The sequence below is a fragment of the Centroberyx affinis genome, unplaced genomic scaffold (assembly GCF_046629955.1).
Source record: "Centroberyx affinis isolate AG114_WGS23_722 - 3 ecotype Tasmania unplaced genomic scaffold, CSIRO-AGI_Caff_v1 ptg002136l_1, whole genome shotgun sequence".
Taxonomy (NCBI): domain Eukaryota; kingdom Metazoa; phylum Chordata; class Actinopteri; order Beryciformes; family Berycidae; genus Centroberyx; species Centroberyx affinis.
In genome coordinates, this window is record NW_027280457.1 from 25,942 (window position 1) to 87,670 (window position 61,729).

General features: G+C 42.3%; 4 protein-coding genes across 6 annotated transcripts; 3 read left to right on the plus strand and 1 right to left on the minus strand.

Moving 5' to 3' along the window:
- Positions 1-10,716: 10,716 nt before the first annotated feature.
- On the plus strand, positions 10,717-11,986 carry LOC139654689 (putative nuclease HARBI1). The gene is made up of 4 exons (XM_071531828.1): positions 10,717-11,155; positions 11,227-11,339; positions 11,420-11,531; positions 11,610-11,986. Exons 1-4 carry the CDS (start codon positions 10,717-10,719, stop codon positions 11,984-11,986), a joined length of 1,041 nt encoding a protein of 346 aa, XP_071387929.1.
- A 15,266-nt stretch (positions 11,987-27,252) lies between these two features.
- Positions 27,253-35,543, plus strand: LOC139654692 (keratin, type I cytoskeletal 13-like). Of its 2 annotated transcripts, none has more exons than XM_071531834.1 (8): positions 27,253-27,790; positions 28,339-28,421; positions 31,347-31,503; positions 32,284-32,445; positions 32,742-32,867; positions 33,020-33,094; positions 34,914-35,061; positions 35,328-35,543. In XM_071531834.1, the coding sequence occupies exons 1-8, from the start codon at positions 27,323-27,325 to the stop codon at positions 35,423-35,425; spliced, it is 1,317 nt and encodes a 438-aa protein (XP_071387935.1). In that variant the 5' UTR covers positions 27,253-27,322; the 3' UTR covers positions 35,426-35,543. The 2 variants fall into 2 exon arrangements, with proteins under 2 accessions (XP_071387935.1, XP_071387934.1); XM_071531833.1 differs by having other exon boundaries at positions 27,254-27,790; positions 34,914-35,062; positions 35,302-35,543.
- A 5,184-nt stretch (positions 35,544-40,727) lies between these two features.
- LOC139654691 (keratin, type I cytoskeletal 13-like) lies at positions 40,728-49,897 on the plus strand. Of its 2 annotated transcripts, XM_071531832.1 has the most exons (9): positions 40,728-41,017; positions 41,120-41,328; positions 42,987-43,069; positions 44,684-44,840; positions 45,338-45,499; positions 46,170-46,295; positions 47,224-47,298; positions 47,802-47,949; positions 49,359-49,897. In XM_071531832.1, exons 1-9 carry the CDS (start codon positions 40,828-40,830, stop codon positions 49,427-49,429), a joined length of 1,221 nt encoding a protein of 406 aa, XP_071387933.1. In that variant the 5' UTR covers positions 40,728-40,827; the 3' UTR covers positions 49,430-49,897. The 2 variants fall into 2 exon arrangements, with proteins under 2 accessions (XP_071387933.1, XP_071387932.1); XM_071531831.1 differs by having other exon boundaries at positions 40,729-41,328; positions 47,802-47,950; positions 49,336-49,897.
- Positions 49,898-50,433: 536 nt separating this feature from the next.
- LOC139654690 (zinc finger and SCAN domain-containing protein 2) lies at positions 50,434-60,732 on the minus strand. The gene is made up of 3 exons (XM_071531829.1): positions 60,538-60,732; positions 58,135-59,079; positions 50,434-52,751 (listed from the first exon to the last, which is right to left on the minus strand). The coding sequence occupies exons 2-3, from the start codon at positions 58,621-58,623 to the stop codon at positions 51,591-51,593; spliced, it is 1,650 nt and encodes a 549-aa protein (XP_071387930.1). The 5' UTR covers positions 58,624-59,079; positions 60,538-60,732; the 3' UTR covers positions 50,434-51,590.
- Positions 60,733-61,729: the final 997 nt, after the last annotated feature.

Consider the following 61,729-nt stretch of genomic DNA (forward strand, 5'->3'; position numbering starts at 1 on the left):
CTTTTAGATGTTTTATTACAGAAAGTGTATGAAACCCATGACCAAAATAGTCATACATTCTGTCATTGTGTTACTTATGGATGGAATTATAGTGAAAATAAATGATTCCCCTTTTTGCTGGGGACCCCCTGGAACCCCCTGAAGGACCCCTGGGGGTCCCCGGACCCCACTTTGAGGACCACTGCCCTATAGGACTTGTCGAATGTTCCTTTAGAACAATACACAGATCAGCTAGGCAATTATAATTATAAACTTCAAGAAATCCTTCAACTCTCAATAAAGGATTGTGGATCCCGTCAGAGCGGAGAAACTACTCACCAGAGTTTCTCTCGACTCCTGTTGGGATCTTGTTTATGAAACCAATTGATGAATAATTTTGTAATAAAGACAAGTTTGCCGTCCGTTGATTTAGTGTTTTCTTTAATGATACATGCTGCATGGAGAGAAGTACATCATAGCAAAGGGAATGGTGCAGTTCTCTGACAAGGGTCAGACTAACCAGGCTTATATCTTCAAGGACAGCCACCTGCAAGCCTCCGCCCCTCCCAGTATCTCATGATGGTGTTTGTATGGATGTTGCGTAAGTGGGTCTCAGGAACAGTAGGACCTTGTCTATGCATGACAGTCATAAACCCTCACATGGCGAGCACATGAAAGCACGTGATGAGCTCATGACAATCAATACATTGGAATAGTACATATTTTCTCTACAATGGGTCTGATCTACCAGCAACACCGCTGTCGATCGCTATGGAGTTCACACCCACAGGCATTTTGTTCATCCCTCGATGCAGGTGAAAGGGATGACAAAGTTTCATATTTAAGAGGAGTGTTGAGAAATGTATGTATGTATGTATGTATGTATGTGTGTGTGTGTGTGTGTGTGTGTGTGTGTGTGTGTGTGTATGTAGATAGGAAAGTGAAAGTGATTTTAGGTTGTAAGCTGCACCAGAGTCTCATTATCTGGAGGTCGGGCCTTATAGGACGAGGTTCAGCCCCCAGCTGTTTTCTTTTGAATGTTGGGAAATGACCCAGAGTCCTGCAGCAAATGTATATAAGGAGCGTACTTTCAGTCTGATAGTTGAAGGTTGCAGTCATCCTCCATTCCAGGTAAGAAAAGATGCATAAGTTCAACTTCTCATCCTGAACGTCTCTTTGCAGCACAGTGTTTCTCAGGAACCTGAGCAGGCTGTGGCATCCTCACTGTCTTGTCTGCAACTATTTCACAAATGATTTTTATATTAGTCCAATTCTTCTTATTGCAGTTTCAAGCTGTTTCAGTGTGCTGGACCTTTATTCACCTCTGGCTCACTCTAATGTATCTGAGATTGTGTAAAGTAAGTTAAAAAAGCAGATAATTGTGTTTATCATTCATATGCCTGAAAATGAACTAAACCTAAAACATAAATGTACTATTTCTCTTGTAGCGTAACTGAACCAGTCCTTGTGGAAATCTGTAAACTGAGTCAATTAGATACATTTCAGTTACCGACCAAATATTTTAATTATATGAAATAATGACAATGTCAAAGTGTTGCTCCAAAAAAAAGGCGGTGAGAGGTGAAAACTAAATCTTGTAAGATGACGTTTGTAAACTGCACGTTTCAATTCATCACTACCTGTAGTAGGGAAGAGTATATACCCAACACCAGAATTTTATTTGGGTAAACAGAGCAAACCTACAAGGTCTCAGTCAGTGGGGATGGGACGCTCTGCTCTGCTGCAGACACACTGTGGTTTAGACTGATAAGACAAATCTGAATGTAACTCTTGATACATCTGCCTATCTGTGAAAAGAAGTGAAAGTTTGTATGAACTCAAATCAAGGGACTCTGTGCTCCATCTGTCAGGACAGGTCATCACGCTGCAGTCATCATGGCCTTTGTAGTGGCTGCAGGAGTAGCTGTAGCAGGAGCAGCTGCTGCAATTACTCAACTCCAAATAGATCTGCAGTGCACCATTGAAATCAACAATGGATCTTCTAGCTACACCCTTTGTAACCCCAGGTACCTGTATATCTTTTTCAAAATGTTTTCTCTCTTCCATTATTGTCCCCGAATTGTCAATTCCTTAAGATTCTCCAACTGTTTCTGTGACTAGGAGGTGCCTTAAACACGGAGGCTGCAGCTCCCCTTTGCCGCCCACTCTTGGCCCTTCCACATCTGGCAGTGCGGTGTTCACCAAGACTTCTTTATCACTGTGGGGGCCTGCTGGCGTCATCACTTATGATCTCTGCAATAATGATACAAAGCAGGTCACTAAGAAAATCGCTGTCATGTTCACCGTGCCCTTTAGCGACATCTCATCAAAAAACATGTATGCAGTGGGGATCTTTGACAAGAGCAAAGACTGCGATAAGAATCTTTATGATGAGATGTATAAAAAAACTCAGAAGAGGTTTGTCAGAGGCAAAGCAAAAGGCCCCTGTCTGACTTATAAAGGCCGGGATGTGACCTTCATGGCCACAATGTCAGATTCTGACAAAGCGGTCATCAAGGTGGAAATGAAAAACACATGAAATGAGTAACTCAAAATTTGCTGATATGTAAATCATGCTTAAGATTGTGTTTCCAACATGATTCTGCTTTTGTTTTGTTTTTTTATATATGATTTATTATTCTAATAGTCTGGGTTGATGTCAGATTCCCCCCCCCCCCCCCCCCCGCATTTATACTCATATAGAATATTAATCAAGTATTTTCACAGATTTTTCTCCCGAGCACCAAGAATCAAGAATATACCTTATAGATGTCTGTCTGCTTTACTGTATTATTCCATTGCTTCTATGTTCTGTAATGAATTCCCACTTTTTGTAAAAACTGTAGTATGAGAACACAAGAAGATCCTGCTCAGAAACTGAAAAATATGAGTTGATGTGACACATGATGATGCATCTGACTAAACCTCTTTGACGAGCCTGCTTATTCTGTGATGTTCCCTGTAATGATATCTGTGAAGCTGTGTGGCTTTATTTAGACTGAATGATGTAAAACACTGTGAGAGCGCCAAGACAGTTTTCCTATCAGTGCTGTGCTTCAAATCAGAGTAAAATCTCAAACACTCAATAAATCCCCAGAACCAGTCTGTGTGTGGGTGTGTGTGTGGGTGTGGGTGTGTGTGTGTGTGTGTGTGTGTGTGTGTGTGTGTGTGTGTGTGTGAAAGCTGGAATTTGGAGTATGATTTGAAAGACTAACCCTACATACATACTTTGACTCTTAGATAGAGAGCTTCAGTGTTTTGTTATTTTCCTCAGTTATGGGTGAGCCATGCCAGGCTGCATGTTTATTCTAAATTTAATTGGTCTCCCCCCTCACGTTTTTTCGTTTCTTTCAGTGACTTCAATCAGGAAACTGAACTCCTGGCACAATAACAAGGTTACTTTAGGCTATATATTCATTTACAGCTACAGAGCTGACAAGACAGATAAAAAACCGGACTACAGAGCAATCAAACCCAGAAGACAGAAACTAGGCCAAAATACAGCCTATCATCATCCATTCATTGGTGAAAATGAATGAATGAAACAGAAATTTTAGCGCAGTAAATAAACAGATCATGTAATATATTTGATTTGATTTTTCTTATTGTGAATATATACACATAAAAGTCAAAATAGTGTATTTCCATGCCTCACAGACACAAGCCTGTCCAGCAAAAATAGACCAGAAGCATAAAAAGAACAGACAAACATTGTGGTGCAGCAACAATTCATGCATATTGTTTTTCTTGTGCAGGAAATGTATTTTTTTCCAGAGAAATGGCTAACAACATGGACAGTTGGCTGACTTCCTTGCATCCTCACATCTGGTGGACATTGGCCTTAACTATTGGTTAATAGTTACAAGATATAACCTCAATGATCCATTTTATGAGGGCATTATGGTTCCTTAGATTAGGGGGTTTTCGGTGGTAAAATATTGCACCAATAATTCGTCTGTGCAAAGATGAGATCCAAATCCTCAGGTGAGGGCTGAGAAAATGAAGCTGCGGTTCCTTTTGCAGACATAAAAGCATATACAGTAAACTCAGCTATGTCTTCCAGGGCCCTCAAGTCGAGGGGATGGGTCTGATCTACCAGCAACACCGCTGTCCATCGCTATGGAGTTCACACCCACAGACCACCAAACCGTGACGAGGATTTTCTGCCAAAATAAAACATTCCGGTATTGGAAATATGAATAGGGCTGTAAAATTATGCCAATGCCTCTAACTACGTCTGACGCCAACACTAACTACTTTTTGTAAGATCTTTGGACCAGTTTTGAAATGAAAAATGAAAAAATGCCAAAAACATCCGCACCTAGTTTGTTATCAAAATCTTTTTTTTTTTTTTACTGTTGGGCTTTGATAGGGGCAGGTTTGGTTATTAGCAATCAATAATTAATAATCGTGGAATTATTAATATTCATAAAATTATTGACAGGAGTCAATATTAACGGGGCACCACCCTGGGATCAGGGAACAGTAACCGGACCTTTAGTCTCAAAATGGCTGTTCACCCCCAAATGACAGTGTTTAAGTACCTCTGTACATTTATGAGTGAACAGTGAAGGGTGAATTCGTACACAGGCCCTCACAACCAGCCGTTATTACAACACATATGCACAAGAAATCATAGACAACTTCTCTTTAAAAGTATAACAGAGTTTATTTAACTTCAACTTCAAAATCAATAACACTCCAGTTAATCAACAACTATTACACAACTATAACTATAGGTCTAAACTAGCAAGCATAAAGGCACAAACAGCATATGGCACGTATCGACGTGTGTGTATGTATGTGTGTGTGTGTGCGTGTGGGAGAGAGAGAGAAGAGAGAGAGAGAGAGCAAGATGGTGGACGTGACCACATGGGTGGGACGTCTCGCGAGAGTTCAAAATGGCGGCCGTGACCGTGCAGTCTGAACAAAGGGGGCTTTGGAACCAAGATGGGGTTGGTCGGCGGAACCGTTATCTCTTCCTCGCACGGAGCAGCGGTCAGCTGGCTGTCCTCGTAGGCAGCGAAGGATGTCAGCCAGGAGTCGACTTGAGTGAAGAAACGCGTTCTTATATTGTCTTCTTGGAAGGAAGGAGTGTCCTTAGCTGTATTCTCTTCCAGTCCACCGCACCGGTTACTCATACAGTGCGTGTGAGGAGTTAGAATGCCGGATACACAAACAGCTAGTCTAATCCTTCTGGATCCAACAGTGTTACAGCTAACATTAAACAGTCTGGGCTCGTCCAGCGAGTTGAAGACTGTGCCTCGGCTAAACAAAAGAACAGTTAGAACGTTTTCAAGTTCCACCTTGTTAGCAACGTAGTCGCAAGAGAAGGGGCCGTGCGGAAAGATAGCTCTGGAATTTATATTCTTACTGATGTCATGGGGACATCCCAGGGTTCGTCCGAGTCTTGTCCAATGAGAGACCGGAGGTTGGGCTCCAGCCAGTTCACACCTAGGTGTGAACTTCAGGGCCTGCTGGAATTTTGGTGCTGTTTTTCCTTTGTTTAAGGTCCCAGCCCAGCGGATGGGCTGGAGTTCAGGCCTCTGATTTTCTTGTAAGGCTGCAGATGCTGACTCTATTGTCTTAACTAGTTTTCTTTTGTTCAACCTCATGGCCTGGCCCAACATTACAAATAGATGAAGTCAATTACACATTTTGCATATTTAAAAGACAAAATGATTGGTAAGCGGAAACCACAAATCCTATTAATTTTCAATATAGGTGTAAAAGAAAAAGAACCGGACCTGATCCGGGAGCCCCGAAATGACGACACCACTTCAGTGGTCTATTCCTCAGACGCTCATCCGTCATTGGCCATACAGTCAGCAGAAGTACCAATGAACATTACATGTGACCGTTCATTGCCCATAAAGAGTGATGATGGTAACCAGTCCCTCCCTCACAAAGATATCAGGTGTACCCTGTAATACATGTGGTAGTCTTTCTTTCTAGTGGCAATAATGACATAAGAGTTAAACAGGGAGGTTTCTCGTCTAACAACATCTGTAGTATCAAAGGTTAAGCAGCATGCCATAATACAGTAAGGATATTTCTAAATCTGGCAACTGTCCAAGCCCAATATACAATAAAGTGGGTTCAAAGGTAAGTCAACTTTAAAATGATTCTTGGTTTTATTTTGTATAGAGATTACCTTTCATAAGACCAAAACAAATGACTGTAAGTACCATGCTCAGTCTTGCATTTACTGCAGAATGGACAGCACTTGGAGTCATATTAAACCAGGACAACAGGTGTGACATGTAACTGATTAATCATTTTGTTATGAAAGCTGATGTACTGGTGTCTGTCGGAGAGGTAAGATTTAAACCGGCACTGCCCTTTAAATCTTACCTCTCCAACAGAAACCAGCACATCAGCATCAACAACTGTAAATCCTCCACTGCTCCTCTCTCCCAAGGTGTTCCCCAGGGTTCAGTGCTCGGCCCCCTCCTCTTCATACTTTATATGCTCCCCCTCGGCCACATAATCCGTCCTCATGGCCTTCAGTTCCGCTGTTACGCCGACGACATCCAGCTCTACGTCTCCACCAGAGCAATCACCACTGCTCACTCAACCCTGAACCAACTGCCTCATGGGAATAAATTCTTGGCTCCAAACCAGCTTCCTCAAACTGAATTGTCACAATTCTGAAATCATCACTATTGGCCCAAAATCTCTCATTTGAACAACATGTCAATCACATAAGCAAAACAGCCAACATATTTCAATATTTGATTGGAAAAATGTATTAACTAGGCATATTCAGCCATATCACTGATGTAAGGCAAGGCAATGCAGCTTTATTTGCACAGCACATTTCATACACTGGGGCAATTCAAAGTGCTTTACAGAGTGATAAAAATACAGTAAAGGTAAAATATTTACAATTAAAAAGTGCAAAAGTACAGACAAGAGATCCACAAGATAAAAGACTTAAAAAGTAAACTAGTGCAGTTCAAATCAAGTGAAATAGAAAGATAAAAGAACACAACAAATACTCTCACTTTTAGAGGCACATTGTGAGTGAACCCATATGTTTTTCTGTAATTTTCTTTTCCCCTGTCCTTCCTGATTCTACTCTTGATCTGATATTTACATCAGACAGATTCTCCTCTTGGTCAAAAACCTCACCATCCACAGATGGATGAGGATCATCCAAATAGTGTTCACTCATGTGCAAGTAAGCATTACCCAATGACCCAAGACCAATGAAAATTCGTACTGGTCCGTGTCAGCTCTGTTGGGATCCTGAACAGAAACAGTTAAAATGAAATGAAGGCTATTTAAAAGCTAAGCTGAAAAGATACGTTTTAGCCATTACAGGGTAGAGTAGGCAGTGTAAAATAGGAAAGTTTTAACCTTTGATTAAAAAGTGGTCAGAGTCGGGACTTGTCTAATATCATCTGAGAGGTTATTCCAGGTCTGTGTTGCATGATAACAAAATGCTGCTTCACCGTGTTTTGTTCTAACTCTTGGGACAGCCAGCAGGCCCCACATGTCCTAAGGATCATCCTAGAAGGTTCATATGGCACAAGCATGTCAGAGATGTATTTGGGCCCAGAGCCAAACATGTATTTCAATTTCTGCTTGTGTATTTTGAGGCTTTGTGTTTGAGTTGATGCTGTTGAATGTGCAGCTAAACGCAAATGGAACCAGCAGGACTCACGCGTATTGCTGATGTGCCGCAGGTGTGACACTTCCGATGTAGAACAGGGGTGAGGCGGTGTGGAGGGGGGAGAGGTGGAGGTGCACCTGTGTGGCCCCGCGCGCACTGCTGGCCAGGAACCTGAAAAGCCAAGGTTAAAGGATAATGCTGGTGTTTTTTTAATGCATTTCTTACCGTCAACAAATCCTTCGAAAATAACAAAATCAGCAATGAATTTGTTTTGCCAACAACTCTCGTCCATGTAGCCGATGCCCAGTAAAGCCATGTCCCAGCAGCCATCGCATATTTCATCATCACGATGCAACAGGCCAGCCGACTTTTTCCTCAAACAACTTAGTTAGCGTTTTAACAGTTATCGATTTTTAAAATGTAACTTTGTGAGCTGTATTTCAAGGTTTTCAGCTTACAATTGGAGCCAATGACTTGACGGCTAAAAAGGGAACGTGGGAAGTCAGAAAGTAACGGGAGTAGAGCAAACGCAATGTTGATTTTGTTATTTTCAAAGGATTTGTTGACGGTAAGAAATGCATTAAAAAACAGCCCAAAGTTAGCTCGCTAACCCACTAAGTTCGCTTCGTGAGACAGGCCCCCAGTGGTTGTACCAGTTTTGGGCATTTAAACAACTGGTTTGGTTTGTTTAGCGAGCAAAAAAACCTCTGGGGGAGAAACCCCACACCCCCCGCCTTAAATGTCCGTACCACTTCTAAAATGAAATTGATGCTCTTGTCAGCAACAGTTACCATCAGGATACAAGTGTTTTAGCCATCTGTGTAATGTGTTGAGGATATTTTAGACCATGAAGGGGGTTTGTTTAACCTTAAAATCAAGTTAAAAGAAGTGAAATTTGTATGAACACAAATCAAGGGATTTCTTTGTGCTCCATCTGTCTGAACAGGTCGTCATCATGGCTCAACACGTTCCAACACATCGGCAGTGCACCATAAAGATTGAAAATGGATGTTCTAACTACATCCTTTGTAACCCCAGGTAGCTGTGTATTTTTTCAAAACGTTTTCTCTTACATAAACATTAATCCCGAAATATCCTCAATTCATTAAGATTCTCCAATTGTTTCTATGACTAGGGAGCACCGTAAAAGTGGATGCTGCGCCAAACCTTTGCCGCCTTTTGTTAGCCCTTCCACATCAGAGAGTGCACTGTTCACCAAGACTGCTTACTCACTGAGGGGAGCTGCTGGCGTCTTCACTTATGATCTCCTCAATAATCGTACCAACAAGTCCACTGACAAAATGGCTGTCATGTTCTCTGTGCCCTTTGACTTTACCCTTTACCCTTTGACATGAGCAAAGACTGTGATGAGAAACTTTTTTGTGAGATGTATTACAATGAAGAGCTAAGGTGCTTCATCAGAGGCAAAGCAGATGGCTCCGGTCTGACTTATAAAAGTCATGGTATTACCATCGAGGCCACAATGTCAGATACTTACGAACCTGTCATGAAGGTGCAAGTGAACGACAAATGAAATGAGTAAGTCAGAAATGCTGAAATGTAAAGCATCATTCAGTTTGTATTTACAACATGCTTCTGCTTTCCTTTTTTACAATTTATGATTCTGGGCTGATAGAATATGCTGTCAGAGCACCATAGTGATCTGGGAAAACCCAAATGTTGCTCTGAAACATGTTCACAAGCTGTGGGCTGTCAGATTTTTGTCAGAATCAAGAATATACCCAAGAAATGTCTGTCTGCCTTTACTGTATTATTCCTTTGCTTCTATGTTCTGTAATGAATTCCACATTTTTGTAGTAGTGTGAGAGCACAAGAGGATCCTCCTCAGAAACTGAACAATATGAGTTGATGTGGCACATGATGATGCATCTGACAAAACCTGTTTGAGTCTGATATCTGTGATGCTGTGTGGCTTTATCTAGACTGAATGATGTAAAACACTGTGAGAGCGCCAAGACAGTTTTCCTATCAATGCTGTGCTTCAAACCTTGTTTCAGAGTAAAATCTCAAACACTCAATAAATCCACAGAATCAGTGTCTTTGTATGTGCGTGTGTGCGTGTGTGTGTGTGTGTGTGTGTGTGTGTGTGTGTGTGTGTGTGTGTGTGTGTGTGTGTGTGTGTGTGTGTGTGTGTGTGTGTGAGTGTGTGTGTGTGTGTGTGTGTGTGTGTTTGGTAGTAGTACCATTTGTAGCATCCCTGAAGCAAGTAAACTGTGTTTATTATTGGACCAGTCATCACAGAACAGTCTGCCTAACCACCAGTTTGTCCTGCTGCCATTTGATTACATACAAAGAGTACAGAAAATATACTTGATTATAATTAGAAACCTCACTGCATATCCCCGGGACACAGACATTATGGTTAGCACCTTAAGGGTCAGATTGCAGCATACAGCGCAACAAAAAATGTCTTGTATACCTGAAGAGAAAATTAAAAGTTAAAGAAATAGTTCAACCAAAGATGAAAATTAGTTAGTGTCACAATCCAGCCTCCATGACACCTGCTGGTGTATTTTTGTCTGTCTATTGTTTTGCTTCCCCTTTTTTCCTTGCCTGCTCTCTCCACACCTGGTTTTCATCTGCAATCAGCACACCTGTCCCGGATCAAGAAATCGCCACTCCTCACTCCAGTATAAAGACCCTGCTGACAGAACCAGTCACTGCCGGTTTGTTGTGCTATACACGGTTTGTTGTTGTGCACACTTCCAGGGGTCCGGTTCACAAAGCAGGTTTAGTGAAAACTCTGAGTCTGTTAACCCTGAACTGAGGGAAACTCAGAGTTTTCCGTTTCACAAAGGGAGGTAACTCAAACCAGAGAAAGAGGGGTAACTCTAGCCTGTTTCACAGAGAGAGGTAACTTAAGCTCTCGGTCAGTTACCATAGTAACAGACTCTATGAACCTAACCTGGTCGGGACCAGGTTTTTCTCAATGAACCTCGAGTTTCTCTCTGTCTCCGCCCTCTGTCAGCCACACACTGTATTTGATTTCCTCATTCATTCAGTCAGCAGGCGAGTTTTGGCGTAACATAGTTCTGCCGTCTGTTATTTAAAAAAATCAGTCAGTAGGCCTGTATTAGAAGTCCACTTTTTTCACTAACATGGCATGTCCTTTTGACAACGATCCCGTGGATGAAGGTGCAGCATTACTGCGCAGGGAATTAAATATTCGTCGGGAGATGGTTATCAGACCGCGCATAGATGTTCTGGCATTTCCAGACAATTATCTTTTTGAGCGGTACCGTTTCACGTCACAGTCCATCATCTACATACACAACCTAATCCGTCCTTACATTTGCAACATTACCAGCCGTAGTCATGCTCTCACATCCCAGCAGATATTGTGTGTTGCGCTGCGTTTCTTTGCAAATGGGAGTTTTTTGTATAATGTCGGAGATGCAGAGCACTTGAGTAAGGCAACTGTATGCAGGGCGGTCAGAAAAGTGTGCCTCGCCCTGAAACGGCTATTACCCATCTTTGTGGTTTTCCCTGGACATAAACCTGTCAGAGTCATCAAGGAGGAGTTCCACAGGATTGCAGGTGAATGATGTAGAGATCCGTTAAATGAATTTTAAATTATATTCTGTTAATGTCATTTTAATTTCTTTTAGGATTTCCCAGTGTGATTGGCTGCATAGATGGCACACACATCCCCATCACGGCTCCCTCACATAATGAAGCAGATTATGTGAATAGGAAGTCCATTCACAGCATAAATGTGCAGGTACGTGTAGATTGACTACTGTTTCAAAATGTTAAAGACTGCATCATAGTTCAACATCTGTCATTCTCTGTACTGTCAAGATCATATGTGATGCTGCATACCTAATTTCCAATGTGGAGGCCAAGTGGCCTGGGTCTGTTCATGACTCAAGGATTTATCGCAAGTCTAACCTGAGCAACAGACTGCAACGTGGTAAGCAGCCTAAAGATATATATAATTCACTTGTCTCCCTCCTTTAATATACTCTGATGTGTCCACTATACATTACAGGAGAGTTTGATGGCCTTCTGCTGGGTGACAGAGGTTACCCATGCCAACCTAGGCTGCTGACCCCTTACCCTGACCCTGAACCAGGCCCCCAACAGAACTTCAACCGGGCTCACTGCAGGACGAGAGCCCGGGTGGAGATGACCATAGGCCTGCTGAAAGCCCGTTTCCAGTGCCTACGTCACCTCAGGGTGACCCCTGAGAGGGCCTGTGATATTATTGTGGCATGTGTTGTTCTTCATAATATTGCCACTATTAGAGGAGAGCAACACCCTGCCCTACAAATTGAAGACCCTGATGATGACCCCATCCACCTGCCAGCTATGCAGGACGGCAGAGCAGTCAGAGACACCATATGCCATAGTCACTTCAGAGATTGAGTCACCATCATCACCACCACAGCAGTCAAATAAAGACACAATACACACTTCATTTGGTCTTCTTTATTTCCTACAAATACAAGAGCTAGTTTAGTTAATTTTCCAATAGTTAACATAATTCACATAATTCACCTGTGACCATGCACCCACCTCTAATTTGTGCTCCAGTATTTCAATTTCTAGATCTGCCCTCCTAATCTGGCGGTCCAAGTATTGCATTTCTTTGTCGGTTTTTTGGATTTTTTTCAGCAGGTGAATTTTATAAATCTCTTTTACTGGTAACTGGGAATACATAAGGAGGACATTAAATTATACAGTTGCACATGAATTCCACAGAATGAACCTCTGGTGTTTACTGAACATCCATCTCACTGTGTCAATCTGTGCAGTGGAAGCTGAGGGACCCTCCTGCTGCTGCCCAGCCATGCCCTGTTAAAAAGGATGAGAATGTGTTAATACTTCAGTGTAGGCTAAATGTCACACTCTATATTCCACCAGAATGTTAAGAAATGTAAATGGGAAGAGAACTATCAGTAACATATCAAGATGTTACCTCTATAGGCCTTTCTGGATCCCCCTCTGTAAAGGCAGCAGACACAGTTTCCTCGTGCTCTTCATCCTAGATGAGTGATATGTTTCAGTATACTTAAAATACCATTTGGCAAAATCTTTGGAGTATTGCCTACTTACAGTTACAAGGTCTGTTGTGGCGTGAGGGGGCTCCACCAGGCAGATAGCGCCATCAGAATCTGTTGGGACAAAAGAAAAAAAAAAAAAAGACATGAAAGGGAAATAAATATTTTTATGAATAGGCTTAAAAAAGATATATAGGCCTAGGCATATTACATTTTATAAAGGCACTTGTGTCTTGGGGGGTGAGCTCTGAAGATGAGCTCCCTCCAGGGATTCCCTCAGCCACTGGCCTTCCTAAATTCTGGCTTAGGGCCAGCTCCTCTGCCTCCGTTAGAGGTGGCGGTGCTGGGCCACCACCCGTTTTACGGACATCTGCCTTCTTTCTGTTGGCTGAGTAGAAGTCTGTGTTAGTTTAAATAGGCTTAATTATTTAACAGAATATGATATAGATGAGAAGACATTTATGTGTGTGAAAACAGCATTATGTTGGGGATAAAACAACTGCACAGTCAAACAGCCACTTAATATTTACTTTACAATGTAAAACATGATCAAAATGAGGTACCCCCATTAAATTATGCCGAGGTCTTACCTGTTTGAACAATGTTTTTATATTTCATCTTAAGCTGCTGCCAAGTGCGCTTCTCCCCCGCGGGATTGCACCTAAATGAAATAAATTAATGAGCTACCATTCAAGCAGTTTTCCCCTATAATATTATTGTGATTGCAAAGGACTACATTTAAACTTACGCATTGACCCGAGCAGCAATGTTCTCCCACGCCGTCTCCCTCTCTTTTGCAGCTGCAGCGGTGTTGCACTTTTTTCTAAAAACATGTTCAAATTCGCCGTATGAGCGCATTAAGATTTCCAGTTCTAGTGGGGTAAAAAACGCAGCCCTCCTCTTCCCCGTTGCCATGGTGATTCTTTTTATAGTGGTGGTGCACGTGCTTAACTCCAGGTGAAACTAATCCGAGTTGATCAAACTAACTCAAATCAGCTGTTCTGGAACCGAAAACTCAGAGTTTCTTATCTCAGAGTAGATCAACTCAGAGTTCACGGTTAGACTCAGAGTTTGTTGAACCTGCTTTGTGAAACGGACCCCAGGTTAGGTTCATAGAGTCTGTTACTATGGTAACTGACCGAGAGCTTAAGTTACCTCTCTCTGTGAAACAGGCTAGAGTTACCCCTCTTTCTCTGGTTTGAGTGAGTTTTCACTAAACCTGCTTTGTGAAACGGACCCCGGCTCTCTAGTTGATCTGTTTGCCACCTTTTTTACTAGTCTACCTGTTTTGCCAGCTACATCATGCCTGTTGTCTATATGGTATAATTGTTTCAACTGGTAGTAGGGGATTGGAGCTCAAAGTCTGAATTGTGATTAGTTTGAACGGGTTTGGGTTTGAGCAAACAAGAAGATTCTGGCTCAGCTCATTATGTCTGCTTTGAGCTTGACCATGGACCAAGAAACTACTGATTTTCCACAGTTCTCCCCAGTAATTTGTAGTTAGTAGTTAGTGTTGGAGCAGAGTGATAATGGTAAATAAAACTCCTGTTTCGGTTAGCAAACATGGACTGATTGGAAACTTCAGCCTCAGTGTTTGTTTACCTTGTGCTTTTCCTCACTGTGAGTGAAGCCTGCCCTCTTCTGCCATAAGAGAGAACTGCAGCTCATCCCTGCATCAGTCTTTATAATCTGCACCATGTAATGTTCAGCAGCAGACCCACAGAGGAACAATCAAACCGTCTGTAAAAAAAAGCTTTCTTAAAGGATAATGCTGGTGTTTTTTAATGCATTTCTTATAGTCAACAAATCCTATGCAATAAGTAATGCATTAAAAACACCAGCTATATCCTTTAAACTCACAATACACCAAGTGTTTGGGAGATTTCCCTGTTATGAAAAGTGCTGAAACATTGTTGAAACACCATCAAGGCAAACTCAGCTTACAAAGAAACAAGTGTGCCATCTTCCTGAGAACAACACATGTAAACACACTCGTAAAAACACAGCCGTCACAGTGTGAATCTGTCTGACAGGTGTCCCACCTGTCCACCCTATTTGTGACACCTGTGAAAGGGAAAGGGAAGGACATACAGCAAACATCAGACTGCACATATCACCCTGAACCGGCACTGCCCTCTCCTGGTGTAAATCTTACCTCTCCGACAGAAACCAGCACATCAGCATCAACAACTGTAAATCCTCCACTGCTTCTCTCTCCCAAGGTGTTCCCCAGGGTTCAGTGCTCGGCCCCCTCCTCTTCTCCCCCCCCTCTGCCACATAATCCGTCCTCATGGCCTTCAGTTCCGCTGTTACGCCGATGACATCCAGCTCTACGTCTCCACCAGAGCAATCACCACTAACCCTGACCAACTGGGAATAAAGTCTTGGCTCCAAACCAGCTTCCTCAAACTGAATTGTCACAAATCTGAAATCATCACCATTGGCCCAAAATCTCTCATTAGAACAACATGTCAATCACATAAGCAAAACAGCTTACACCTTCTCATTCAAACACCTTCTCAGCTGCAGAAACACCAACCCATGCATTCATCACCTCCAGACTGGATTACTGCAACAGCATCCCTTATGGTACATCCTCCAAAATCCTCTGAAAACTTCAACACATCCAGAATTCACTCACTCCTGTCCTGCAAAACCTCCACTGGCTCCCTGTCACACAACATATTTATTTCAAACTCCTCCTCATCACTTTTAAAGCTCTCCACAACCTGGCTCCCCTCTATCTCACTGAGCTCCTTCACCGGCCCTTCATCAACCTCCTGTTATTCTTGTGTCTCTTCTACCAGATGTGGATCGACTGATTGGAAACTTGAAACTTGACATTCAACAGGTGGTGAAGCAGCTGTTATACAGGTTGAGGTGCAGCAGAGCCTTAGTGTTTGTTTACCTTGTGCTTTTCCTCACTGTGAGTGAAGACTGCCCTCTTCTGCCATAAGAGAGAACTGCAGCTCATCCCTGCATCAGTCTTTATAATCTGCACCATGTAATGTTCAGCAGCAGAGGATGCAGAAGACCCACAGAGGAACAATCACAAACCGTCTGTGAAAAAGCTTTCATTAAACTCATAAACCAGCTAGTCATGGTTTCTGACCACCTGAATCCAAATAATAAATGTACACTGGATAGATAGAAGACAATAGATAAGTGACCATTTAGATCACAGGTTTCACTCTCCACCTTGTTATCTGTCCAGCTAAAATATAAAGAGTTCTGCAATTCTTGTCTGAGTCATATCTATGAAGGATTTATTGGAGCAAAACACCTAGGATCTTGCATGATTTACACTCAGAATCACAGAGTTATATTTGTACTTGAAAAAAATAAATAATAATAAGAATAATAAGAATAATAAGAATAATAAATATATTTTTAAAAAATGTGAAAACATATTACAGCATTTGCAGCTTCAGCTCCAGTCAGTCAGATGTTCACTTGCACATTTTTAAATCCTTTCTGTGAATTCAACTTCAGGCCACAGGTGAGTGAAAATATTCTGTAAGTGAATGAAATTCCAACATACAAGTTATCAGTTTTGCTACAATAAAACCTTCATACATATCTGACAACAAAAAACTCAGGCAGGTGTATATGGGGAAAAAATCTTACCAAATGGCCTGATGCATATAGTTTCTGCAGGAATCCTGATGAAAAAAGTTGAAGGAATAAAGAGGAAACACTGACTGACACTTAAACCTGTCTCCTTTTAATGTAAGCAGTGGTAAAGGAATACCTAATAATTTAGGGAGATTGCTCAACTTCCCTGTTAGGTGATGTGTTCTGTTGCTCCATGCAACACTTTAGCATACATTATATTGAGTGATAGTATTGAAGTATTATCCAAAGTAAGAAGATGGGCCTTTTAGTAATAAAAAGTTGTTAGTGGTTTTTATTATATGGCCTGTGAATTTCTAATTTTCAAAAATGAGATATCATTGACTCAGTATAGCTGATGTACAAGCCAGGTTTATTTTTTGAACTATTTCAGGTGAGCAACTTCTGTCACGTTTGTGGAGAAACTCGGGGGCTGGACCCAAACGCAGACCGGCACACAGAGAACTGGGGTGACGTAAAAGGATTTAATGGGGAACTGACGCAAAGTACAAAATAAAGCAGGTAATGCAAAAAGGCAAGAACTCAAAGAGGCCGACAGGCAAAAGGCAAAAATAAACAAACAAGGAGTCCAAGGCTGGCAGGTAGTTAGGAAAAGACTTACTAAAGAAACACAGGGAATCAGGACAGGTAACCAGGCGAGGAACACAACACATAACAAAATGACAAACTGGCAACACACACTGAAAAACACAACCTATATATACAGACAGGGACTAATGACACACGAGGAACAGCTGGCAGGAGGGGAGAGAGTCCGGGAGCCAATTGGCTGGAAACAGGCAGGTAACGGGGGAACAAAGAAACAGGGCTGATGGCTGATGGCTGACAGGTGTGTGTGTGCTGAAGGAAGGAAAGTCCGAGGACATCTGGTGGCTGGCAGGAGGATGGCAGGACTGGGGAGTGAAAGGAGAGGTTAACCAGGACACAGGGACAGACAGGGACAGATCATGACAACTTCGTATCCTCTGCTAGTTCAAAACAGTAGGTTATTTTGTGTAAATTTTACCAATCTCATACACAAAACTGCCAGACTTGGCAGTGTAACATTTAAGATTTCCTACCGTTTAACTAGAGCTGCTGTTAATTTTCTCACTTCAGATAATGCTAGCAGCCTATTAAAACCCCACATAGTGTATGCTAGCACTGAGACTATCACTCAATATATTTTATGCTAAAGTGTTAGCTTGGAGCCTACTATCACTCAACATAGTTTATGCTAAAGTGTTAGCATGGAGCATGGTATCTATGAATGCGTGGCTCTGCAGTGCTTGCTCCTAAACTGAGATAAATGTAGTGACATGATCTGTGAAAATGTCCATCTCTGCTCTGACTATCTGAGGCTGCACCTCCTCCTCTGTAAACAGCATAATACTGTATGATAATAGAATGGTAACTGAGAGGGTGAATGACAGGACAAACACATGTACGGGCTTGTTTATTAATCCAGCCGTGTAAAGGAACTAATCCAGCATTCATACCTGTCTTTAGACATCAAATGCTGGCATCAAGACTGAAGCCAAGTTTGAGTTGCCTCCCTAAATACAAAGCAAGTCGACTATTTTGCTTTCTTTCCACTGTTGTGTCTCGTTGTTCTCCGTGCTAACGCTGCTCATCCAAGCTGCTGGGGCACCAAAATTATGACAGTTGTCTCAGGTGAACGACGTAAGATTTACTTGTTGTCATGGCAACGCTGACAAATCACGTTTTGAGCATTCAAATACAAGTCGCACTGTAGGTGTCACGCCCCTGGATCCGATTTCGTACCGCAAAAATTGGAACTGAAACAAAATGTGACTTGATGCGGCTTTTTGCTGTTCACACTGATGAGAAAACATCAGATCTGTGTCACATGTGAGGGGAAAAAATATCTGAATTAAGACACTTCAGCTGCAGTGTGAACGTGGCCATAATAAACTCTGCCATCAATCAAATGCTGGTAGATGTCGGCTGTGGCTGTAAGGTTTATCTACTCTACTGGCGATGATTTGGAAGTGCTATTCTGTTCTAAATATTTCTTTGCTTGGTAAAACGGTGAAAGTTGGTGGTGCATTTGGAGATTTTTTGCAGCTGGCAGACACAACTAGTTTCCTGCTCTGTCACTGAGCATGAGCTGTTCTCTCTGACAGCAAATATCAGCCTAACTAACTTAATTACAGAATAACAATATATCTGTAATGTGTGTGCGTGGAGAACCTGCTGATGCTTCACTTTCACACCGGCGGACTCAGTCCTTTCTCCGATGCTCCTTTCTCTTCATTATACCTAAATAATACCAGAGAGGATTACGTGATTATGGGTGTGACAGGGATTGAACAGTATGAGGCGAAGTCAAGTACTGTTGGCAGCAATAAAGTGGCTGTAATCCAACATGATGCGTCATGCTTTATTCGTAAGGCAAAGGTATCATTTGGCAAATGTAGGACAAGGAAAGCCAAAAGACTAGGAAGCGCCCTTCAAGTGCACTGCATACCTAAAAGATTTGTACAGCCATTTTAGTCATTTTATTTTAGGCACTCAGCAGACTCCTCATAGTGAAGCAACATAAATAACATAAATTATATAATAATAAGACTAGGGCTAATGTTTTCCTTCAGAACAGATTCAGTCTACTGTCTCGAAAAGTCCAATAATCCAAAATAGAGGCTTACTGTTGTTTGCATCAAATAGAAAAATTGATTTACATGACCTGCTCTAGTGCAAAAAAAAAAATGTGATAGAATAACAAAAAAAAAAGGTGCACAAACAAAAGAAAACGAAGATGGTATAAATCAAAGCCTTTTGTTTCTGCACCTTTTTTTTGTTATTCTATCAGTTTTTTTTTGCACTAGAGAACGTCATGTAAATAAATATTTTTAAGCCTCTATTTTGGATTATTCCTTATTCCTTATTCCTGATTATTCCTAGAGCCAGTGTGTGAGTTCTTCTTTTCATCATGTTTCAGTCCATATGCTCTTTGGAGCTCAAGCACCTGAAGCATGCTTCTTTTTGGACTGTTTATAAAGAGAGCAAACTGCTCCATATAGATCACTCTGCCATGATATGTTGTCATGATTTTTCCAGACTGTTCCCGTTGCCATGCATAAACACTTTTATGACTGATTCTCCTGCGATAGGCCCTTTTCACAAACATGGCTGCCGTACTTTCGCAGGGCATAGCTACAGACGACTGATTTGATCGAGGCTCACAAAATGCTAACAGTACAGAAATTACCGTTAGCCTTAGTTAGCCAATTAGCATTTGTGCAGAAACAGAAAGATCTGTCAATTACAAACACTTGAACTGTGTTATACACTATGTTGAAACACAAAATACGTCATCTCAGACAGGATTACAGGTGACAGAAAGTTGGCTTTTTGCTGGCAATGGTGAGAACTGATCCATACCCTGGGGAAGTACGGCAGCCATGTTTGTGAAGAGGGCCTATTCAACTATTTGGCCTCTTTGGAACTGTTCCTCGCCTCATGTTGCTTTGAAAACTTGCATATAAAAGTGGTGATAACTCTCACCTGTGTAGCTGTGCCCTGTGCATGTAGCCTACTTCAGGCACATTCTGCGGGGAGAGTTTCGAGCCATTCCTTTCGAGTTTTAGGTTCACATACAGGTTGTCTCACATCCATTTACAATTTGTACGCTTCACTGCGGGCCAACTGTAAGAATGACAAGTGTTTTTTTGAGTGAAACCAGAAGCTGGAGAACACCCAAGAGCCTGAGGGTTAGAAACTACTTCATATCCAGCTTCAGGGCTAGATGCCTTCATGTCTTGATTGAAATGCCATAAATCACCAGACTGTGATTATCAAGCCAACCGGTTCAGTAAAGCGTTTGAGAAGCTCTTGTTTAAATGCTATGAACCTTAAACTCTGAGAACTCGGATAGAGAGATAGAATGTCGATCAGATGAGTCCTTTTTGTGTGTGTGTGAACAAGACTGTGACAGTGCTTTTTTTAAATTACAAGATAAGATGTAACCTTGATAACCCATTTAAAAAAGCATATGCACTGATAAGGTTCCTAGGAGTGGGAGATTTTCAGAGCTAAAAATATTGAGGCAGTAATTGGTCCGTGCAAAGATAAGATCCAAATCTTCAGGTGAGAGCTGAGAAAATGAAGCTGCAGGAGTGTTGGTGACAAATCTCTGTAGATAAGAAGCTCAATTCTTCAGAACAGAATAAAAAACATTGTGAAAGGGAGGGTGAGTCACTGTGGAGGTAAACACTTTACTGGTAACAGCAGAGGAGGCTGTTGTGTTTGTTGCTCAGCAACAGAGGAGGAGTCAGGTGATCACGCTCCGTCCTGCAGGGCCACCGGTCCAAGATTCCTGTTTAAACTCCATTTTAAAGATACATAATTTTACCAGACATTAATTTGAGATTTGAATGTTTTAGTCAGTGTTCAGTAGTGTTTGGGCAATATGACACTCAACTAGGCCACTACAACAGCTGCAGCAAATATCACAAGCAGAGCTGAACAATTAGTCAAAAAACCAAAAATCAAAATTGCAATATGAACTTCTACAATTTCCAAATTGAGGAGGCTGCAATTAATTAAAAGAGTTTTGTCCGAAATGGATTTCTGAATGAGTTTTAGAGCTGCAGGTAATGTTTGGTCCATGAATCAAAACATTTCATCAGACTCAAACTCAGTAAATCCTGCAGACACAAACTAAATCACTTTCCTTTAAACAATTTTAAAGTTCTAAAATATTTATGACTAGAACAATTCACAGTTTAAATCACAAGTGCAATATTCTGTCAAATAATTAATTTTTTTGTCAGTTTCATATCAGTGTAGATTTTCCAGTGCAATTCACAAAAAATCAAAAACTAGACACTGTCAAATAAATTTTTGAAAAATTTCCAGACTTTCCAGACCTGGGTAGGAACGTCATCAAATGCAAATGTAAATGCACATTTTTTAAGTCCCATTTTTTACTGCAAGCTTGTCGCACATTGCAACCTTGCACTTTATTAGGTACACCACCATTTTGCCTCCAGAACAGCCTAAATTCTTCAAGGCCTTTCCACCTCGTACCAAAGGTGCGATCTGGGGACTGAGCAGCAAGTAAAGTCAGGTTCATGTTGCAGGAACCTTCTTGAGACGATGCGTGCTTCATGACACGGAGCATTATCCTGTTGGAGGTATCAAACACAGTGTAAAGGTTTAGACTGCAGGCATGAAGAGATGCACCTGGTTCAGCAACAGCACTAAGGTTCACTGTGGTGTTCAAATGATGCTCCATTGGTCCCATGAGGCCTTTCACTAACAAAGACCACGCCACTATGAGACGTATTAAGATGGTTTATTGAGGGAAAGAGGGGTCGAGAATGGAGGGATGAAACAAGGGTCGAGGGTGGAGGGATGAAACAAGGGTCTGTACTTTTTGACCCAGACCGGCCCACATCCAGCCTGTGAATATTCCACCATCCCCACCCCGCATACATGAATACAGCAAGACTTAGTATCACTACTTATTAGTATATACAGTATGATGATCAATATTGTTAATTTTGTGTTAACCAAAGGTATAATATTGTATTTTAATTGAGATGAACTATTAACAATTATTGAGTTGTTAGTTAATATTTCCGATTGATAGTTAACTTTATGAGACTGATATGAGACAGATTTTTAGACATTGTAGGAATATTTATCTTGAATGTGAAGCAGTCTGAGGAAGAGCCTATAGTGCTCGAAACGTCACGCAGTAGAAAATAAAATATGAGAGCTATTTGGTGTGCGGATCTCTCTCTTTCCTACTCAGGAATATTTATTTTACGATTTGTGCCACTTTATGAAAATTGATAACTCCTCATAATGAGTGCCACTCATTGTGAAAAGACCCATATTCCTTACATCAATATTACCCACATGGGAGGACATTCCCTACAAAAAGTAACACAAGTTGTATTCTGTTCTACTCCATTTTATTCAGCATGAAGACAAGGCACACTTTGGCTAACGCTAACCCAACCCCTCTTTTTTTATGCCTCAGCTTCACGGGCCTTCATTTTTTTTATTCCTCAATTTCTCTGCCCCACCTTTTCGTTTTTCGGAAGGATTCATTTCCATTTTGTTAAGTTTTTCTCCAAAATACTAGCCTACTGTCTGATCGTGCTGATCTGACGCTCCGTTTGCGAGGGATGGGGGCATCTCTCACTCACCTCTCTCTCTCTCTGTCTCTCTCTCTCATCTCTCTCTCTCTATGTTTCTCTCTCAACCTCTCTCTCTCTCTCTCTCTCTCTGTCGTTTTGTTTATGAAAGAGGCGGCTCAAAGTGCCGTGGCCACCGGCCCATAAAGCGAGCGGCCCAGCAGGAATTGTCCCGGTACTCCCGATGGCCAGTCCGCCACTGGCTCGAGGAACCAGGGAATTGAGACTCAGGGTGGGGGCACTGTCTCGCTGATGGGGAGTCTTCTTGGCTCCATCATTTCCCCCCCGTGGTTCCTGTACTGAGAGAGAAGAGCAAGGGGTTGGGGGGAGGTGGTGGGGGGGAATGAGAGAACTGAGACATACGAGAGAGAGAAAAGGTCATGGTTAGGCGCGTTTACATAGGGTGGAGCAGGAAATTGAATGTGTGCTTGAGGCGTGGTCTTGTTCCCGAACTTTACTTATAATAATAATAACTTCATAATGTGAGCCAGGACAACATTCCCTACACCAGAACAGCACCCTCACCAGCCTGCTCTGTTGACACCAGGCAGGATGGATCCATGGATTCATGTTTTTTTTCACAAATTTTTACCCTGCCATCAGCATGTCACAAGAGAAACTCAGACCAGGAAGCGTATTTCCACTCTTCAGTCTGCTGCAGCTCTTCCACTTCAAGGTTCAATGAGTTTTATGTTCTGAGTTTCCCTTCTGCACGTCACTGTTGTGCTCGGCTGTTATTTGCGTACCTGTGGTCCGCCATCCTCCCCTGCCCTCTCTACTCATTTCCCCCCACTGGACTGCAGCTTGTTGCTCACACCGTCCTCAGTAAACTCTCGACACTTCTGGCACCAACGAACACACACTCAAAGTCACTTGGATGGCGTCTCTTGCCCCTTCCAACATTTATTCAAACAGTCACTGACCCTCTCAACCCTTTCTGCAAGCTTTATACTCATGCTGTATTTACATGTGACTCCCTGTTCCGAAGAACAAGCTGTATGCGTAAATGTGATGGTGTACCTAATAAAGTGGCCAGTCCATGTTAGCTAGATACTTTATTAAGCACTGTTCACACCAGATCCTACCTTATTGAAGCATATTATGTAAAAGGTTTAATTACATATTGGACAAGCTTAATATTCAATATGCTCCAATATTAACCTATCTGACTTGACTGGAGCTGTAAAAACACATTATTATGGTTTCTGTGGTTCTGCCATTGAAAAAAGTGACACCTACAGGCCTACTTTTACACAACGATTAATGGCACACAATTAAAGCAAATTCTGGTTTTTAAAGGATAGCATGCTAACTCTTTGACAGTATTCTACAAGTAAAGCCCATTAACTATGGGTTTCCCCTCCTCATTAGTGCTTATAGCAGTCAGTGAGGAAGTTGTTGCACATGAATCAGGCTCTTGCTCAGCATGGGGCTCATAAGGTGCGAGTATCACAAGAATATCCAACTTAATTAGGCTTTGTGAATAACTTAAATTCATATGAATCATTTGAACATTTCTAATGGATTACAATATATTGGTTTCCTTCCCAAAATTGCACAGGAAATGTTTTTTATCCATTTAACAAACATGAGAAACCAGCAAAACTTCCTTACTGACTGCAGTGAGCACTAATTAGGAGGCTGTTGAGGGAAAAGCCATAGTTAATGGGCTATACTTGTAGAATACAATAGTGCAGAATAAGGTGCTAATAAGTGGTTTGTAATGACTAATAATGACCAATATACTACTAATATGCATGTTAATAAGAAACTTATTAATAGTTAATATGTGTTCCCTAATCTTGTGTGTTACCGAAAACAAATTATGCTACATACTCTACTTCATTCATTGTTTTGTTTTTTTACAGTCTGTGTTTTTTCTGTTTTAATAAACTCTTACCATTTGCCACCTTGTCAGTGAACTTGTCACCTTCTTTCAAAACCGTGGGTGTTTCATCTCGGAATGAAACTTTTCAGGTATTCCTCCTCGCTTTCTGTCACCTGTCACCCCCGGCTGCCAGACTAAAACAAACTCTTGGCAGGCAAACTGAGGAAACTAACTCTCAGCTGCCACTTGACCCCGGCCTTGTTTTCAGAAAGACTCGCTGGGCCTGCAGAGGTGGATCATCGGTGACGGATGCCAAGCTGAGCCATGGGTTCACTTTCTCTGCAACACTGCTGTCATTGTATCACAGAGGAGGAAAAAGACATGTAGCACCTATGATCAGTGAAAAGTGAGAAGTCAGGTTAGGGCGTGGAAAGCTCCTCTGTAATTTATTTACCCTTTTACAGAGAGGCGGGCACGTTGTTAAATGTCAACTGTGGATTGTTTGCGGTGTTGTTCGGGGTGTGTGAGCTGCTGCGATGACAGACGGGACGCTTTGAATTGGGCGTGTGGTTTAACGAAGGTTGGCAGGGGAAGAGGTTGTCATTCATAGAGACTTTGACTGTCGTATGTGGCAATTAAATAGAAGTGTAGATAGATAAACAGTTTACACAGAAATCGTGAAAAGAGGAAAATAGAAGAAATACAATGGGCAAAAAGAAATGAGTGTGTTGAAGGTGGGGAGTCCAGGAATGCAAGAAATATTTGGAAATATTTCGTTTTTTTCTCTCTTACAAATACTCTTACAAAACAAAGCACAAAGCAAAGCACATTATGGATTGCTGCTAAAGTTAGAAGTCATCTTAAGATCTCTGCTTACAAAACAGCTGCTTTTAAGGATAAACCCAGCTGTGCTTTTGAAATATCGATTTTATTTACTTGCTATTGGATTTTCGGTATAGCAACATTTTGATAAAATGACTAAAGCATTTTGGAAAGGTTCCCTCCATTTGCTATGTCGCATCTTACTTGAAAGAGGCATGTGCACACTCAAAGTCCGTGCAAAAATCATTTTATTGGGAGCTTTTGGTCAGGAGTTGCCTTGAAGAATGTCTCCTGACCGGAAGCCCGCAATAAATGATTTTTGCACAGATTTTGAGTGTGCAGATGCCTCTTTCAAGTCAAGTCTACAACTCTCCAGCTGCAGCACCTCATTATACCGGGTGAGCGGTGTCTTTTCTTCAGTTTAACTGTCACATCTGAAAAAAAACAAAACGGTATTCAAGAGCTATTGTGCGAGTTGGACAAGCTACAAAAAATTGCTCTACACACAATGAGGCTCCACAAGCTTTGACTTGTTGTTGTTAAGCCTTAATCATTTCCTGTAACCAATCACTTACCTACTTAAAAATGACATTTAGACATTGCAGAAGTGCTGCCGGCCTCCTGCAGCCATCATGCATCAGTGATGCAGGTTTTCCAAAACGATTCCTCTTGCAGATTCAGCCAATCACAGTAAACGGATCTGTGTATTGTCCTATTTTGATACAATTCCATTTGTTGCAGTTTTGTTTTTAAAGTTATTTTATTGTTCAGACATCTAGCGTGTTCGATTTTATAGAAGAGTTACCATGGTAACACGTGAGATTACAGTGGCCTAGTGGTCAGAGAGACCATACCGTAACAGGAGGGTCACAGCTATGAGCAACTAGCTAGGTATGTGCGGATATGAAAAACACCAAAATTATTACGTGTGTGAGTAATATGGCAATTGAAGGGCTCTAAAAAAGATCAAAGGTTAGTATTTATTTTAACTGAGCCATTTACACTTCCATCTCAGTCTCATTCTTCTACTAAACCTTCACAGGAAAAATCCACCTTCAGTCCTCACACTGTTAGATGTCATCAGTCTGGGATGTTCAGTGCAATCCAGGAGTTATTTTGTCATGAAGTGTTGTATTTGACCTTTTTGGTGAACCCACTTTCCCTCAGCCTGCCTCGTCTACTTCTACTGCACATTTCCCAGAATGCTTTTCAACAACCCCCCGAGAAGGTGCATGGACTTGTTCCATCCAGATGTGGGTTTTACATGTAGGTGGACAGAGCGATATAGCGACAGCCCAGCAAGAGTTTTCCCAGTTGAGGAAAAAGTGAGAGTCGTCCCTTCCTCAAACCCCAACTCTCTGCTGCAGTGCATTCTGGTCTCTCTCCTGCTCCTGTGGGTGGAGAAATTGGTCTCTCTGCCTCTTCTACGATGGATTTCTCCCTGTATGATTGTTAGCTCTTTGTGTGTTAAAGTGTTTTAGGGTGGATTTTTACTTTAGTACAAGTTAACATGGTCACGTATGTTGAATGAGCTCCATGACCCTCGGGCCAATGAAACTACTAAACTGTCTAATTTCAAAATGTTTTCTTTTCTTCCTTTCTGAAAAAACATGTATTGCAGATACAAGCTATTGCAAACAACGGCAATGTACTATACTTTGTTACACACATTGCAGAGGAACTGTGATTTGAAGGTCTACCATTAATTTTAACCTATACTTGGTGCCATTTGCACTTACAGTAAATCTAATTATCTACAATTATCTAGCTCTGTTATTGCCTGTCTAAATGACCTCAGGCTTTTGACTGTCTAAGTGAACGTTGGCTATCTCTTTTCCACATGCTGTGACTGATGTCCTATTATATAACCCAACACTTGGTAATTACAATCTAAAGATCACAGAAGGCCTGAAGGCTCTGGAGCCATGAAACTCTGGCAGGCCTTGCCATCAATTGATACTTCCTCCAAATGTCATCTTTGTCACGAAAGTAGCTAGAATGAAGGTTACATTCTTCCCTGACCATACCCGCCACGCCACGCCCACGATAAACAAGATAACTCCTTTGTCTTTGCGGGCGGTTTCTCATCCAGCTCGACTACTTGGCTCCGTGCCTGATCTGCCTTTGTGGTATTTCCAAGTGATTGACAGCTCCTTGACTCCGGATGGTTTAAAAAGGAAGCGAGAGTCCTTCAGCTCCTCACTCCTCTCTCTCTTTCTCTCCGTCTCCAGCCAGAGCAGAAAGACAGCATCCATTCGTCACTGCAGCCATGACCTCCTACAGCGTGCGTTCCTCTACTAGTTCGATGAGGAGCTCCATGGGAGGAGGCTCCATGGTAGGAGGCTCCATGGGAGCAAGCAGCCGCATGTCCATGAGCGGCGGCGGAGGCATGGTGGCCATGAGGGCCGGTAGCGTGTACGGTGGAGCAGGAGGCTCAGGGACCCGCATCTCCAGCTCCTCCCGCTCCTTCTCCGCCGGCGGTGGCTTCGGCGGGGGCTTCTCCTCCTCCGGTGGCTTCAGCATGTCCGGCGGGGACAGCAGCCTCATCGGCAACGAGAAGTTCACCATGCAGAACCTGAACGACCGTCTGGCCACCTACCTGGTCAAGGTCCGCACCCTGGAGAAGGCCAACGCCGAGCTGGAGCTGAAGATCAGGCAGTTCATGGAGAGCAAGATCGGCCCGGCTACCAGGGACTACACCGCCTTCAGCGTCACCATCTCCGACATCACAGCGACGGTAATGCCCTTCTTCTTCCTCTTGTTCTTTAGTATTGAGGTGGATGACATCCAAAGGTAATGCTCATCATGTGTGACTGACTGTAAGTGTAGTGAAGTGAAGCAGGGAGTAGCTGGAAAAGAAAGCCTTCCCTTGATTTAAAAAAGGTAAAAAATATGCTCTGAAAATGGGTATGAGTAATTTAGTAGTTTGTCTCTTTATCTCTGCCAACATCCACATTTACCTTTCAAGCACTCAGCCGATGCTCTCACCCAGAGAAACTTACACTTCTCACAAATCTAAAGATAAGGAGAGAGGTAGAGAGAATGGAAAGAGGTAGGACATGTGACCATCTGTCCCAACCCTAACCCTAACCCTAAGGAGAGAGGTAGAGAGAATGGAAAGAGGTAGGACATGTGACCATCTGTCCCAACCCTAACCCTAACCCTAACCCTAAGGAGAGAGGTAGAGAGAATGGAAAGAGGTAGGACATGTGACCATCTGTCCCAACCCTAACCCTAACCCCATTAACCCATACTGGGTAGTGAACAGGCCCTTTCTGTCTCCAGATCCAGGAAGCCATCCGGCGAAACGGTTCCATCCACCTCAGCATCGACAACGCCAGACTGGCTGCAGAAGACTTCAGGATGAAGTGAGTCCAAACACTTCTCATTTCACTGAGAAACAATGAAGGATTGAATAAATAAAGGAATAATGTAGAAGTAATATTCCTCTATTATTATGATGATTATTATTGTTATTAGTGGTAGTAGTTTTATCTTGTAGTAGTACTAGCAGTACTACTAGTAGTAGTAATAGTAGGAGTAGTAATAGTGAAAGTAGTAGCAGTAGTAGTAGCAGTAATAGTACTAGCAGTAGTACTAGTAATAGTAGAAGTAGTAGTAGTAGTAGTAGTAGTAGTAGTAGTAGTAGTACTAGCAGTAGTAGTAGTAATAATAGAAGTAGTAGTAGTAGTAGTAGTAGTAGTAGTAGTATAATAGTAGTAGTAGTGGTAGTAGTAGTAGTGCTAGCAGTAGTAGTAGTAGTCGTAGTAGTAGTAGTACTAGCAGTAGTAGTAGTAATAGTAGAAGTGGTAGTTATAGTAGAAGTAGTAGTGGTAGTAGTTATAGTAGCAGTAGTAGTAGTAGTAGTAGTAGTACTAGCAGTAGAAGTAGTAATAGTAGAAGTAGTAGTAGTAGTAGTAATAGTAGAAGTAGTAGTAGTAGTAGTAATAGTAGAAGTAGTAGTAGTAGTAGTAGTAGTGGTAGTAGTAGTAGTGCTAGCAGTAGTAGTAGTAGTAGTAGTAGTAGTAGTAGTAGTAGTAGTAATAGTAGAAGTAGTTGCAGTAGTAGTAGCAGTGGTTGTGTGCTTGTCTTATTACTTTCAAAATGCTTAAATAAATAATTAAATAAACAAATAAATAAATAATCAATCTAGTCTACTTTTTCAACTTTAAAATGTGTATGACAGAAAAGCTGTGGTCCTTCCATCCTTCCACGTGTAAAGAAAAGATAAGCAGTGTTTGGGATTTCAAAACACCCCATTTTGGAAATGAATCATGACTTTCAGTGTATCTTTCAATATCTAGAAAATATAGAGGTTCCAGTCTGTAAAAGACCAGACAATAATTTAAGGTACCCACTACTCTTTCACAACAAATCCTATAATAATTTGTTCTGATTTTGTTCTACCAATCATTTTCAAAGATCAGTTCAGTTTAGTTCAGTTTTACCTGATCTTCATCATTCAGTATCTCCTGAATATAGAGGATACGTTCTGTCAAAATTTTATGATTTTGTGTCAAACCACTTTGTTTGGATCATGCATCACTCTGTAACCTGCGGTGAGTCAAGCTGATGTTGCCTTTGATGTGGAATCATCCCAACCGCATCTCTAATCTCCTGTCATAGTGGTTTTGGATGCATGAAGCAACAGGGAGTAGCAGTTAAGCCATCTGGTTGGTCAAATAGCGCGTTCTCCGCCACACGTTTTCTTTTTCTTTTCACAGTTACAAATCATTTCACATAACGGGACAGAACTGCCTACCACCTACCACATATAACACATGAATACAAATAAAACCCTTTTTTTTTTTAGTTTGGGTTTAGTTATTTACTGCGCACATATAAAGAAAATAAATAAGTGAAGGGATAAAGAAACACACTATCACTATATAATGATGGAATGATAGAAAACACACACAAAAGAAAAAATGCAATACAACATCTGTGAACATTTTAGCACAATGCAGCTCTAGCCAGGCATCAGAACTGGTTGCTAAGCTATTGAAGTGAGCCAGTTTGACATGTTCCTTGTAATAATTTCTCATGTGTGTATTACACATGCGGGCTGATTTAAGACTTTTCACTAACACTTTACAATAAGGGTTCATTAATTAAGGGTAAGTTAACTGTTAATTAAGAGCTTAGTTAATGTTAACTAACCCTTAGTGCTTATTAAGCATTAACTAACCCTTAATTAACAGTTAACTGATGTGTATGGTAATAATTTACTAATGGTGTTCATGTTAACTAAGGTATTAATTTATACATTATTTAATAGTTTATAAAGATGACTATTAAATAATGTATAAATTAATACCTTAGTTAACATGAACACCATTAGTAAATGATTACCAGACACATTAGTTAACTGTTAGTTATTAATGTACCTTATTGTAAAGTGTTACTGACTTTGTGTTGCTAACTGTTGAATCAATAATGGAGTTATGGCAGTGAAGAACGGCCCTGCAGGTATTGATCCTATAATGTTTAGAGGCTTGAGAGCCAGCTGGGCATCTGCCAGTGCAGATAACAGATAACAGATAACTGATAGATAACAGATAACAGATAACTGATAGATAACAGATAACAGATAACAGATAACTGATAGATAACAGATAACAGATAACAGATAACTGATAGATAACAGATAACAGATAACAGATAACTGATAGATAACAGATAACAGATAACAGATAACAGATAACAGATAACTGATAGATAACAGATAACAGATAACTGATAGATAACAGATAACAGATAACAGATAACAGATCTAGATAAGTAGCACCTGTATAGCAGCTATGCATCACACCTCCCTTCTACTCTTTTCTCCTCCTCTTTCTTCCCCCTTTCTTCTTCTCTCCTCCCCTTTCTCCACTTTCTCCTCTCTTCCACCCCTTTCTTTCTTCTCCTTTTTTCTTCTCCTCCTCTCTCTCCTCTCCTCTCTTCTCTCTCCTCCCTCTCCTCCTCCTTTCCTCTCCTCTCCTCTCTCCTCTTCTTCTCTCCTCCTCTCATCTCTCCTCCTCTCCTCTCCTCCTCTTCTCTCTCCTCCCCTCCTCTCCTCTCTCTCCTCCTCTCCTCTCCTCTCCTCTCTCTCCTCCCTCCTCTCCTCTCTCTCCTCCTCTCATCTCTCTCCTCCTCCTCTCTCTCCTCCTCTCCTCTCATCTCTCTCCTCCTCTCCTCCTTTCCTCTCTCTCCCTCTCCTCTGCTGTCTTTAGATTTTGTCTTTTTAAAAAAAAATATATTTCCTGCCTGTTTCAACCAAGACGAACTAAATCCAAACCTCTCTGCAGGTATGAGAACGAGCTGACCATGCGTCAGTCGGTGGAGGCCGACATCGGCGGGCTGAAGAGGGTTCTGGACGAGCTCAGCATGGCCAAGACCGACCTGACCATGCAGATCGAGGGCCTGAAGGAGGAGCTGGTCTTCCTCAAGAAGAACCACCAGGAGGTCTGTACCAAACGGCTCCTCCACACAGTACAGCTTACACACCGGAACCAGTCAGATAGCAGAAAACTAGAAAAAAAGGCTCATAAAAGAGTTTGTTTTCCTTCCTTTATTTACCAAACCACAACTTTAATTTGTCTTTTATTCGCTAATGGAGTTGTCATACTGCAACGATTGTGTGTTGCCGTGTAATTAAAGGGAAACCACACACAGATGACTTTTCAGGTTGGACTGACATCTACAGTCTGCAACTGGCCTTCTGCTGTTGGCTGATCTTTGGTGCCAGGTGATGTCACTTTCTATAGAGTACAACAGGTGGTGACATCACCTGGCACCAAACAGCCAACCAACGAGCCAACAGCAGATAGCCAGTAATTAGTCATTTTTATAAACGTATGTGTTTATCATCCATTTTGTCCCCTAAACTAATTTATTTATTTATTGAAATTTCTCTGAACCTTCTCAATTTAACTAAACTAAACTAAACTAAACTAAACTAAACTGGCTTAGCAGTTAGCAAGTTGTCAGCAAGAACAATCGACCACCAGCCTCGGCCCTTTCTGTGTGAAGTTTGCATGTTCTTCCCGTGTTCCCGTGTTCAGGTGGGTTTCCTCCCACATTTAAAAGACATGCAGATCGACCTGCAGGTGGATTGGAGACTCTAAATTGCCCAGAGGTATGAGGAGTGTGACTCCATCTGCTAATAAAGAAAGAATGACCTATGACTAAAACTCCTGTCCTGTGTGTGTGTGTGTGTGTGTGTGTGTGTGTGTGTTGCTGTAGGAGCTGCTGGCCATGCGAGCCCAGATGAGCGGCCAGGTCCACGTGGAGGTGGACGCCGCTCCTCAGGAGGACCTCACCAAGATCATGGCGGAGATCAGGGAGCACTACGAAACCGTCGCCGCCAAGAACCAGAGAGACCTGGAGGGCTGGTTCCAGGCCAAGGTGGGTGACAGGCCAGTTTTGATTGAAAATTCCTGTTCAATACTGTTTTGTTAGCCGCTCCAACAATAGTGCTACTCCAACGCGTTCCAAGTTATTGAATAGTTAGTGATTATCTTTTTAGGACATTTCTCCGTTATTTATCAGTGAACCGTAAAGAGAAGTCAGAGATGGGAGAGATGGGAAAGACAGAGGTTGTTGGAGTCAAACCTGTGTGTGTGTGTGTGTGTGTGTGTGTGTGTGTGTGTGTGTGTGTGTGTGTGTGTGTGTGTGTGTGTGTGTGTGTTTGTGGTGAGTAGACAGAGACGCTGAACAAGGAAGTGGTCACCCAGACGGTCACCCTGCAGACGTCCAGGTCAGAGGTCAACGAAGTCAAACGCACGCTGCAGTCTCTGGAGATCGAGCTGCAGTCCATGTTGGGCATGGTGAGTGTCACAGTCCGGTTCTGCTGATCTGTTGTTTTGTTGACATCGTGTTCAGAGATGAAAAAATGGCCCTCTTCCAAAAAAAAAGAGCCTCTATAAGACTTGAATGACAGTGACACGCTGACTTGCTCGGTATTGAAATGTTCCTGCAGAAAGCGTCGTTGGAGGGAACTCTGGCTGAGACACAGAGCCGCTACTCCATGCAGCTGTCCGGCTACCAGATGCAGGTAAGAGGCTCCGATACTTTAATCATCTTCATTTTAAGGATTTCATATCAGTGTTAAACCGTTTTATTTTATTGCTAGTCAGACTTTTGTCATTGATGAAGGGAAATCGGTAACACTTTACAATAAGGGTCACTAAGTTAAGGGTTAGTTAATGCTTAATAAGCATTAACTAATCCTTAATTAACAGTTAACTAATGTGTCTGGTAATCATTTACCAGTGGTGGAAAGTGACTGAGTACATTTACTCAAGTACAATTTTGAGGTACTTGTACTTTACTGAGTATTTCCATTTTATGCTACTTTGTACTTATACTCCACTACATTTCAGAGGGAAATATTGTATTTTTTACTCCATTACATTTATTTCACAGCTATAGTTACTAGTTATTTTTCAGATCAATATTTTATATTTAAAACATTTGATCATCTTTATAAAATAACTATAAAATAGCATTGTTATAGATTAGACTACCCAAAAGTATAGCAAAATTGTTCAGATTAGCTTCACGTTGACAACTTTAAAATGCTGCTTACATGTACATGTATGTCAATAAATCAGTATTAATATTCCAATAATTTATGAAAAATATAACTCTCTAAATGGGGACAGTTTGCATAATGAGTACGTTTACTTTGATACTCTAAGTACATTTTGCTGCCAATACTTATGTACTTTTACTTAAGTAAGATTTTGAATGCAGGACTTTTACTTGTAATGAAGTATCTTTACATTGTTGTATTGCTACTTTTACTGAAGTAAAAGATCTCAGTACTTCTTCCACCACTGTCATTTACTAATGGTGTTCATGTTAACTAAGGTATTAATTTATACATTATTTAATAGTCATCTTTATAAACTATTAAATAATGTATAAATTAATACCTTAGTTAACATGAACACCAATAGTAAATTGCACATTAGTTAACTGTTAATTAAGGGTTAGTTAAAGCTTATTAAGCATTAACTCACCCTTAAAGTGGATACAGACAACTTTTCAACTTTCCCCCCGTTGTCCCCCCCTAGTGTTTCCAAGTGGTTTTGTTGTTTGAGCCGCTGTCGCAAAGACAACCGGATCTCTTTCCATTAGAGCCTAGCTCTGTGCAACAGAACAAACCATCCGTCTGCTTATCAACTCCTTGATCATAACACAATATAATAACTTTCACCACTGCTCATTTTTAGAAAGGCCACTGCAAGAAAACGTGTTCTTTGTTTAGATTATCAAACGGACAATGGATCATTTGTTTGTTTCTGGCTGCTAGCGTTAGCAACATGGCTAACGTTGCTAACGCTAGCAGCCAGAAACAAACATAGTTAGATGTATGTTTCTTTTGTTCCAGAAACAAACATAGACGTTTGTTTCTGGCTGGTCCTGGCTTCCTTGTAGCTCCTGGTTCATTTTCTGGCTGCTAGCGTTAGCAACATGGCTAACGCTACCGATAGCTACCGGGGAAAACCTATCCCAATTCCTCTTTTGGTTGCGCGATGGATGACGCACTTCCTTTGTGCCGTAAGTCGAGCCTTCCTTCTCCCAGGAGATCGTACCCGGTGGCAGACAGAATTGCATAGTGAAAGCGAGGCTTATAGGGAACCAATCTAAACGCAGATGGTGTCATTATTCTATAGCATTACACTGTGCAATCAACATTTACTTCATAATGATAAGTTAAAGCAAAAAAGTTGTCTATAGGGTCTTTAACTTAGTGACCCTTATTGTAAAGTGTTACCCGTAAATCTTGTTCTTGTCCTCGTATACTTCCTCACCATTTTCTTCTTCTTCTTCTGCTTCTTCTTCTTCTTCTTCTTCTCCTCCTCCAGGTGAGCAGCATGGAGGAGCAGCTGGTGCAGCTCAGGGCCGACCTGGAGCGCCAGGGACAGGAGTACCAGATGCTGCTGGACATCAAGACCCGGCTGGAGCTGGAGATCGCCGAGTACAGGAGGCTGCTGGACGGAGAGGCGAGCAGCAGGTGAGACTTAACGGGTCCACGGCCTCCGGAACGCCATTAAAACGGATTGAAAACTAAACTAAAAGGTCTAAAATACATAAGCTAGATTGCTCTGATTTTAGGGAAATTCATGTTTGTGTTCTTCGTTATTCAAGATCCTGCCAGTCAAATTCAATCGAGATTCATTTCAAGCTTTGATCGATGTGGAGACTATAGCTAACGGTCTGACGGGTGTGTTTTTTTTTCTGATTGGCCGACAGCGTCTCCATGTCCTCCTCCTCCTCGTCCTCGACGACCCGGAGGGTGGTGGTGGTGGAAGAGGTGGTTGATGGGAAGGTGATCTCCTCTTCCTCGTCTTCATCCTCGTCCTACCTCAACCGCTGAGCCGCCCCGGGACGGAGGAGCGAGACGACAGGAAACAAGAGATTATGATCCGGATTCAGCCGGTTCACTGTCGAGTCTGACCTGCCAATCAAAGCAATAAAAGCAGTCTGAAACACCCGCTGTGTTGTGTGTCTGCTCAGTTTAACATTAAGGGATTCACTATCACACCACTGTTCATTTAGCTGGCAACCACCTGCTGAATCACTGGACCATAATTGAATAACAAAATTGTCACATATACTATATTTATATTAAATTTCATGAGCATAGAATCAAGTGTTTTTCTCCAGGTTGTGAATACATTTTAAATCAAATTCAGCTGGACCTCAACCAACATTTTTTTTATTTATTTTTTTATTTTTTTATGTATTTAGTTCAGTTTTAGCTTATTTGCAGAGTGATAAACACAGAAGTGAAGCAATAAAAACATGACAAAAGAAATGAGGAAAAAAAAACAGCTGAGAAAAAAATGACTTGTGCAGATTTGTGCAGGTGGGATTATAAATACATTTTACCTTCAAACAAAAAAAAAACAAAACATCAAGATGACGACCAAGTTCTGCTTTATAATGACGCCCCCTGCTGGTCACTGACTGGAATTACTACACTTAATTCTGAAATACTCTGTTCTGTCCTACAGTATTCTATTATATTCTATTAGATTGTATTAAAGTCTACTCTTCTGCTCTGCTCTATTCTATTCTATTCTGCTATACTCTTCCATTTGTCAAGCACGGTGGTTATTCTTCAAGGTTTTCTGCTGTTTTTCTCTTTTCTTTTTGTTTTGGAGCATTTTCCGCTCCTCACTCTATCTTTGATTTTTGGAGTTGAGGATCCTCTACCGTACCATCATCATCATCAACTATATAATTAAACTGTTAAAACTGAAATAATGTTGGCATTCAGAGCAGCTCAGCAGAGAGTGATTTTATTTATTTTTTTAGATGCTCTTTATAAGCCTCTTGGTTTTTACTTTTGATTGATCCCGTGCAAATCAGTGCTTTTCTCTCTCTTTCTCTGTTTTATCACATCACCTGTGTTTCTCACCGCTCTCCCGATCAGTCAGGTTTGCTCTGGTTTTGTGTGAATCGAGTCATATTTACTCCTGAGGCTTGTTCTCGCTCTCTCACTGCCATAACTCACTCAGAAAGCTGGAGAGGCTGATATTTATGAAGAGCAAAACAAAATGTGCTGGAGCCCCGGAGGAGAGGCGCTGCCTGCTCAGGAATGAGACTGGAAGCCTGGAGGAGCCTCACACACACACACACACACACACACACACACACACTGGTGAAGTGTCCTGGTGAAGTGTGTTAAAGCAAGTCACTGAACCTCTACCTGCTCGCTCTTTCTGCACAGGAACGTCACCTAAATGCCTTAAGCTCGCTACAGTGTAAATATAAGAAGGACATTGACTAAGGTTCACTGTTTTGCCCCCTCTGTTACCCCGCTTCGCCCCGTTACACTCTCTGCCCCTCCCAAGCCTGCAGCTGGCTGTCAAGCCGAAAGTCAAATGCACACACTCATTAATCCCTGCCGTTACACAATCTCTTTCTTCACCTCGAGGGTGACGGTCCATATTAACGCAATGCAAAAATACACACAGAAGTTTTCAGCCACCCCAAAAAAAATCAAGCATGAGCAAGAGAAGAATCTGAGATCTCTGCAAACCAGTAATCCCTTAAAATAACCTTACATTCTCATTAATTTACATGAATGCGTGCAAAATCCCCTTAAAATTAATTAAGGGAGTTATTAATGGAGGAGGTCCAATCGAAACCTCCTTAAACACCGCCCTAATCTTGACTCCTTACTTTCTAATTTAATGTCAAATTCAGGGAGACTTGGACTTTTCCATCAAATTTCCCCTTAATAACTATGCAAACCTGCACAAAAGGCATGAAAAACCCCTTAATTTCTGTAGCGTCTCTGTGAACCAACTCATGAATAAATCCCTTAAAAACCCATGATACTAACCTGAAACAAACAACACAACTTATGGTACTTTTTAAAGTCGTCATTCTTAAAGGAGAGGCTTTTAAGGATAGTCATTTTGTCTGATGGAAGGCATCCTCTGTATTTTTAGAGATATTAAATATTGAACCTCAGGTCAGGATTTTTTTTATGTGTTTTGGAATTGAACTCTACACAAGGAAATTGGAGAACAACAACGAAAACTGCTGATTCTGATGTCAAGAGGATCTATGAATCACAGCTTTGGCTTGGATTTACTCATAAACCGAATTTGGCAACACAGCGTTATAGTAAATGAGACGGCAGTTAGAGAAGTGAACATTTCTCCTGCATCTGCTGCTGAGCTGCCTCGTCTCTCTCTAATGACTTCAAAAGAAAATATATAAAATAAAAAATAATTGGCTAGAATTGGCAGATGACTTAGTCAGTTATAAAAAAGCCTTATTTACAAATATAGTGTAGGTGTGGCATCAGCCTCGGGGCTAGAGAAGGGACTGGAGGAGCGTCTGTTTGAACCCCGGGGCCAGCTGGGAGAAACTGGGGACAGAGGGTGAGGAGTGAAACCACCATCAGTGTTGCCTGTGAGCCTCTGAGCAAGGCACTCAACCCCCAACCGCCCAGCAGAGGAAGACTGCTGTTCTGCTGCTGAACTGTCAGTCCACTTGTTTACTCTATCCTGTTTCCCGTTTTATCATAGAAGATCAAAATAAAAAAAAGAAAAGATGGAAATGATATCTATTGCATTCACACCTCGGATAATGATAGAACTGAATTCAAGCTTCTGACAGTCACAGACTCAGAATCTGTGCAACAACCTTTTGTAGAAGAGAGCCATTCTTCTGCAGAGGGACTGCCGACTTTCTCCTGATGCTTCAGGTTCAGGTTCAGGTCCAGGTTACTTTATTTGTACCTGTAGGTAGATTTGGTTTGCAGTAGAGAGTCATCCATCTTGACACACACGTTAGAAACAACACAGACAGTAGACAAACATAATAAAAGTACTCAAAGTTCCAATCATCACTAAACCATTAAAACTAAAAGATAAAATAAATAATTAAATAAATAAATAAATGCTGCTTCTATATCATCTGTGCAATGTTGCTACGACTTGTTCATCTGATCGATGGCTGCTGGAACAAATCTGTTTTTATCCCGCTTTGTTCTGCTCTTTGGCTTCTATATAAACCTTCGTCCAGAAAGAAGAAGCTGAACTTCACTGTGCAGAAACTGCTCATTTAAAATGGAGCCAGTTATCCGCTGTGACTGTCAGGTGTTCAGGGAGGCTGCCGGGTGAAGCCGTGACTCACCGATCAGCCTGCTGGACCACTTAACAGTCTGATTCAGAGAGTTTCTGTTCTTTAAAGATAGGTTTCCCAACCGTGACACCAAAGAAAAAGATAAAAAATCGATTCAATAAAAGCACGGTAGAATAAGGTCATCATGGTTTTATCGATGTGTGTTTTGTTTCCTCAAACAAAACAAACCCTGGTGCCCCTTTTTGCACACGTCAAAGTTCAGTTTTGAGTCAATAATTGTGCCAAGATATTTGTAAAATTGCTTCACTTACAGGTTTGTTTTGCACTTTAAAGATGCAACAAATTGCCGTTCAGTTCAGTGCAAAAAACAAACTGACTGACAAACTCAACTCTGCCCACTGCAGTCAGGCCGATCAATCTAAAACATCTTAACGTTTTGCGGCAGGTGGTGAGAATACAGTCTGTGTTCATTTGTTTCCTTTGTCCAAATGTGTAGGAAGTAACTTGGGAAAACCTGCTGGTTCTCATCATGGGGTCCGGGGACCATCAGGGGGTCCTTGAGGGGGCTCCAGGGGGTCCCCAGCAAACTGATGAATCGTTAAACTTCAGCATTATTTAATTTACAAGAAGTGAACACAATTAGAGAATGTAGAAGAATGAGTGTTTTGATCATAGTTTCTCTGTTATCTACAGTACAGATAGTCATGGGATTCTGGACAAAATCATATCTAACAATAAAGATATTCTCAGATTTGGGTCCGAGAGACAAAATCTCATCAAATGGGGGTCTGTGGCCCTAAAGTGGACTAAATTATTCTGCTTTCTACTTTACTGCAAGTATGAATTAATAAAGTCAAAGTCAAAGTTTTCCATCCAGCACAGCAGTTAAACTTTGTGACGCCGAGAATGTGCAGAGCAAGCAAAGCGTAAAGGTGTTGGCATGTTCCTTCTACCTGCAGGCTCCGCATGTAGTGAGGCGCATGAAGGACACACACACACACACACACACACATATGCACAAATACACACACGTGCACAAATACATACACACACACACACACGCATGAAGAGGCATGCATGCACGCAGGCGAAGGCACACAAAAACACATACATATGGACATGCACACATGTATACAAACAGGCACAAACGCACCTGCATGCAAACGCAAACGCACACACACACACACACACACACACACACACACACACACACACACACACACACACACACACTCCTGTACTCTCACTCCTAAATCAAGTCATCTAATCCCCTCAAAGACGCCTGCATGTGTGCACTGGCTGGAGGGAGGGAAGGGTCGGACGTGTGAGAGCATATCTTCTCTTCGACCTATCAATCAAGTCCGAATCTTATCTTTACATTTCAGAGGTGAAGGTGCACCCCCCCCCCCCCCCCACCCTTCCCCACCCCCGCCCCCGCCCCCGCAGGCCTTCTGCTGCGAAGAATGAAGCCTGTGTTCTCTGCCAGTTTGCCTGCTCAGCGACAAAATCAACACACACACATAACAAAAAAAACAAAAAAAACAAAAAAAAAACGCCCCAACTTCATAAAACAAACTCGTTTTTTAAGTTTTGGTACGAGCCGTTTTCCACGCTGACACCTCATAAGTCGCCCTGAGCATCGCGGTCTCCACGGTGACGCGATAAACGGAGCCGCCGCCGCCTCTCCGCCGGGGGCGTTTTCCCACAGCGCCGCGCGGCAGGACGCCCCGGAGAGAGAGAGAGGAGAGAGGAGAGAGGAGAGACGAGAGATGAGAGATGAGAGATGCTTACCGGGTGCCAGGAGACGTTCACAGCCGTTACACCAGGAGCTCTTTGTGTGCAGAAATGCAAATGAAGCAGTAAAGGAATACATATGGAATTACTGGGTGTTATGTGACATGAGAGCCAGAGGGAGGGGAGTTGAGGTGAGTCAGCTTTTTGGTATAGGCCCCCCCCAACCACCACACCTCCACCACACCTCCACCCCGCCCCTCCCCTCCCTTGCCCTCACCCTGCCCTCCAGGTCATCCCTCCTGCGCTCCTATAAAAGGAGAAGACTGATCCATCCTTCCTCACTCTCTCCTCTCCTCTCCGGTCGGAGCAGACAGACAGAGACACACCTCCTCCTCCTCCTCGTCCTCCTCCTCCTCTTCTTCCTCTTACTCCATCATCATGACCGCCATGTATTCCTCCAAGATCTCTATGGGCGGGAGCGGCGGGGGCATCGGCGGCTTCGGAGGCCGCATGAGCCTGGGCAGCGTGTACGGAGGCGCGGGAGGCCACGGGGTTCAGGTCTCCAGAGCCTCCAGGTCCTTCTCTGCAGCAGGCGGCGGCGGCGGCGGCGGCTTTGCCTTCGGAAGCGGTGGCGGCGGCGGCGGTGGCGGTGGCTTTGCCTTCGGTGGCGGCGCGGGAGGCGGAGGCGGTGGCGGTGGAGGCGGCTTTGCCTTCGGCGGCGGCGCGGGAGGCGGGGACAGCAGCCTCATCGGCAACGAGAAGTTCACCATGCAGAACCTGAACGACCGCCTGGCCACCTACCTGGCCAAGGTGGCGGCGCTGGAGAAGGCCAACGCCGAGCTGGAGCTGAAGATCAGGCAGTTTGTGGAGAACAAGGCCGGCCCGGCAGCCCGGGACTACAGCCACTTCTTCGTCACCATCGCAGAGCTGCAGGGCAAGGTAAAGGAGCCGGGGGGGGGGGCATGATGGGTAGGGAGTGGTTAGCGGGGTCAGAAGGCTCTAGAGCGGGTTAGATGGTGAGGAGAGCTGGGTTTGGCAGCGATGAATCTTGAGTTTTGGGGCTTTAGGTAAAGAAGATTCTTGGGTTAGGGCCCAAATTATCAGATTATTTGCCAACATAGGGGGCAAATAATCTGATAATTTAGATTTAGACTCAGTGAACTAACTGTCCTTATGGCTTCATACATAGGCTACTAAGATATTAATAAGAGTACAGGTAAAGTTTGTATATTCGTCTGCACATTCATGCCCTCTCTCTCTCTCTCTCACACACACACAAACAAAACCCTTGTGTTTTTTTTTTGTTCTCAGATCCTATGTTAGTCTTTCTTGTGTACAAACTAACTCTTGCACTGTCTGATATGTTTTACCTTCTCTAAAGAAAAAGAAAATCTCTCACACGAGCCTCCTGCCTCTGTCCTCTCTCGCACAATTCTTTGACACTTCTGTTTTTCTTTGACAGTCCAACAAACAAGAGTGAAGCTGCAGCCAGACAGCTCATAGATATAAAACAACTTCTGATTTTTAATACTGTAATTGGGGATCCAAAATACAAATGACTAAACGGCATTCCAATCCAAATGTAATCACATTACTGTTACTGTTCAGATCGGTCGTTACTTGCGTTATATTTTAACTTCTTTATTGGTGTAACATCTATGAAATATTCCCCTCGTCTCATGCTGCCTTCAGGTCATGTCAGAAATATCAGAATTACAGCAGAGCGACATGAACGAGCCGACAAAGTGGTAAATAACTCTCTGCAGTCCCGGAGCTTCCTGCCAGGAGACCCAAAGCCTTTTCAAATCAATGCGCACATCCATCTAAATTATCACGCAAAGCAGCCTAACTGACAAAAGGCTCTGCACCGATGGATTACCGAGCTGAAGCGAGTTTCACGTCTCTGCAAGTTGGTTTTGTAAGGAAATGAATGGAAACGAATGTCTGCCTGGGAGGGAAAGCACATTCAAACATATGGAAAAGTATGACGTGCTTTGGAAAACGGTCGGTAATGTAAAGTATGCCTGCAGAGAGGTAAATGGGTAAATGGTTTGGATATATATGTAAAAAAGTGAGCTATAGGGTTAGCTACAGGGCTCCTTTTAAAGGCTCTGCTGTCGCTCTCTCATCACACTGTAGTGTCTGTCCCCTCTTGCACAAATCTTTGACATATTTTTATTTTTTTCTTTGACAATCCATCAAACACGATCGCAGTTGTCCAGATAGCTCATGAATATAAAACTTCTGTTTGTTTAATGCTGCCATCGGAGATCCAAAGTGCAAATGACTCAAATGCATTTCGTAACTTTATTCTGATTATTTTGAAAGATTCTGATCCAAAGGTGCCAACACAGCCTTTTACTTGCCCTCTTTTTGTCTCCTCAACTCGCAGTGGGGGGGGTTAATGAATGATGTCACATCTTGGTAACCCCATGTAAAAGCTGAATGACCATAAAAGGAAGATTTCAGAGAGAGAGAGATGTCATGATCATGTATTCTTTGCTGATGTAGTTTTAATGGCACTGTTTTGTGTGTGTGTGTGTGTGTGTGTGTGTGTGTGTGTGTGTGTGTGTGCATGTGTGTGTGTGTGTTCTCAGATCCAGGATGCCCTCATCGTCAGAGGTACGGTCTTGCTGAGCATCGACAACGCAAAGCTGGCACAGGACGACTTCAGAGTCAAGTCAGTAACTCAAGTCAGCTTTTTGTTGCTTTTATCATTGATTCTTCTTTCTTTCTTTCTTTCTTTCTTTCTTTCTGGCAATTCCTCCTCTAACTTTAACTCTTTGAGATATAGAATAATAGAGCAATCAAGAATGTAAATGTCCTAAATGATATGGACAGGTAAATATGTCATTTTTTATTGCAGTTATTTTTTTTTTTTTATGTAACCTTTATTTATGTGGTGGGAGTCCTGGCCCAGAATGCATTTCATGACAAAAACCTAAATGACACAAAGTCACTGGCAAACTTCATACAACAAGGCACATATGTAAAAGCACAATCATAAATCACTCAAAAAAGGTGAATGCAAAGTAACAAAAAAAAAAAAGACTATATGAATATTTGTCTTTGGTCTTCTGGGGGGAAAACAGAGTGTGAGTCAACGTTATTCACTGGAGCATCACTCCCTCTGCTGGCTGCTTAGAAAACTGCAAAGAAAGCTGCAAAAAGTGGATCAGTGGCTGTTAATGTTGTCTGGGTGTGTTCAGAAGTGCAAACCTGACACCTTCACACATGATAATACTGTATCTGCCTCCTAAAAACAGAAGAGTCATCTCCTCAAACTGACATTTCCGAGCCAAAAATACTCATTTATTGACCAACTGGCAACAATGGTCCATCTGACCATCTGAAATAGTAAAACAGCTGTGAGAGGAGACTCCTCCTCTGACTGGCAATGCACAATGCACTTTTTACATTTAATTTGCACATTAATAGCAATATCTTGCCTTATTCTACTTTTTAATCTATTTATTTTTATCTAGTATAGTAGTTGTATCGTAGTGTAGTATAGTAGTTGCATATTTTTTAAATTTATTGAACATTTTCTGGTACAGGATATAAACCCTCCATACCAGACTCTACAACTCAAAAACAAACAACCATACAACAACAAAAAAATACCACAATTTAAAAAAAAAAATCACAATAATTTCATAGATAATCACAAATAATCACAAATCAGCTTTATAATTATACAAAATATCCTTTGTTGACCAGAATTTATCCAATCTATTTTTAAAAGAATTAACTGAAGGAGCCTGCACTACATCCTAGTATAGTATATAGTAGTTGTAGTTGTATAGTATATAGTAGTTGTAGTGTAGTTTTTGTATATATATATTTTGTAATTCTGTGTTCTGACTTTTTACCTACCTCATTGTGTGTATTTTTCGTCATTTATGTGAATTGCTGCTGCAACACTGTAATTTCCCTTTGGGGATAAATAAAGTATCTATCTATCTATCTATCTATCTATCTATCTATCTATCTATCTGTAAACCCGTCTCATACATAGATAAATAAAGTACTCTATCTATCTATCTATAAACCCATCTCATACATAGATAAATAAAGTATCTATCTATCTATCTATCTATCTATCTATCTATCTATCTATCTATCTATCTATAAACCCATCTCATACATAGATAAATAAAGTACTCTATCTATCTATCTATAAACCCATCTCATACATAGATAAATAAAGTACTCTATCTATCTATAAACCCGTCTCATACATAGATAAATAAAGTACTCTATCTATATAAACCCGTCTCGTACCCGTCTCCAGGTATGAGAACGAGCTGGCCATGCGTCAGTCGGTGGAGGCCGACATCGCCGGGCTGAAAGTGCTCATGGGAGATCTGGGCGTGGCCAAGACCGACCTCGCCATGCAGATCGAGGGCCTGACGGAGGAGCTGGCCTACATGAAGAAGAACCACGAGGAGGTCGGTGAACTCATTTTAAACCTGTTATTAGAACTAGAATTTATAACCTCCTCCTCTCCTCTCCTCTCTCCTCTCCTCCTCCTGATTTTCCCCGAACCAATCACTAGTGACTGACCTATAACTAACTGAAACTGTATTGTGTGTTTACAAAACTAACTAAAATTAACTAAAGTTATAGAGAAAATGTCTTTAGTTTTCGTCTTTGTCAATTTATTTCACACATAAGCCTAGTATTTTGAATTTTTGAATCTCACTCCTGACAAATACCCCATATTACAAAGAAAGACTAAAACTAAAACAGAAACTAATAAAAACTAAACTAAAACTAAGCATTTTCAAAAAATAAAAACTAAACTAAACGAGGAAACCCGCTTTAAAAACTAATTAAAACTAAACTGAAATTGAAAACAAAAAGTCACTAAAACTAATGAAAAATGCAAAACTATAGTAACCTTGCTCTGAACTCCAGACTCACCACAGCCTCCTTCCTCCTGCAGGACCTGCTGTCCATGCGTACCCAGATGAGCGGCCAGGTGAACGTGGAGGTGGACGCCGCTCCTCAGGAGGACCTCACCAAGGTCATGGCGGAGATCAGGGAGCACTACGAGGCCGTCGCCGGCAAGAACCGCAGAGACCTGGAGAACTGGTTCCAGAGCAAGGTGAGCCACCAGGAGAGGTGAAAGCCAAGTGTCTGTTAAAGTGGTAATCCACAAAATCCTTGTTTCTGGACTTTGCCGATGTCTTTGTTGCTAAGCGCTCATTGCTAAGCTGTTTTTTTTTTAATTCAGTCTCCATCTTTGTCCCTCAGCCTCATCACTGTGGTGTTTCTGCACTGATCACCTGTCAATCAAACAGTGTGGGCGGAGCTTGGCTTTTCTGTTGATGCAGTTTTGAGTTTCTCTTTTCTTTGTCTGTTCAGCCATGGTGGCTATCGCTGCTCATGCTAACTACCCAGTTCTTCTTCTTCTATTTATTACAAACAACAACAAACAAACATAAAACGCATCACTTCCTGTGCAGCAGAGGATTTTTTCCCAGGAATGAGCGACCAGACACCGGCTGTTTAGAACAGACAGTGGAAAAGCTTATATATATAGATATAGGTTGGATCACTAGAAATTATTTGTATATAATTACTTTAAAGTTTAGATTTTGTTTTGTCAGATTTCTACATTTCACATCACAATGGTCATCAGGATGCACATATGACTCTGTTCCACCTCTCCTCCTCTTAACCTCTTTCTTCTTCTCTCTTCTCACCTCCTCTCCTTTGTCTCCACCTTTCCTCTCCTCCTCCTCCTCCTCCTCCTCTTCCTCCTCTCCTCCCAGAGCGAGGCCCTCACTAAGGAGGTGGCGACCAGCGAGATGACCCTGAAGTCATCAACATCAGAGGTGAAGGAGGTGAAGAGTCAGCTGCAGGCCCTGGAGATTGAGCTCCAGTCCCAGCTCAGCATGGTAAGGCCACGGTCTTATAGCGGCATCACAGACCTCCTAATAAGCGAGTCTGGTGCCATCATGGAGGTCCGTTGGAGAATTGGTTGTGCATAAATTATGTCTAAATATATAACAAAATTAACACCTAGGATAGAATTATCTGTGTTTTTGACGTACTGACTGATGAATTTCAGGTAGCAATTGTTTTTTAATGATTATACAGTATATACAATTTAAAAGAAGTGTTTAGGAGATTGACCCTTTGATCAATTTACTTGTTAAGTGATGAGAACATACAGTAGATTGATCATTCACTCCGGTGCTTCATGCTAACTCTTTAGCACAGGCTATGTTGAGGGATAGTAGCTCCATGCTAACACTTTAGCATACCTTTCAGTCATAAAAACATGTTGTGGGTTTTATTATATGGTCTTTAGATTCATACATTTTAAAAGTGATTATCATAGCTGTATCCAGGTTTTATTTTTGGAACTATTTCAGGTGAGCAACAACGTATTCATCCTCTGTGCAGTCATTTTTTAACTGTACACAGTTATCGTCTAACACCTTCACGTCCCTGTTAGTTCAAAACAGTATGTTATTTTTCTGTCAGAATTTGAAAATTCTCAAAGCTGCCAAACTTGGCTTCATATTTAAAATTAAACTTACTTACTATTTAGTTTTAGAGCTGCTACAAGTTCTCATTTTCTCACTTTTGAGATACTGCTAGTCGCCCATTATCACGACAGTCAACATCTCTGACCCGGTGTTGCCCCCTGTCCTGTGGCTCTGACCCCGTGTTGCCCCCTGTCCTGTGGCTCTGACCCCGTGTTGCCCCCTGTCCTGTGGCTCTGACCCCGTGTTGCCCCCTGTCCCGTGGCTCTGACCCCGTGTTGCCCCCTGTCCTGTGGCTCTGACCCTGTGGCGCCCCCTGTCTGTCTCCCTGCAGAAAGCGTCTCTGGAAGCCTCCCTGGCAGACATACAGAACCGCTACAGCATGCAGCTGAGCGGCTTCCAGATGCAGGTGAGCAGGACCGTCACAGGATGTTTGGATCATCCAACATACATGCGGAGTGGAGTTGCAAGTCCTAAATATGCTATAGATTATGTATCATATTTGATAGGCTATAATATATTCAGACTTGTGATTCTTTAAAGAGTAACCAACCAAGAAAGAACTAAAAACTTAAGAAACAAGAAACAATCCGCTATAATGAATCCACGACCCAGAATGCTGACTTAAGATCCATGGGTAACACTTTACAATAAGGGTACATTAATTAAGCATTAAGTAACCCTTAATTAACAGTTAACTAATGTGTCTGGTAATCATTTACTTATGGTGTTCATGTTAACTAAGGTATTAATTTATACATTATTTAATAGTCATCTTTATAAACTATTAAAGTTAAGTACATCAACTGTTAATTAAGTTAATTAACTGGCACACTAGCTAAATTTAGACACCATGCTGGACAGCCAACATGTAGCACAACACGAACACACACTGTGCTTCCCACCCTCCAGGTGAGCAGCATGGAGGAGCAGCTGGTGAACCTCAGGGCCGACCTGGAGCGCCAGGGACAGGAGTACCAGATGCTGCTGGACATCAAGACCCGGCTGGAGATGGAGATCGCCGAGTACAGGAGGCTGCTGGACGGAGAGGCGAGCGCCAGGTAGGAAGAGATCAAGCTTCTGGCTGCTCCAAAGTCTAGACTTAAAACTAAAGGTGACAAAAACATTTTTCCGTCAGGGTTTTCCCCTCGGCTTTGGAACGACCTGCCTGAGGAGAGAAGGCTAGCAGGATCTGACTTCTTTTAAATCTCTTCTTAAAACCCATTTTTATAGACTTGCTTTTATGTGATGTCGTCTTTTTATCTTTTATCGGCTTTTTATTGGCTCTTTATTGTCTTTTTATCGGCTTTTTATCATCCTTCTATTGTCTTTTTACGTCTTTTATCTTAACTCTGTCTTAATTCTATCTTACTTTTATTCTATTTTACTGTTTATCTTGGTTTTCATCCTATCCTAGATCCCTGTTTATTATTGTTTTATTGCCTTTTAAATTCAGAATTTGAGTATTCTGCTTTTGATTTTGTCTGTCAAAGCACTTTGTAAACTCTGTTTTTAAAAGTGCTATATAAATAAAGTTATTATTATTAGAGATCAGTATCGCGTACATAGGAAGGGTTTCAATCCAAATGCTAGATAGCCATTTAATACTTTTTCTATTTCTACATTCTTATACCAGTGGATGTTTTAACTGAAATGCCTCCATAAGTGCATGCATTTTCATCATGGGGGAATCCCAGTGGGAGTGGAACCCCAAAACCCTGGCAGTGTTGGTGCCTCGCTCTGCCCAAATGTTCAAAGACACTGACGTTAATCGGAAGATCAATTAGTTATTCTGCTTCTACTAAGTCGGCTTATTTGGGATGTAAGGTTACTGCAGTACAGTGCTATTAACTTAAAAGAAAAATGGACCACACTCACAAATTCCTTTCTCACTAATGGAAAAATATTCTTTATCGATGCACATAATGGAACTAATAAAACAAATAAAATGATAAAAACATATAAAAACATCTGGTAATGAACTGAGAACATTGCTGGTTTTCATCCACGACTGGTCCAAAGCACCTAAATAGTTTATCGCGTAATGGATTTTTTTTTTACTCAACACTAATGTTTACCTCTCTAACTGACATCACACCTATCTTTACCATTCAATTTAATGGGATGAACATTAATTTGATTATTTAACATGTGATTTTGCATACGTGAGCCATATTATGATATATAGATCCTTATTATAAAATCCTTATTATTATCATGATATTGATGTCAACCATATTGCACAGCCCTACTCTACCCACTTTGGCACATAACCATCCATTATTTGGAGGTCGTATTCTGTTCTAAAATCTGGTTGCCTGGTAAAACAGTTAGTGTTTGTTGAATCGTGGGATTTACCAGCCGCTGTGTTCGGGTTCCCAGTCCTGTGGAGTGCGTATGATTAGTATCGGAGCTCTAAAGTCTCTCTCCCTCCTTCCTCTTTCAGCTCTTTAATTTCCGGCGGCGGCTCCTCCTCCTCCTCCTCCTCCACCACCACCACCACGGTGGTGACCAAAGTCATCGAGGAGGTCATCTCCTGAGGCCTGAACCGATCGACACCCGCTCGGAACTGATCCGACCAATCGCACGTCTGTCTGACCGTGGCTAGAGTCAAATCTCAACCAATCACCTTCCTCTATGCTTAATCACTCAACAAAAATCGCCTTCCTGATGAAGAGACTTTCACAGCTTCATCAAGCCGCATATCTATCTGTTCACAATATTCTTCTACTTTCATTAAAGCCATGATAATGTAATTCAGCAGGAAAAAGATGCTGGATTTGTGAGGGGAAAATGTACCTTCTAATTCCTGGAATAATTAAAGCCATCATAATGTAATTCAGCAGTAAAAAATATGCTGGATTTGTGAGGGGAAAATGTACCTTCTAATTCCTTGAATACTTCTGAATATTTCTTCATCCGGGTTGGAAACAGTTTCACCGTTGTGCCAACCAACCGCTTGCTTGTCTGATGGTTTAAGGAATAAAACTCAACAAAACATGAAAAAAAAAAAAGTGTCTGAATGTTTCTGTTCATGAGCAAAGTTAAACTGGATTAATATGTTTTTTAAAGTTTTACAAGGGCAGTGTCTTAGTACAGCTGTAGCTCTTTGAGAAACACTCAGTAAAAAATTGGAGGTAAAGTTGGAGTAAAAACAAAACACTGCAAAAAAAGAAAAGAAAGGAAAAACGAGTAAAAACATGTAAACAAACAATCCCTTTTGCATCATTTCTGTTTGCTCCCATGTTCTTGCTTAAGCCTTCTGGTGGCGTTGCTCACACAGGACGCTTTATTGAACACACCGGCACTTTAAAAAAAAAAAAAAAAAGGCAACTTAAATAACTTGGAGATTATTCTCCTTTAGCAGGGCAACCCTTTCTACCATAGAACTACAACAAATAGAAAGGACACTTCCTGATCAATCACAGTAGACTCAAAATGGCCGACACAGAACTCTGATCAGTTTTCATTAGAGTGTGTGAGACTCACACAGTAGCTGGAACGTCAACAGGAAAACGACAAACGACAAAACAGGGTGTGCCATTAGTTTCTTTAATAATTCTTTTTCCAGTACATGATGCTGCTTCATTTTTGTTTTTCTTTTGTTTTTTTTTTTAGGAATTACATGTTATCAATAGAAGATTTGTACACAGTGAGCGATCGCTGGACGGGGGGGGGGTGGGAGGTAGGGTGGGGGGAATGGCACTCAATTAGCGGTGCACCGATACCGGTGTTGGGTTTCACTGGGCTGGTAGCGGGCCTGAGTGCCTGGTATTGGTGAAGCCCACTGACACCAAGAACTGAGTATTAGCACAATGCTATCTGATGATGCTGGAATGATTTATTGATGATTCCCGCTACAAAAGAAAGGAATGTAATTTCAGCCTATTAACATTTAAAAAAAAAATGTTATGGCTTGTTCGAAGAATACTTTTCTCACACTCTTCTGCAGCATGACTGAAACTGCTATTATCATAAACAGTTGTCAGAATGGCAAGTATTCAAAATTATGTTATATTTGTACTTGGTCAACACAACACCAGAGCAAATATCTGCAAGTATCCATGCTCGGTAAGTAAAAGTCTAGTACTCTGTAATGGCAAGTACTCAAAAATAAGTACTCATACTTGGTTGGCAAAAGATTGGTGCTCAGTATCGCAAAGTACTCAAAATTAAGTACTTTCAATTGCTATCGCCACATACTCCAAAACTCACATTTGGTCAGCCAAAGGTTGGTGCTCTGTATTGGCAAGTACTAAAACAATTAAGTACTAAAACTTGGTCATCAAAATATCGGTGCTCTTTATCGGCAAGTACTCAAAAAACAAGTACTCGAACTTGGTCCTCCAAATAAAAAAATAAAATAAAATAAAAAAAAGTATCGGTGCACCTCTACACTCACTATAGTACAGACAGACCAGAGAGACCAGTTATAAAGATTATCTACAAGACCCTCAGTAACCACACCCACCCCACAGACACACAGTACATAACATGTACGTACATACTCACAGACACTTGCATAAGAGCAAATCAGTCAAAGTTGACCCTTCCCACGTACATAATGCAAAAAAGAGCACAAAAGGTATGAAAAAATGTAAGAAAAAAGTCATAAGGAAAAAAACATATATTTATATATAGTATTTATAAAAAAAATGAATAATACTTTTTTTGAGAGGTTAAAGGGTACTGAGTTGTTTTTTAGCTACTGTCACTTTCCATCGTGCTGCTGCTGCTGCTGCCGTTGCTGCTGGTGCTCCCTGTGTCCACTCGCTCACGTTTGTGGATCTGCTCGTGTGCTTTGAGGTGGCCAGACTGGCTGAAAGATTTTCCGCAGTGGGGGCAGGCGAAGGGCCGCTCCCCCGTGTGGATCTGCTGGTGGGCCTTTAGGTGCCCGAGGCGACCGAAGCTCTTGCCGCACTGCGTGCAGCCGAACGGCCGCTCCCCCGTGTGAATCTTCTCGTGGGTTTTGAGGACGCCGGAGTTGCTGAAAGTCTTGCCGCATTGCGAGCAGCTGAACGGCTTTTCGCCCGTATGGATCTGCAGGTGGTTGCGGTAGCTCATCTCCTTGGTGAAGCTCTTGCCGCAGTGCTGGCAGCAGTAGGGCCTCTCGCCCGTGTGGCTGAGCTGGTGGGCCTTCAGCTCCTTCGACTGGCCGAAGCTCTTCCCGCAGGTCACGCAGCAGAACGGGCGTTCGCCCGTGTGCAGCCGCTGGTGGGAGCGCAGGTCGTCGGCTTTCGTGAAGCCCTTGGGGCAGTGGGCGCAGACGTACGGCTTCTGGCCCGTATGGATGAGCTGGTGCCGTTTGAGGTTCCCCGCCTGGCCGAAACTCTTGCCGCATTGCGAACAGGTGTAGGGCCGCTCCCCGGTGTGTATGCGTTGGTGGGTCTTCAGGTTGCCCAGCGTGCTGAAGTTCTTCCCGCACTGTGTGCAGGAGAAGGGCTTCTCCCCCTGCATGTTGCGGGGTTTCCTCACGGTGGGGTTCTGGGTCTTGGTGGTAACGGCCGCGTTAGCTCCGCCTCCTCCGGCGCCCTGCCCGGACGCTGTCGTCACCCCGGCTGAAGGCTTGCCTTCCTCGGCTGGCTGCAGCTCGTACAACCCCCCGCTGCCCCCAAACTCAGGGTCTAGTTTCCCCATGCCGTCCATCAGCATGGGGTCCGGTCTGAGTTTGTTGAGCTCTGTGCGGAGCTCGGCCATGTGGATGGACTCCAGGCCGTTGGGGTGCAGGTCGGAGCGCTGCAGGTGGCTGGACATAAGATTGTGTTCTGGGTACTCTGTCTTCAAGGAGCCCAGCTCCGTGGTGTAGTAGCACTGCAGGTCCATGTGGTGGTCCGACTTGATGTACTCCAGAGTGTCCGATACCTGAAATGGGGACAAACACAGATGCAGGTTAAACAAATTAGAATCCTTTGCTTTCACTTGACATCACAGCTCCCCTTTGTGGCCAATTTGGATGATGCAGCCCTCCTTGTATGAAGGCTGGAAAGTCCAAAAGTAAAGGTGTTCTTAGTTTATGAATCAATTAACCAATCCATCCATCCATCCATCTAACCAGATAAATATATAAAATTATAGAGAATACAACTGATTTAATTCAGTTAGGGACACAGTGTGAGGTGCACTTTTGAACAACTGACATTTTCCATTGCACTTTTGAACAACTGACATTGTCCATACTGTATTTTACTTATATTATCAGACATCTGGCCTGAGACTTGGAGTGTGACCCTTGTTGAGACAAAAAGACACATTATGGAGGTGAAGTTCTGGCTACATCAATCCCAGCTCTGTGGTGTGTTAATGGAGCACAGAATGGATTGACTGAGTTAAAAAAAACACCTGTGTCCAGTATTTCAGTTTCTTGCCAGTGCTAACAATTTAGTACAATTTATGTTCACTGCCTGGCGTGGGTTAGCTTTGTTTGCATAAGCGCCAAAGCACAAGGCGTACTGACTTCCGAACACAAAGAGGTGAACCTGCTACCAGTCTGGTCTTTGCACAGCGATAAGTTGATCAAAGTGCTCATTTGTCAAGAAGTTGGCATATTCTTTTAATGCACTCCAGAAATAGGTTCTTCCCAGGGAACAATGCATTATCCAATGCATTATGTGATTAAAATACAGAAATCAGTGTCAGATAGAGACAAAAAAGATTAAAGTAGCACAGAATAGAATGCAGGGTGTCGGGCAAAGGGGAGAACTCCAGTTCATCAAACACTTTCACCATTTCACCAGGCAAGTAGATTTTTAGAATACAACACAATTTCCTAACAAGGTTTGGTAACCTGCCACAGTGGCTGGTAGACTAGACTAATTTAGCAGCCACAGCCATCCTTTACCAGCTGTTAGTTGGTAGCTGAAGTTAACTTCCCACCCTGGTGATCTGTGCCAGCTGAAAAACAGACAAATGCTGTGTGTAATGTTGGGTATCTGAAAACAGCAGCTGTTGGTTCCATACCAATCTTCTGTAGCAATATCAAATTTAAGGCATCAAAGCATCCAAATGTTGGATTCCAACAATGGGATCTAAGGGTTTCTACTAGCTTAAGAGCATTTCCATTGGTTCTATTTATAAAAGCAAATAGCATGTTCAAATATTACACAAAACATAAGGTGTTGCATTATGAAATGTCCCAGTGTTCCTGAGCCCTTCTTAAGAGACTTTCTGAGCAACGGGCTGGCAGTTGACTGCATGGAGAATGCTGTTCTGGCCTGCTGCCATCGAGAAGCAGCCCAGTTGGTAAGTAGGTACGTCTTTAAAAGGATTTGCAGCCGTCAGCTAATGATCTCAGGATCTGGGAAATACACTAGCACAGCAGGAGCTGGTAATTTGTCAGGATAAGCTTGAAACCGTTTGCAGACTGTGCGATTGTGACTGTCTTTTGCATTCACTCTATGTCAGACTGTGCGACTGGAGAGAAGAAATGATCAGCCTCGGACTCTGTGGATCGGCTGTCCTTGACCTCGCCACGCTGAACGAACAAAGCCTGCTGACCATTGTTCACAATGAAACATTTTCCCAAACGTGGAAAACTTGTCTGGCATTACCACGGCATTAACACGGACAAAATCGGGCAGTCTGCGTTCACCTTTAAGGGATGCGAAGTGGGATTATCAACTTCGTCCCAGACAGAGATTGGGTGTACAACAGACTTTAGCTTCCACAAATAATAATTGTAGAAAACTGGCATATTGGAAGTATTGGAACATTTAACCTGTAGTTGAAAATAATTAGTTAATATAAGACGTAGAAAGTGCAATAAAATAATTGTTCTTCCAGACTAATAATTGATCACAATATATATCAAAATAACTATTCTATTACTGATTATCATTTTAGCCATACTCGTGCAGCCCTAGGTGAGTTTGCACCATCTTGTCTGAGAAAATACCACAGAATAATGCTGCTGTTACGAGGAAAAAAATGAAGGAAATATTGTCAATAATCCTCATTTGTAAATGTGGGTCCTACACATCTGCCCTACAACAGGCAGAAGGGCAGCGATTGATCATAATGTGAAATGAGAAAAAATACTTTTTTTATATTTGTACGATCTTTGAAAATGTAATTTGTTAATTAAAGAAGTTTTTCTTTACCTTCTTATGCTCCTCTGACCTGACGCTGGCCAACAAAAATTACAAAATCTCATCCCTTGTTATTCTTATAATCTCAGTCACCTGCATAAATTTGTCCTTTTTTTCTCCCCTTTGGTTGTCATTGCATTTTATCAGTGTTTTTATGACTTCACGTCTATGTTTTATCGCTGTGCAAATGAATCACATTGAACATGCGATTGATCATGTTGTGATTGATCATGTGTTGTGGACGCACTTGACAACACGCCAGGACTTTCAAGGGAATTGAAAATATAACAAACACTTCAATATTGCCGAATTACATGATCTCCGGAAATTCAAACCTACACAAGGAATGACACGCTTCTCATTCTGACTGAGTGACAGGGCGGAGTGATTGACAGGACGGAGCCCCGCCTCCTCCTGCAGACTTCTCATTGGTCAGACGGGTTTCCACACATTTCACTTTGAAATGAGAATAGCAGAGGTACGGGGCTACTGCTGTTTCTGATATTCTGACGTATTATCCTGCTCGTCTTTGCCCACCGAACGCCACTATGTATTTTTATTACTTCTAAATAAATATGAATCCATTGGGTTTAAATTAGAACATAAATACATACATTGAACCCTACCTACTCCTCTGGTAAAATGTGAACATGTATTTATCTCTATGAGAAGAAATTACTTCCTAATTAGCCTGTGTGCAATATGGCAATTACAGTGTTGTAAAATTCCTACCCAAAAAATACATACAAATTCCTGTGCATCAGCTGAACCTCCCGGTTTTGACTGGCTGACAGCGATCATATCGTGTTTTCCTGCATCCAGCTGGTCGACACAAAAGTAGAAAAATGTGACTGAAACATTCAGCCATCTTGGAGGAGGTCACGGTGCTTCATCATGCAATTACAGGACGACAAGTGTGAGGTGTAATTATAGAATTATAGTAGGTTCAGGACAATTTGGAACTGGCATGTTTCCAGCCACCAGGCTAGAGGGAAAAACAAGGATTATTTTAGAGCAGCCGATATTAAACACAGACGTTGGCGGCACATAATCGGTCTGTGACATACATACTGTACATGCAAACATTTCAGTAGAGGTGCAGGGAGTCTTCAGTGCCTTGCTCAAGGATCCTTCAGCAGGAAAAATCCATTCAAATTGTACCGTTATTTCCACTTGCCAGAATGTCTCTATTTATTGTATCTTACCTATTTAATCAATGTTTAGACTGATGGAATAAGTGTCTTAGGACCATTTAGTAGTACTTTTGAGGGTCTTAGGTTAGTCTTGGGTGTTTTGTAGGTTGTAAATGTTACTGTATAATACATGCACTTTTTTAAACCTAGACTTGTTAGTAAACATATATTTTAAATACTATCTGCTTAGTGTCTGGGCCCCTATTCTCAAGCTTCAGATAGCTTATCAGGGTGTCCCATTTCACATATCTCCATTATGTCTCATATGATTGTACTTCAACTGATTTGTGAATAAATTAAACTGAAATTGAATGGACTCCCTGGTAGTTGCTCTCTCTCTCTCTCTGGTAACGGGATGGTCTCTCTAACCACTGAGTTATTGGGAACTAACATTACCATCATGATTTACCCCCCTCATTTCAGTCTCTCTGTCCTCTCCTCAAGTCAGGAACCTCTCAGTTCCAAGTTATCTCAAGTTCACGACAACACACGACACGGCATCTACGAGACTCTACCAGACTTCAGGCAAGTGCACCTGCGCTCTAGAAAGTAAAAAGGACTTTGCAGAACCTTTAAGGGGTTTTGTCAGACTGTAACCACTGGGAAACCACAGAGGGTTTCTTGGGGAGCCTCTTCATAAAGGGTTCATGAACCCTGAGCATACTTCAGTGCATCTGGTTTTCAAGGAACTCTTTTGGGGCATTTTGTTCTAGTGAGGGACCCTAAGGTGCTCACTGGCTCCCTTTGGATCTTAGTGCCCCTGATGAACCCCTAGTTTTTAGAGTGAAATGACAGAAATGTAGCCTTCAGTTTTACAGTTTTATAGTTTTATCCAGGGCCTTTCTAAAGTGGAATCAGTTATATCAGACATTGAAGTGAAAGATATCTTGGCGAACATGGTGTAGCCTAATATTTTATCTAGTAATTCGTTGTACCAGTCTCGTCCATTTGTTGGGAGATATTGTATTCCTGTATCTTATTTTTGTTTTACCTTGTTACTCTATTTTGGTCTGTCGATCAATTCTTCGTCTAATTCCTTGATATATTGTGTTCTTCCTTTGTCCGTATTCTGTTCTGTGTATTGATTATCCCTTGTTTATTTTTGTTAGTACAGTGCTTTACCTTTGTATTTGTTCCCTTTCTGTTCTCTTGTATTTTACCTATGCCATTGTTTGTTGTTGTTGTTGTAATTGCCTTTGCCCATTCTGTGTTGTCAGTGTGTATTTGTGTTCATGGACCCCAGGAAGACGAGCAACCGCATAGGAAGAAGCTAAGAGGGATCCAAATAAAAAATAAACAATAAACCTTGTACTTTACACATCTATATCTATATCAATGCTGCACTGGGGCAACTTTGGCTCTGATTGTGCTCCTATAGTGTGTTTGCTTAGTCTACTGTCGTACAGTATGCCTCGTCTGCACTGTGTGTGTGATGCTGTTACATTTGGCCCACATCTGTGTCAATCCTGTACTATGTAATCAATTCACCAGGTCATATCCCTGTTGCACCTGATGTACCTTGCAAACACTCACAACCCAGTACAATATTCTGTAAATCTGAACGTGTTTGTGTTTCCTATCAGTGCAATCAGTCAGGTTACAGACATCCATGTGTATACTGTAAATAGACATATTTTCTAAATTGATGCATGGAGGCAGTTATATGTGTGCAGCATTTGTGTCCAAGACAAATTTCCCCACGGGGACAATAAAGTGTATTGTATTGTATATTGATATATACTCCAAAGACACTCATTCTCTAAATTTCTACTTTTCAATTTTATATACTACTTATTTATGATTTTGTGTTGTTTTCATGTTTAATTTGACCTACAGGAGCGACGCACCTCGCCCAAGTCGAACTGCTTGTATGTGCGAACCTACTTGACCAGTAAAACTGATTCTGATTCAAGCTCTAGTCTATCAGTATAAACATATGGAACCAAAGTCCGGACTGCACAAGTTTACCTGGGAGATGTAGTCAAACACCAAGCTGGGCTCGTAGTTGGACTTGTAGTCCAGCTCCGTGACGTCGGCGTGGTGGAAGGGGCCGAGATGGTGGTTGCCGTGGTGACCGTGGTGCTCGGACTTGATGTAGTCCAGGCCGCTGATCTCCATCTTGATCTGGTCGTGACCCAGCTCGGCGGTGGACAGCGGCTGGATCTCCGACAGGTCCACCGTCCGGATCGGCTCCAGGTCGCAGTCCTCCGGCTCGCTCTTGACGCACGGCAGCATCACCAGGGGCTCGGCGATCTCCGCCGCCAGCGAGCTGAGGGTGGGCGTGGGGCAGTCGGAGGAGAGGAGGGCCAGCGTGGGGGTCGGGGGGGCGCCGCCGCCGGGCCCCGGGGGGCAGTCGGCCTGGAGGGACGGGTCCAGAGGCGTGGGAGGGGAGCCGCAGTCGGAGGGCATGGAGTGGCTCAGGCCGAGGCTCAGACACTCAGTCTCTAACTCTGTCATGGTGGTTAAAGTCTGTTTACTCCTCCTCTCCTCCTCCACCTCCTCCTTCTTATCTATTTATTCCTCCCTTGCTGTAGCGCCTGGGTTTCACGGGTCTCAGCGGTCTGCCTCTCCCCCCTCTCCTCACTCTCTCCAACTTCCACTTTCTACTCCTTTGCCTCGCTCTATTCCTCCCACAAATATATCGCTCTGGTTGTGGGAGCCTACCTCTTCCGCTCCTCCTCCTCTATTTCTCTCCCTGCTCTCTTGCTGGGATTATGGGAGTCTCAACGGTCACCCGCTCCTTCTCCTCCTCCTCTGTTCCTCCCTCCTCTATAGCGGGGGTTGAGGAATCTACCTGTCCTGAGAGGAGGAGGGGGGGGTGGGTGGGACCGTAGGCACACCTGATGAACGGGACACCTGTGGGTCGCCGGGACGTCCTGCCGGTGTCACCACCCACACCTGACTGGCACCAGCCTGCAGGACAGACAGGGAGAAATTAATTGTTGGATGCCGGGAGGTGGGGGAGGTCAGAGAAAATTAAATGAGTGCACAGTTGAACTTCAATCATTACATGAAGATAACTGACATTTCAGCTGTTAAAGTATTGGGACAGGCAGCTCAAATTAAGTCTACTTTGCTGTGGACACACAGGATAATAGTAAGAATACTGTCCGCTTTTACTAGACATTAAATAGTTTCCTTGTTAAATTAATACGACCAAATCTGGCTCACTGTCACAGTACTTGAGCTTCTGGCTGGATATCCAAGCTGAATAATGTGAAGACAAAAACTTAACTTTTAATAAGTTAAGCTTCTCCTAGATGTCTGCAAAAAAATGTCTTATAGGTTTATTCATGTTTTTAAAACGAATCAGCTCAAAAGAAAGAGCACTGGGTTATTCTAACATGCTGCAGGCTTGTTAGTGTTTTTTAAAACAAACTCAGAGCAGACAGAGCAGCAAACTAAAAGCAAAATCCATTCTGCAGTTCTGAGATGCAGCTTTGAAATCTGCCATTTCCCTGCCGCGGTGCAGTGGCCTCCACTCTGAAAAGTTTGCAGGAAGGCTGGTATCACACTTGGCAGGCGTAACGTCAAAGTACTACAAGTCAGCCCAAAAGCTCTTTCAAATGAACAGCAGGCCGAAGTTTAGCATCGCAAAAGCAGCAGCCTCTTGTCTGATCGCGCAGCCAAACTCCGGATCGAGCTGCCCGCGGAGTGTAAAGTTAGTCCTGTGCATACCTGTCGATTCAGCGCTAGCCAGGTAGCCTTTTCAACTCGCCACGCAAACCATGCACTACTAGTTGACTGCAAGAATCTTCTGGCGGTGATTTTTTTTCCTGCTGAAATAGGTTTAGAGGATGGCTCCAACCGTTTCAGAATAAGACACGATCCTCCGCATTATGCATAGGGAAGTTTTAGTCTCGGTGAATCTTGCGCCGAAAGTGAAAAGGAGAGATGACAGAGGGGAATTGTGCATTTATACCCGCTTTTCTGGTATACAAAGACAGGGCAAGGTGCCATGTCTAGCTAGCTGGGCTAGCCAGTGGCCATCTTGTTTATCACACTAACGTCGTTTGCTGCTTGCTAGCTAAACTAGCTAACGCTAGCATGGGAGCTAACCACAGCTAGCGCTCAGTGGCATGCAGAGGAAGAGAAGAAAGTGAGAGTGAGCAGAGAGGAAAGAAGAGAGAGAGAGCAGCGTTAGCCGCCTCTTCAGTCTTCACTTTTTGCATTTTGCACGCTGGCTGAGCACAGCGGGAGCTTTGACAAGGCTGCGAGACAAAAGAAAGTGTGTCAAATTATGAAATCTGTGCAGCGGCGGCCAGTGCAGTCAGTCATCTTGTCAGAAAGAGGTGAAATTAAAAGCAGGAAACCGAGCGAAGCGGCAGCGAGGTGGAGGAAAATAGCGAGCTGCTGAATACCGACGGTTACCTGCGGTTTGTCCGGTTCATGGCTGTCTCGGTTCCGCCGCTGCCACAGTTCAGTTGCCCGTGACTTCTAACTCCACCGGACCCGCCACGTCCACCTCGGGAGAAAAACCCTGCTGCCTCTCTCTCTTTCTTCCCCTCCTCGCTCCCTCTCTCCTCCTCTCCTCCCCTCTATCACTGACTAATTCCGCTCCGTTCTCCCTCCCTCCGTCCCTCCTTTCTCGTTCCTTTCCCTCGGTGTTCCTGCCTGCCCGTGCACTGGTACTTCCGTCGTCCGGTCGCTCGTGCGTCGGCTCGTGCGCTCGATCGGCGGGTAGGTAGGTGGGTACTAGGTAGGTTTCCAGTGTCGGTGTACGTGCGCGCGCATCGCTGAATCGGTTGCACGAGCAGGCACGCGCTCGCCACATTGTTGTAGCATCATCCTCCTCTTGTGTTTTTTTTTTTTTTACACGCGCCCGGTGTAAGAATAAATCAACGGGAGTATTGTCAGAGAGCACGCGCCCCGCTGAGAGGAGGCCACCACGGTATCTGGGCTCGAGCTTCATTATGTAGAGAGGCGGCGGGTCACTGCGGTCAAGTGGCAATTCAGACGTTTATTATCGTTATATGGCCTAGTGGAGTTCAGACTGACATGCCGATACAGGATAATTAACCCACATAATGATAATACTAATAATGATACCAACAATACTACTACTACTACTACTACTACTACTAATAATAATAATAACAACAATACTACTACTACTACTACTACTACTACTAATAATAATAATAACAACAATACTACTACTACTACTACTACTACTACTACTACTACTACTACTACTAATAATAATAATAATAATAATAACAGCAATGCTACTACTACTAATAATAATAATAACAATACTACTACTACAACTACTACTACTACTAATAATATAGTAATGACAACTACTACTACTGCTAGCCTACTACTCATAATAGTAATAACTATCATTAAAATACACATTTATTATTATTAGTAGTAGTAGAAATAATTATAATTAGAATGTTTGATAATTATATACAATGCAATTATGAATCTGTATATACTACTGTTTAATAATATTTTTTACACAATGGCATTATAACTATATATTCTAGTATACTGTATATATTCTAGTGTACTATATTAATAAAGGATAATTAGGGATAAGTTGGTAATTACATAA

What these genes read in the sequence shown, in the direction of transcription:
- LOC139654689 (XM_071531828.1), top strand. Translation starts at nt 10,717, where the DNA reads ATGGCATGTCCTTTTGACAACGATCCCGTGGATGAAGGTGCAGCATTA. An exon ending in GGAGTTCCACAGGATTGCAG is followed by an intron (nt 11,156 to 11,226) that starts GTGAATGATGTA and finishes AATTTCTTTTAG; the next exon opens with GATTTCCCAGTGTGATTGGC. An exon ending in GAGCAACAGACTGCAACGTG is followed by an intron (nt 11,532 to 11,609) that starts GTAAGCAGCCTA and finishes TATACATTACAG; the next exon opens with GAGAGTTTGATGGCCTTCTG.
- LOC139654690 (XM_071531829.1), bottom strand. Translation starts at nt 58,623, where the DNA reads ATGACAGAGTTAGAGACTGAGTGTCTGAGCCTCGGCCTGAGCCACTCC. An exon ending in TGTTTGACTACATCTCCCAG is followed by an intron (nt 52,752 to 58,134) that starts GTAAACTTGTGC and finishes TCCCCATTTCAG; the next exon opens with GTATCGGACACTCTGGAGTA.
- LOC139654691 (XM_071531831.1), top strand. Translation starts at nt 40,828, where the DNA reads ATGACCGCCATGTATTCCTCCAAGATCTCTATGGGCGGGAGCGGCGGG. An exon ending in CAGGACGACTTCAGAGTCAA is followed by an intron (nt 43,070 to 44,683) that starts GTCAGTAACTCA and finishes ACCCGTCTCCAG; the next exon opens with GTATGAGAACGAGCTGGCCA. An exon ending in GACGGAGAGGCGAGCGCCAG is followed by an intron (nt 47,951 to 49,335) that starts GTAGGAAGAGAT and finishes TTCCTCTTTCAG; the next exon opens with CTCTTTAATTTCCGGCGGCG.
- LOC139654692 (XM_071531833.1), top strand. Translation starts at nt 27,323, where the DNA reads ATGACCTCCTACAGCGTGCGTTCCTCTACTAGTTCGATGAGGAGCTCC. An exon ending in AGGGCTGGTTCCAGGCCAAG is followed by an intron (nt 32,446 to 32,741) that starts GTGGGTGACAGG and finishes TGTGGTGAGTAG; the next exon opens with ACAGAGACGCTGAACAAGGA. An exon ending in TGTCCGGCTACCAGATGCAG is followed by an intron (nt 33,095 to 34,913) that starts GTAAGAGGCTCC and finishes CTCCTCCTCCAG; the next exon opens with GTGAGCAGCATGGAGGAGCA.